This window comes from Ixodes scapularis, unplaced genomic scaffold (genome assembly GCF_016920785.2).
Source record: "Ixodes scapularis isolate PalLabHiFi unplaced genomic scaffold, ASM1692078v2 PGA_scaffold4__175_contigs__length_147842914, whole genome shotgun sequence".
NCBI lineage: Eukaryota > Metazoa > Arthropoda > Arachnida > Ixodida > Ixodidae > Ixodes > Ixodes scapularis.
The window spans coordinates 10,879,365-10,951,453 of record NW_024609879.1 but is presented as its reverse complement, the minus strand read 5'-3'; the positions used below and the strand labels follow the sequence as shown (position 1 = coordinate 10,951,453).

Here is a 72,089-nt window from a genome sequence, read left to right as displayed (position 1 = left end):
CTCAGCGGTGGCCACAAATAATGCCTTCTCTTTCTCTTTCCGTTCTGGATAAGTGGGTTAAGGGGGAGGATTGCTTTTTTGTGAAGTTCGGGGTAAAAAGTAATTCCTGAGGGGGACAAAGGCGAGTTTGAGGGGAACCTCATCTATAGTCGGTGACAGGTCAAGAATGAAGCGGAAGCTCCTCCCACCTCTTTCCACTTTAGTAGAGCGAACACTGGAGAGGAGGCGACCTTCTCTCCACCGTTCGCTCCGCTGAAGTGGAAAGGGGTGGGAGGAGCTTCCACCTTGTTCATGACCTGTCACCGGCTGTAGGTCACGATGCCTCAGCGAGCCAACAGGATGTAGTGGTCAGAACAACCTCCGGTGTGGTCTCGTGACGTCACATGCAAGCCACACATATATGTATATGTGCCCCGTATGCAGCAGCATTTATTGCAGAAGCCACCACAGTCAAATATGGTGACATGAAATTACCATCCAAGCCTGTCTTTGCATAATGCAGGGGATGCTGGCTACTCCGTGCAGCCCTGGCTAATGACCCCAATCAGAGCACCGAAGGATGAACCGGAGGAAGAGTACAACGAGGCGCTGACGAAGACCCGATAGCTCATTGAGCGAACGTTTGGGCTCCTCAAGTCCCGATTCCGGTGCTTGGACAAATCTGCTGGAGTATTTCAGTACAAGCATCAGATCTGCTGCCGCATCACTGTGGCCTGCGTTGTTTTACACAACCACTGCACGCGCCACCATGTGTCCCTCAACGAACCACTAGGTAATATAATAGGCCTTTTTCACAATTTAAGCGCTCCTGGTGGCAAGGCACCCTTGGGGATTTGGGGTTTAAAACCCCAAATAGGGGTTTTAAACCCCTATTTGGGGTTTAAAAAGACCAATATGACTGTCGAAATGTGCTATGCTACTACTTCTCCAATGCGTAAAGAAAAATTTAGTTTTATGTACGCAAGGCATTGCAGAGCACCAGATGGCACACACAGCAGTTTCCCACTGTGAGCTAAAGTTATGGTAATGTCATTTATGCAGAGGGTTTTGTGAGCTCGGTTTGTTTGTCCACTACTGTTCACGACATTTTGTCGCAACCAAATGCATTGCTTGCATTACTCAAATATGCACAAATTTATAAAACCGTAGGCATTGCTGAACACGGTACACCAGCAAAACTGAAAATTTGTGTCTGTTGTGTCCACAGCGAAAAAAGAATCAGCAACAACTGGGAAAGTAGGAAGGTCATGGTGCATGATTGCTCAGGAAAGCCAATTATTATATTCCTATTTCATTGTATACGGCATAAACTGTCGTTTCAGTCATTCTGAATGCGATGAACGTAAGTGTCTGAACCAGGCCTCGTGTAAACAAGCAAGCTCGGCGTTTGAACATAGCGGTTGTTACAGCATATCTTGTCTTCGTTGCAGATAACCAACATAGCCAACAAAGGGTGACTGCAAGCCTGGGGTCTTTAATTTGCACTAAAATGCTCATCTAGATTGAAACAGGCAGAGGTGGGAATCAACCCCAGGATTCTAGGATTCTGCACAGATAAATGTGCAGAATCCCAGAATCCCCAATGATTGCACCTATCAGGCAGTATCCAGTCACCCGACATCCACAGCTCTCAAAAATAATCTCACATGGGAACAAAAGTGTATGGAAATGGAATAATTCCTATCTGTGAGTATGCATTTTGTCTGTGCCTTGGAAATCTATCTGCTAAAAGTGCTAAAAGCAAGGTACCCTTGAAGAGTTCCCGAGAATGAAGCCATTCCTTTCTTTGTTTACCAACTAACAGAGTTTGTGTAGTTGGGTACTAGCTAACACATTATATACAATATACAATTGACATTCTCTGAGCTAATATTACTAGGGAAGCTTTAATGATTCTTCTTTTGTTTGCAGTTGACTTGTCCGAGGACGAGGAGGAGGAAGAGGAGGAGGAAAAGGGGGATGACGACGACGACGACGACGGCGGCGTTTAACCCACAGCAGCAACAAGAACTCATATGGCACGACCCATGGCAGTGGGTGCATCTGTGAAAGATGCACTTGTTCGCCATGCTTTCACTTAAAAGGACAATGAGGTTGTTTTGATTTTTTTTTATAATGTGTGTTCTTGGAGATCTTGGGTCACACATGTGACAATGGTCTAATAAAGTTCCCCCCAGCGTCATGTGTTTCGCTCTGGCATTGTTATCAGCTCACTGGGTCATTATAGTCCGCTGTTATGCAAGGTACGCTGATATGGGGCGTAATACATCGTTTATTTCTTACGAAGACTTATCGTCAAAGTGTACATCATATTTGTGCGCCTTCAGCGACACCAGCTGCTTCTGCGTCGCAAGGAGCTGCTGCTCCGTTGCCAGCAGGCCCTGCTGCGCACTAACCAGCAAGTCGAGCTTCTCCGAAATTGCCATTTGCGACTTTAGGATGTCCTGGCCAACCTCGTCGTTGCTGCCTTGTGGGGTAAAATAAGGATGAAATTTTTGTTCACAGATTTCACACATGTGACATGTGCGCATACGGCACATTGATACTTTTGACCTATGTTGCAGGTGAAGAAAACCAGACTCTGAAATGCAGAAAAAGAATACATTTTTATATAAGCTTTACCAAAACATTCGGTATTGGAGAAAATGAGCCCTCAGCATGGCATATTTATCGGGACTGTTTTCGTTTACGTTCAGCTCATCACTTTGGTTTGCTTGTTGCTGCCATAGACGCATGCCCAAGCCCATCACCTGAGGCGAATGAGGGCTGACATCATTTGTCTAATGGAATGTAAATAGCACCGGACACTTCGTCGCCATGATGGTGACAAACCAGGCCGCAGACCAAACTAGACTTCACCGGCAACATGGGGTCGAATGTACCAACATGCCCTACTGACTTGCAAACTATTGTCTCGTCTTGTTGTTTTTCAGGATTTATTAGAATAAATTTCTTCGAGAAGTGGTCATGTTTAAGATTAAAAACATTGAACAGGAATGACCATCCCATTTTCCTAGCAAAGCTTGTTTGCAGTGCTGCGTGTTAACTTTGTGCTGTTTTAAGCACACTCACTCTGTCGAATCGTTGCGGGAGTGGTGGCAGGTCTCTCCGCAGTTGAGGCACTTGCAGCCCTCGCAACTGCAGCTCTTACCGCTGCAGGCCGGGCTAACCCAGGTCGTGCCGATCCTGGTCTGGGATCGGCACGACCTGCCATATCAAATGTACCTGATTATATCCAATGTAAACTTGGGTTTATATTGAATATAATGCCATGTGAGACTTCAAATATCTGTAAAAGACTTCAACAACACTGTTAGACTAAAAAAGTAATCTTTTTGTTGCCACTGACAATGCTCGATACTGCACAAAAAGCTATCAAAAGGTGTTCGACAAGTCCGAATGCCACGTTTTTTCGTAGTAAAATGGTATGAAATAGTAACATATTATCAAGTGATTTATGACTAGATTTCCACATGCATTAATTTTCTTTTGGAGGACCAGACCTGAAACACTGCTCTGAATCTAATTACATGCTAACCGTACCATATATTTCACATGCTAAATCCAAACATTTATACATCAACACTCGACCGTATTGTGATTCATAATACTCACTCTGGTTGTAAAGGTGCCCACATCTTCCAAGCTGTAAATGGAAAAGACAAGAGCGCCTTTAGCAATCACTTGCACCTGTATATCTCACTCCCTCACTGATCAAAATAAGAACTGATTTTGAGTGCACGGGCCAACCTTGGTCTGGAGCGCTGCTGGGTCCTGGTCCCGGATCCGCGACGAAAGCTGAGAGTACCATGATTATGCCAGGATTCTGTAACAAGCTGAAATATTGTGAACTTACAAATGGGTGAAATAAACACCGAGCCGCGGTCAGTGGCAGCTGCTTGGGATGGTTCCCGAGCGTTTAGAATGTTGAAAAGCAAATTGGATCACTCTTAAGACGTCGCAGTTTTTGATGGCTGCTAATGCCAGCAATGAGTGTCAATCGCATAATGAAGCCTACAAGTCCTTCCCGCAGCCGCGCGCTTGAACGCCAGCACTTCGGGCATTGATGAGCATTTAGCATTTACCAGACTGGCGTGCTGGGCGCACTTCTATATCGAAGATCCCTTCGATGCCCACGAGGGCATCTTCACTAAGGAGGCCTATGACACGCTTCTCGGCCTCCATCAAATCGGGTTCTCCTGGGCCACCTCCCGTGGCGTTCTGGCTGCGCCGGACTGCAGCTGCTATGAGTCGCGACAACCTGGAATGACAGTGAGCTCTACACTACATACGTTAGTAAAGAGTGTAGAAATCGACCTTACCGCGGATTTTGTTGGCACTCTTGTAGTAGGCCCACTTTTTTTTTACATCGGCAACCTCACGCCGGATTCCTGACACCGCGAAAAGCGTCAGCGTGATACGTTCCCACGCCCGCCGCTTGGCTTGGGAGCCGTGCGGGCCGTCTCCCTTCGCTTCGTTGGCTATCTTATTTTCTTTATAGCCGTCCACCAAGGCGGTGATATCTGGCTCTGTAAAAATTGGCATCCGTAATTTCTTTGGTGCCGACATCGTGAAAGATCGTACCAGACAGCCTCTATTTTGTGACAGACGCACGTGCCCTGCAGCCCGCCGTGAAAACGACCTCTATTATTGGCTGATCAGGTTGCTGTAGACGCTGTGGTCACAGCATCAGCCCGCTCTCGCTGTGTTCGGAGATGGGCGAGACACCGGAAGTCGTCGTTGGCCCACGAAAGAATTTTGCCTTCCTCCTCTCACTTAAGAACGCGTTCGTGAATACCGATTTCTCCTCTTCTTACGGTGTTCTTAACTTACGAACTTCTTAGCTAAGCCTAAGAAGCTCTTCGTGAATCTGGCCTCAGAAATTCATCTTAAGCACGGTCAAGCACGTGCCGAACTTGTTATTCCGATGGCCAGTTTTTCGCAATGGGCGTTTTCCAGAGTTTTCACGGCGCATGCGCAGCAGCAGCACTAGCCAGGAGCCCGACAATTTCTGTATCTTTGTGCGTCCGGCTTGGGACTGCAGGAGGCAGCGGTGGTCGCGCGTTTCGAAGTTCTCCAAGTTTTCCGACATGCCCCAACGCTGTTGCCTTTTCGACGGCAGCACCGACATCAAGCGTTGTCGCCGTTTAAGTTTCTTTAGGTTTTCTACCACCAGACTACACTGCACGAAGGGGCAGCTGCGTATTGTGGCGATCTGGCGAAACACTGTTGACGGCGATCGTAAATTCAGCCTTCAAAGCACTCCCGTGTTTCAAGTTGCCACTTGAAGAAATATTATATTTCAATACGTTAGCATCAGCGCCCTGGTACAAGCGCTGACCTTGAGCTGTTTCGAGAACACGTATTCAAAGTTCGCAACCCCGCCACGGGATGGCGTTAGAGCGCCAGGTAACAGCTAGCAGCCGAATATTGCCGCCGACGTCCCCTTTCGACCCGGTCTCGCAGCGCCCCTCCTGCGTCCCGATTACACCGTATCCCTATTGGCCCCCACCGCACCTCGGTTACTTAGTTGTTGCATACCGCAGCCGGCGTGCTGCGCTTTCGACGCCCTGGGAAGCTCCTGCCGCCGGCTTTGAAGATTTTCGTACGCAGACGGGAAGCGGTTCAGTTCTTCGACCTGCTCCGCCGCTCTTGACGCGCAGTCGTCTTAAGCGCAATCCAAACCAACGCGTTTTTGTGCGCGCCTAGGCCGTGCGCTTCCCGGAAATTGCGCAGTTCGTGACGTCACGCTGATTCCTTGCGCCTCACGTGCGCGCATAAAAAAGTTGGATGATTTCAACTTTTTCTGAATGCGGGCAAAAGCGCGCTGTGACGTCGTAGGGCGTTCCTCTCCCGGCCAGTCGGTGGAGGACACTATTAGCCCCGAGAGCGAGCACAAGCGTCGCTGCGGTCGCAGCGCCCTGATTGGGTGAAGTGTGCCGTGAAGTCACGGCGAGGAGCGCTCTCCCGGTTCATTCCCGATTTCGCCTTGCCCCTGTCCTCGTACATTCGCTTTGGAGATGGTAACATTCTGTTCCATGCCGCAATGCACGTCTCGAGAAGAACCCGGTGTCAGTTTCCACCTCTACCCAAAGTCATCGAGAAAAAAGAAGGAATGGATGATTAAATTAAGAATGGAGAAGGCGCCGTCAGCGTCGATTGTTGTGTGCAGCAAGCACTTCGATGAGCAGGACTTCGTCTACCCGGTCTACAAATCTCTGGGTAAGTCCGACACAGGTGCGACGCGTACATTCTGTGAGCCCGTAGTCCCATTTAATTTTATATCTAGGTTACAAGTACCGAAAATTGTCGCCGGAGGCAATTCCGTCGCTGAACCTTCGCGTGCGTCCCCACGACACAAGGCGACCGGGGAAGCGGCTGCGAGACGCCGGCGTAAGTGTTTATAAAGTTCTGTTCCTCGCACGCTGATGAGCTAGCATTGACGTTTATCTCTCACTGGAATTTGGAATGGCATTCATGCCGGGGGCTCTTGGACGAGCGGCGATGTGCTGCAACCCCTACGTGCGCGTGCCGCACGCGCACAACTCGCCGGTTGTGCACGTCCTCGTTCTGAAACTTCCAGATGCCTGCCTGTACACGTGCGTGGTAGGGGTGGAACTCGGACACCGTGGACTGGCTGGGTCACCCATGCGCTTATTTTTGATAGAGCACGAGCACCAACTAGAAATAGCGTTCCATGGTAACCAGAAACGATACTGTAGCCCCCTTTTTTTTTTCGTTACGGTGCCTATAAATTTTGCGAATTACGCGAAATTTAGGGGCAAGCGAAATACCGGCCTCTAGAAGCACTGCATTGCCTCGTCCAGAATTTGCGAAATTTAGTGGTCGCAAATGTCTCTTTGCCCGATCCGTAAAAAAATGGGGCTGTGAAAATCAGAAGTTTTACAGTAGTACAATTTCGCTCAATTCTTAGTATCAGTGTTATTTGACATAAGTAACTCAGTTCAGTATGTTATCCTAACGGCTACATTGTACATTTCCCTGACCAAATTGCATTTTTTTCTGCCTTGTTTATTACGCCACTCATGTTACTTCTCCTTTTGTATGTATTTTCTTTACCTTGGCTTGTTTACCGTTGGCATACTCGAAGTAGGCACCAGTAAAAGTTCAATGTAGGTCAGCACTGCTGTCTGTTAGTTATCTTGTACTTTGTCGGTGACTGTGCGCTGTGCGTGTTTGGCGAATGAACTACCAACTAGCCGAATCATCAGCATTAGTTAAGCGCCATTTTAATAAATTTTAGAGCGCAGCTCTTAGGGGCTCGTTTCCGGCTTGGGCGGCGTTGGCGTCGCCGTTGGCGTCGCCGTCGGCGTAACCGTGAGGTCACGTGCCCCCCGAGGTCACGCGACCCCCAGAAGTCACGTGACCCCCTGACGTCACGTGACCCCCATAAGTCACGTTACCCCCTGAGGTCACGTGACCCCCTGAAGTCACGTGACTTCGGGGGGTCACGTGACCCCCTTGAGGTCACGTGGCCCCCTAAGGTCACGTGATCCCCTGACGTCACGTGACTTCTGGGTGTCACGTGACCCACCCAGGTCACGTGACCCCTTCAAGTCACGTGACCCCCGAGGTCACGTGACCCCCTGAGGTTACTTCCCTTAGCGAAAAACCAGGGCTCTTAGAGTATACTTTATTTGCACTTCCAGAAGTATGCTTGTTGCTCTAAATTGGCCGGTTTTTAGTATACTTCTGACGCACTTCAAAGTAGCATTTCGCCATACTTTTAGTATACTTCTAGGCATACCTGTAAGAGGCATTTTAGTATACTTCTTACGCACTTCAAAAGTAACATTTCGCTATACTTTTAGGATACTTCTAGGCATGCCTGTAAGAGGCATTTTAGTACACTTCTTACGCACTTCAGAAGTAACATTTCGCCATCCTTTTAGGATACTTCTTCTAGTACACTTCTCAGCAGAACTGTAGTATGCTTTTATGCAGGCCTTTAGTACTATAAATATTACCCCGGATTAAATTTGGAAGCAGGCTTTCAAATATAATCGGGGGTACACTTAATAGAACTTTTAAAGCATTTCACCAATTTATTCCTGACCAATTCCAGATAAGAAAAGTAGAAAATTATATTGATTTAGCAATTGCAGTGGTTTGCAGTTATCGAAACTGAAATGCATTATGTTACAGGCTTTAATGTAGACGAGTTCAAAGTGATGACAAATTAAAGTAAGAAATTTTTATTAAACAAATATTTTTTTCAATATAATGAACACATGTTGCCTAAAACAAACACTTACGATGGAACAAAAAACGTAATACTTTTAGTGGCTTACAAATATCACAGATGCACTTAAAGCTTTATAAACAAGCTCTTATTAGAAGAAAAAAATAATTACAAACTATCATGATGAAGAAAAACGAGCAAAAATAGTATTGCACCTGTTAATATAAAACCTACAATATTTATCATCTACCATGACTGAAGTAACATCACCTACATGACTGAAGTAAAATGAATGAAAAAAGTTAATGCACTTGTTAAATAAAATCTAAATTAATCGCTAATCAGATTTAAGAGAAAAAAAAAGCCAATGCGCAAAATAAATGAAAATGAAAGCTAATTTTTTTTTTTTTCATTCTGCAGTTTTCTTTTGTGTGTTGGAGGCTTTGTTTTGAGTGTAGGAAGCATTGCTGCACTTCCTTTACAGGTATTCTTTCACGGACTTCCGAGTTTCTCCAGGGAATTGGCAGTAACAAAAGCTGAAAAGAGAAGACAATAGACAATTAAGGAACTTGCCTTAAGACTCCATATTTACTTAATACTACTTAAAATTATACTTCAGGTCCACATAATTTTAGAAAATTTCACAAAAAGAAACCAACAACAAAAAGTTAATAATCTAAATATATTGAGCACGGGGACCAATGACTATGTTTATTGGCAACTGTGAAATATTGCTGCTGTGAAATAATGTAAAACAAGGCATTTCGTCAATTTGCAATGCATTAAAGGGATCATGAAACAAGTTTACTGTGGAAACAGTCTGGAGCTCGTTACTTTTATTTCTTTTACCTTATCACAAGTACGAGAAAACACACCGTGATCCCTCAAAATGTCGCGAGTGCACTGCGTAATCAGAAAGGAAAAAAGGGTCCATTTTTCATCATGCAGCTTATGGTGGCCACAGGAACTACTGGCTTGGCGCCAATAGTGGTTGAGTTTGCGGGTTGAGCAGGTATCTGCCCAATTTGAAGCTAAGGTTTTTATAAAAGTTGTCATTCACTCATTTGGCCCCCAATTCATGTCACACGCACGTGACCTGGAAAGGACTCTAAAGGTTGAGGGGCCCCCCAAGCTTAAGTCTATTTAATGTTTTTAATAAAACTAGTGCACCTTGGAAAAAATTGTTTTCTGATCTTCACTGCACATGCGATGGTGAGATACTGCCACACTTACTTGGCCGAAGTCTGAGGACTATTTCATAACCCCTTTAAAAGCCTGCAAACATAACATTCTTTGTGACAGGGACTCTCAAACTTTCTGACATCAGCGAACAAAAATTTACTAATGTTATTGTTAGCCGAGGAGCCCCTTCCACTCTTGGCATTGTTGCAATTGAGTGTATGACAATGGTATAGGAACGATTGAGGAAGTTCAGGTGCTGAAAGAACCCTCAGTATACTGTACTAGGAACCCTGTTCGAGAACCAGTGCCTCAGGATATTTGGCTAGAAAGTCGGAGATAGCGTAGCTAGACAATAATTTTAAACACACAGATGACCACATTTTTTTAATTTTGATTCTGACATCTATTTTATATTATAATTCAGGGTTTACTGATATAAAACCAACTGAGGCCATACTGTACCAAACAATTACTTTAAAAACAACTGAACAAGCTGAAAGTTTTTGAAAGATTCAGCAGCCTAAAGCTGGGGTAAACAGTCAGCTATCTTCAGAAAATTGTACACAAAAGTAAACAATACTGAAGTTTCATTAAGTTTAATCGCTGATATAAATCGATGATCAAAATTAAGCAGAAGGAACATCAGAGTGAATTATAATCTAGGCAAAAATTAAAGTATGCTAGAACTGGGGCACATTATTGCAAACCAGAGGTGTAGCGCAAGACGTAATGACACAAAAAGACAAATACCTCCCCCAACATAAGCCAAAAAGAAACAACCATCCATGAGTACCGAGACACAAGTCCAATGGTGACCAGACAAAAGCTCACCGGACAGAAGCTCACCCGTTTTTTTCTTAGACCCACACAATAGCTCACCCCCTTTTTTTTTGGCTACCCGGTGAGTCACGAGCTGGGCCAAAGTGCGGACGCAATGGACATTGCACTATTTTTAGAAGAAGTGGTACCCCATCTCATGCAACGGTGTCGACAGGTAAGCCATAACAGGCACAGAAGCAACGATTTGGGACAAAAATTTAGGTCACCAAAATGAGTGGAGCTGAAGCTGATAAGATCAATCTGGGTTGACTCAAGGTATGCCACAACCGTCTGGAAAATATTTGCAAGGGGCTCCAGGTACACCGAGATCTACCAAGACTGCTGGAAACAGCCTGTACGGGACTGCATTTCCTTCTAACCAATCGAAAAACTTGTTTCCAGTCTAATCAACAAACCATGTGCCTATCAGATTTAATTCATTGTTGTGTTTTAGTGTCGCACGCATGCACCTAAGTTGTCTGCACTCGTGTTAAGACCAACATGAAATTTTCACGTGGTGAGCTTTTGACCGGTGAGCTTCTGTCTGGTGAGCTTTTGTCCAAGATTTAAGTCCAATATATGTCAAGAGTAAACTTAGTATTTGTTCCTGTTAAGTTTGATTGCAATAGTGCCTTGCCATTTCCTCTTTATGGCAATTTACTCACCTATCAAGTCCTTAACTCCCTTTTTAGGAAGCTTTCCCTTCATTGCCGACCCCGTAAGGCAGCAGTTTGTCAGGGCCTCAGTTTCAAATACCATGACCGCGAGTTCCTGAACGTAAATGGATGGCTGCTTCGTGTCGACATGCCTCAACTGCGCTTCAGGAAGCGCAATGTCTCCAAAGGTTATCTGAAACATAAAAATAGAACCAAATACGGTCATTACATCCATATGAATGCCTTTTAGATGAGCGCATGTGCACGAATGGCCGTGACATGCTGGTGGTAAGGAAGTGTTTGATGAAGAGAGCTAGCTAATAGTAAAGAGGGTAATAAGGCTAGTTTGAACATTTACTATATAAAGTCCACTGGTCAGGCTAGTCACCATCACATTGGCGCAAAGCATTTTTGTTTAATAGGGCGATTGATGCCTCACTCACACGCTTTTTTCCTTTTTCCCAAATTTCATATGCTTCATGCAGTTCTCTGCTTGTTCTGTCATTGTATTTGCGAGAATCTTAACATAATGCAATACCGGGGAACAGAGGCATCTGCTGCAGTGAATGGCGAGGTGGCCAGACAGGCTGGCCGGCGTGGCAGCCACATGCTCACGGGCAGGGTCATTCCCACATCTGGCCCATATACACTGCCCCTCACAATATTGGTATCTGATACACAACGCCCAAAACACACCCAGCAATTTTATCCTTGTGTTTTATGCTGCAAGGCTAAGACGGCGGGGCTTGGGCCTGTTGATTCTGTGGCAGAGCCAAGCCATCCTATTGTGTGCCGAAGACATCACAGTAGTGCGGTACCGCTGACCGACTTCCTTGAATTGTGTGACACTGAGTGTACATACCTGCCAACCTGTGGAATTTCAAATTCATAAAAGTCGCGCGGCTGCGGCCGGGGGGGGGGGGGGGGGGGGGTTACGCGAAGCGATGTGCAGCTTAATGTCAGCCTGGCCAGCGTGCGAAACGCTTACATCACACGTGTACGTGCTACACAATCCAAACTTCTCTTGCTTTTTGGGCGGCATGAAGCACGGAAATTTCGACGTGTAGGACTTCAGGAACACCTGAAAGTACCTCTTTTGAGGTTTCGAGTTCGGCATTGCGCCGCGAAGCCACAGTGACAAGGAGAATGCTACAGTTACACGCGCAACAAACACAGACGCCATACTTTTTGCCTCGAAACTGGCCGAAACAACGAGGCCCCAGCAACGTCTGAACACGCCGAACCAACTTGCACCTCTGCACCGCCGAACACACGAACAAAGGCTTTGAGCTTTGGATTGGTTTTCGATTCGTGGCCACCGGATAGACGGATAGTAAAAACCACGACGCTGCTGTGGACGGTACCTATCGCCCTCTTGTGGCAATACAAGATACCACCAACAACGGAGTTACAAAAACAACAACAAAAAAAATAAAAAAATTTTTTTGTAAGATTTGAAGCAAGATTCGTAAAATCGTAAAATTAGTCCCAATTTGTACATTTTACGAAAAATTCGGAAGAGTTGGCAGGTATGAGTGTAAGTATGGTACCACATCTGGTCTCACATTGGGCCTCTCACGAGCAGGCTTGTTTATGCCTCAACTTTATTTAACAAGCTTTTGGCGACCTGAATTATACACATCTGCAGGTAGCTTGGTTCTGGATAAACAAACCCACTCGTGAGAGGTCCAATGTAAGACCAGCTGTGATACCATACCCTCAGTTTCACACAATTAAGGAAAGTCGGTCAGCGCCACCGCATTCCCGTGGTGTCCTTGGCATCCAATAAGATGGCTCGGCTCTGCCACAGAATCAACATCATAGAGCAGCCGTCTGAGCCTTGCAGCATAAAACACAATAATAAATTTGTGGATGCATGAATGAACGTGCCCATGAGCACGTGGCTGCCACGTGAGCTAGCCTGTCTGGCCACCTCGCCATTCACTGCAGCAAATGCCCCTGTTCCTTGGTGTTGCACGATGTTAAGATTCTTGCCAGATACAATGCCAAAACAAGCAGAGAACTGCATGAGGAATATGATATTTAGGAAAAAGGAAAAGAGTGTGTAAGTGGGGCATCAATTGCACTATTAAACAAAAATGCTTCGCGCGAAGTGATGATGACTAGGCTGGCCGAAGAGGCCTACATAGTAAATTGTCTTTCCAAATAAACAACAGTTGCGAGTGTGCCAAGGCTAATAGTAATCGATATTATTGATTATTATTAGCTATATTCCTAACAGCCATGCAAGTGTCCCTTTAAGAGAACATGCACATGGACTGTAGTAAGTGCCTCCAACTATAATTACGCTTCACTCTGTGATTGCAGCCTCCGGAAGTTCTGAATTGGCAATCTTGCAGCATGCAGCAGTCGACTGGGGAAGTGTTATCGAAACTGAAGAAAACATCCGCTGTCGAGCACATTCCAGGCTTGATCTGCGTCGTTTATTAAAGCAGTTTTCTGATTGTTTTTTTTTATTTTGAAAATGCTAGTCCTTAAAGGCAACGCCCAGAAATTTTCAAGAAACTTCTACACATTATGCGATCGAGAATGAAATGTGTCCCACAGTGGATACAGTAAAACCCCAATTATGCGTCCCCGGTTTATGCACAACTGGACGAGTCAGCAGAAACTCACTGATTTCTTTTGAAGTTCCAATGTGATAATAAAGATTGATTGGCACCTCTATTACACAATTTCTAGGTTACATTCATAGTTGCATGAGGGTTCTAGCTTCTTCAGATTCCAGCAGATTATCAGCTTAAAGGCTGTTTGGAAGTTTTGTATGTCTTTGACCCGTAACTGTTGTTTTTTGGATTATCCAATGTTGTCGCGCAGTCTCCTGAAAGTCACATAATCGAGGCACCACTATATCCTCCAGCTTTGAAAACGCCTCAACCGATTGAATGCTGCGCGCCCTACAGTGGCTGAATGAGAACTTCCGCTGGCCGCATTCGTGGAGTGTGGCAGCATCACTCGGAAAATCATCGAAAGATAGTGGTGAACCTAATACACTATTTCCATCCAGTTCCCAGAATTTAGAAGGCGTGCGTAGAGGCAATGAGGGATATATCTGTTGCAAAAATTGTTCCCTGGGTTCTAACTGAATTATATTTAGGTTATGAAAATGATCAGCAGAAAGCAGTCCTGACATTGTTGGGATGGCCTAAGCCTGCATAAACAGACACCCCATATACAGCATCTAATTAAAAAAAAGAACCTTTTAAAAAAGAGGACGGGTCTGCTGAAACCTTGCAAACCACGAACAAAGCAAATCACTGAGATTTAAGGACACGACAGAAACAGAGACAACACAAAACAATTCAGAAATGAAACCAACAATACGGTTAGCACTGTTTGAAGAACCATTACCTTTCTATGCCTCAACATTGCTAAGCTTCTTCCATAGATTCCAATGCTTACCTCTTCGCACATCCTGGTGGAATGTGGAAACTTAGGCCTCACATTAAAAGGTCAGTAAGTATAGCTATGGTTCTAATAGTTGAACCTCTCTAATAGGCACATTTTTTGCTAGAACATATGGTTCGTTCACACTTTTAAAAAGCAGTCTTGCTGCCGACCGAATTTGGTCACCAAAAAAAGACCGAACTGTTCAGGCTTAGCAGAATGGACAATTGGGCGAGTTTACGGTAGAGATCATTATAACTTACAGTGCGACTAGGACAAAGAGAGACAGAGGAGAAAACACAGGCCAAGCGCTTAACGAGCAACTGATTCGATTGAAAAGGAAATACATATGATGATGCTGCTGCTCGTCCAGGCATGCCCCTCCGTGGTCCTGGCGCTTTTTCTTTCACTTAACACGATACCAGCCGAATTATCCGAGATACAAAAAGCCGATCTCGCTCTTTATCAAAGTCACTGTGGGCTGGCTCACACACAAGGATCCGTTTTGTGTTATGTAGTACGTCTGCATCATTTCTCGGGGTAGTTTCTGGTTGTGTCGGAACATCACTGTCGTGTTGTTCAAAAGGGGTTGGCATCCGCAATCCCGGCAATGCATTGTGAGATGTGTGTGAGCGGTTCCTTTCATAGAACTGTGGTGTTTTCGTAGTCTTATGTTGAGGCAACTCCCAGTTTGTCCTATGTAGGCACGCCCGCAGGAAAACGGGATCTTGTAGACCACACCTTTTATGCAGGCGACAAACTGCATTCCGTGTTTTATGCTGCAGCGGCTGTGAGATGTAGGATCGTCATTTCTCGCACGTTTGTTGACTGTGGAGCACACAGATCTAAGCTTGTGGCGGGCGGAAAAAACAACATTCACATTGTATCTCGTGGCAGCTTTCTTGAGTCCGTGGGAAAGACGGTGGATGTACGGTATGACTGAAGTTTTCCTTTTCTCTTTCTGCTCGAGGTCACATTGCTCGATCTCTGGATCTGTTTTAAGGTATTTCATGATTTTTTCGCAAGCTGAAGTAATGACCAAATTAGGATACCCCGAATCCTTGAACCGTCGAATTTGGGACATGAAGCTGGAACTCAATTTGAGGATGCATGTGCTTGTTAAATCTGTCCTCAGACAGGAAAATGCGATGCCTTGTGTGACGAGTTTGGAGTGGGCTGAAGTCCACATTCATCGGATGGCAGGACAAGGTGTACCTACAGAAGTCCGGAGTATGCATAGGGTCGAGGGTAGCCTCTGTGCTCAGTAACATCTTCCTAGGCAAGATCCATCGGGATCTGGAACCTTGCTTGGAGAAAAACACCAAAAAAGTGTTTAGGTACGTAGACGATTATTTGGTCTTCGTTGAGAGGGCTAATTTCCATCAGAAGCTTGACGATGTGCTGAAGATCTTCACGAAAAAAAGGCAAGGACTTCGATTCACCTATGAAGCCCCAAAAAAGAACCTTATTGAGGTCCTGGATCTCCGCATCAAAGAGGGGGATGATCATGTTTGCTGGTGTTACAGTCCCAGAATAGCAAAGGCTCTTCTAAACTTTCAGTCAGCCCACTCTAAACTCGTCAAACAAGGCATCGCATTTCCCTGTCTGAGGACAGCTTTAACAAGCACATGCATCCACAAATTGAGTTCCCACTTCATTTCCAAAATTCAATGGCTCAAGAATTTGGGGTATCTTAATTCGGTCATTACTTCAACTTGCGAAAAAATCGTGAAATACCTTAAAACAGATCCAGAGATCGAGCAATGTGACCTCGAGCAGAAAGAGAAAAGGAAAACTTCAGTCATACCATACATCCACCGCCTTTCCCACGGACTCAAGAAAGCTGCCTCGAGATACAATGGGAATGTTGATTTTTCCGCCTGTCACAATCTCGGCTCTGTGTGCTCCACAGTCAACAAACGTGAGAGAAATGACGATCCGACATCTCAGCCGCAGCAGCATCAAACACGGAATGCAGTTTGTCGCCTGCATAAAAGGTGTGGTCTATAAGATCCCGTTTTCCTGCGGGCGTGCCTACATAGGACAAACTGGGCGTTGCCTCAAGATAAGACTACAAGAACACCACAGTTCTACAAAAGGAACCGCTCACACACATCTCGCGATGCATTGCCGGGATTGCGGATGCCAACCCTTTTTTAACAACACGACAGTGATGTTCCGACACAACCAAAAACTACCCCGAGAAATGATGGAGACATACTACATAACACAAAACGGATCTGTGTGTGAGCCAGCCCACAGTGACTTTGATGAAGAGCGAGATCGGCTTTTCGGATCTCGGATAACTCGGCTCGTATCGTGTTGAGTAAAAGAAGAAGCGCCAGGGCCACGGAGGGGCATGCCTGCCTGAGCAGCAGCAGCATCATATGTATTTTCTTTTCAATAGAATCAGTTGCCAGTTCAGCGCTTGTCCTGTGTTTTCTCCTCTGTCTGTCTTTGTCCTAGTCGCACTGTAAGTTATAATGTTGAGGCTTACTACTCCCTGCCGTTCCCATATGATGTATCTGGGAAATCAGTTTCCTTAGTACAACCCTGCCGTGCCAGTGTGCGTCGGCGGAGGAAGTTAGGAGGTCAACTTTTGACAAACACCATGCATTACTTTGAGTAGGTTACCTATGCTCATTGCTCAGTGACAACCAAGAAATATGCGAGCACCGAACGAAAGCTGTCCACAGCACGGGGTCTGATTTTCGTCTTGGCGAGAGTGAAGGAGCTAAAAGACTGTTTGCAAATATGTTGCCTGTCAGTGCGAGAAAAAGAAGAGTTTGGGAAGTCAACGCACTGGATTTTCTGTGACCAAAAGGGGGACCGAGCAGAGCACAGAATTAAGATTAATAATTAGTGAAGCATCATCAATCAGGTGCGACTCGTGTTCTCACCGAATGGGCAGTCAAGGCTGACATGACACTCGTGTTCAATCCGCGCTTCACACTGACTCCTTTTAGGTAACATGGAAAATCGGTGCTAAAACCTCAAGTTCGTCTAAATTGTGTTGGTTTCGCCTGCCATGAAGTGTCAATCACCGACGAAAACAGAACAAAAAAGACATTGATGTATCGTCTGCTAAACGAGATTTAAAATGATTTGTGAACGTCTGCTATATCACAAAGGATGCAATAGACCTTTTTTAAAAGCTGCATCTACCTACCCTGGCACCAAAAGGCAGTGTGCTGTCGCAAACCAACTGTAGCTGAGGACAGAAAAGGCCGAGCAAGACAAGGAAGGCAAGCGGCAAGGCCATTGCAAGCTGAGGAGGCATGTGACAGAGCCTTGCACGAGACATCCTCGCGCCGCCGAAATTCATTTTCTTGCTGCACATAAGCTGACATTCCCTGGTGTGACATATGGCAATAGAATTCCTGCCTTTTGTTCTAATTAAAAAGTTTTTTCCAGCAAAAAAGAAAAAAAAAGATCAAAAAGGTCTTTGATCGATCCGCTTGCCACAGGATATTCCACAGAGTTCTGACACCCAGCGTCAAAAGTCTGCGATTGTGGTTCGAGCATCAAAATAATCTGATCAAATTTTGACGCCCAGCGTCAAAATTTCGTGTGAATGAGCCATTACGGTTAGGAAAAAGACAAGATAAAAGATTCACACCTTTAACTGCGATGTGAAGAAAAAAAATTGTTACATACCATATTCTACACAATATCCTCTTGAACCACAGGGCCTGCCACTCCACGAGTCTCCATAGCCGCAACAAGGGGTGGCACACCTGCCGGTAGGAAGCATCAAATTATAAGAAAATTACTGGTTCAACAGTCAACACTGAAATCACAGGCGCTTTGAAGTTACACACATGTGACACCTGGTTTAACATTAAGGAAAATTAAAAGTGCACACGATTAAAGCAAACACTGCACCAAACTTGCTCCTAGACTTCAAACTTTTAATATGAATGGTGGGAAAGCATGAAGCTGTGAAATCCAAGCCTGAAATCCCATGCTGGACATGTGTATACTCACCATAAAGAAACCATTTGTGAAATTATCCGAGCCCTTTAACTTGCACTAGAAATATTGCTCTCCCTTCAGACTGCTTCGCCACCCCAATACCCCTCAAATCTCATTCCCTGATCTTAGTCAGCTCAGTTCAGTGGCTGTCACTTTTATTTTCAAAATTTCTCTCCTAGTGCACATTCAGTATTTTTGTGCATATTTCACTGCTTTCGACACGGGCACTCACTGTCAACACGCCGCTTCACAAACCGCTCCCAAATCGAGTAAGAATGCTGCTGCCACTCTATATCATACTATGAGTGGCCCCATTTCACCTATGTACAGCTGCAACTTTAAAGAGAAATGCACAAGCTATTCCTGTAAGGAGAACAGCAAATTGAGGCATGAAAATTGACACTGTGTGTAAACATAGAGACAGTCAAACTCCAAACCCAAGCAGGGTCAGCTCTCGCATCACGATTCAGTGCTTTACCATCACAGATATTGCCTACCCTGATTTTGAAAAAGTCTCTCCTGTATCAGCATTCAGTTTAACGAAAAAAACTTACAGAATCACAAAGAATGGTAGCAGCAGTAGTACTCATTTTGGGATATGAAGAAGCTTGTTGACCATTTAACGCAGGGAATTAAAGCAAAGTGTAGATAAGAAAAATGTTTTAAACTTTATTTTTTTGCTTTGTATACATCTTTGTAAGTATGGCCTATGGGCGCCGCCATCTTGCTTACTGGGGGGTACTTAGGTACACTGTGGGCCGCGCCATAATCTGACTACGTCTTCTTCTCAAGGCATCGTAATTAGGTTATGGCGCAGCTCACGCGCTCTCCAGCTAGGAAGATGGCGGCGCCCAGGGGACGTACCTGCAAATGTGTATATGTAATCGATCACTAAAGTTATTTTTGGTGCAAATGAACTTCTAAGCAAAAAATCTTTTAGGTTGCAAATTTGCGACATCGAGCAGTTAGGCCTGGACAAATAGGTTATACTGTTTCACCTTACATCCGGATGCAGAGGACGCTACGTTACAACCTCGACCTCCTGTGCTCTGGCCTCGGCCGCCCTAGCCTCAGCGTCCCCCAGTCAGGTCGGTCCTGGTCTCAACCTGCTCCATGCTGGCTTCAGCCTCGGTGGCCCTGCCCTGGTTTCGGCCTCGTTGGCCCAGGCTTTGACCTTATTAGCCCTGGCTTCGGCCCCGGTCTGAGGCTCACTGGCCCTGGTCTCGACATTGTTGGCCCAGGTCTCGCCCTCCTTTATCCGGGACTCCTTGGACCTAGCAGAGGCCTCTTCAGCAGAGGCCAGGGCAGGTACAGCAAAGACAGGTCCTCGAGCTTGTGATGCAACGTCCTCAGGATCCCCAGAAGATGCACGGAGCTATAAAAAGAAAATATAAGCAGTAATGATAGATTATCAGAGTTGTACAACAAAGTATAACATTGGAAGTCCTAAGGAACTGCTTCCCAGAAGTGACCTCTGACTGACCCGCAAAGCTGCATTCCCGTTGCCACCAACTTTTTCTAAAGCTGAGGAAAATAACATCATATGTCATCTGCCCTCACAGTGCAAAGGTTACTGAAACAGTATATCTAGTCTCCAATTACTTCAGCATTCTGAACAGCTTGCAGTTTGCATGAATGAATAATTGATAAGTACACTTGAAAAAGCAATAATGACATTGATTAAAATATATCTAACCAAGCACCAAAATGGCAACATTATATAAATCTGATGCGCTCTCCATAAAGCTAACACTTTCTAACAAAAATGTTGTTATACATACCCTGTGACCTTTCAGCTCCTGGCGAAGCTTTTTGAGAAGCTTGTCCTCCACAGTGTCTTTTTTTTTTTCTTGTGGGCTGCTTGTTCTGCAACGAGTGATTTCAAGAAAAAAAAATCAGCAAGTTTTTGCAAAAGTTCGAAAGACGTTGCGAACGTCGCTGTTGAAGCCGCAGGATCACAGCGTGGTTCATGTTCCGAAGTTCCGCGATTATAAGCTGCGCCATTGTAAACTCATTTCCTTGACGTCACACTTGTAGCAGAAGAAGCTCTTGTCGAAAAAATAATCAGCGACGGACTCACCCGGTCTGTGTCCGCCGGAGCATCATCTCGTAGAGTGCGAATCGTCATCATCGGGGAACACCATCTGTAGTTCTTCAGCCCATTTCGACCAAGTTTCCAGTCGCTTCCCGGTCGTTGGATGCCACTCAAGCCGTCCCGCTCACCTTCGATGAAGCAACAGCGAGCGTTATTTCATCGCTCCACCCGGACTGCGTTGCGCCGCCACCGTGTTGATATGCGCCTCCCAGTCCCGCGCACTTCATGGCGCTCGCTGCCGACGACGAGTCGGAGAAGGCGGGAATGGACGTCGTCAAGTCTGGCATCGCGGTCACCGATGCGAAGCCCGGTTGCGACGCCAGGGTCCGTACGAGCTCACGGTCCGCGGCCATGGCTGTGCTTTCTCGTCGAGTCAACGGGAACACTGAACGGCCTCTCGTCGGTGGCGGAAACAATGGACGCGCACCACCGCCCGCGAAGAAGACTCACGTCCGTCGGCGTGAACGTGGCTGTCGCAGCCACCACTGTTCCGGGGAGGCTCAGCGGTAATCCCACTTCGGAATGCTAAAGTTTTCGAAGTAACATCATCGAACGTTCATAAAAAAAACTGGTTTATTTAAAGACAACAAAACTGACGGCTGATCAATCCGGCACCATCTGGATGATTGTATGGGTATGGATACTACTGCGGCACCTTGCAACGCACTTTGTAACGGGCGGTAGCTTGCGCCACCTAGCTTAAGTCTAAAAAGCGACGTATTTGCAAACGTGGTCGGTCACGCTCGCGACTGATAGAAATACCAAGAACTCAAACGCGTCACGACAGCAACAGACCCCAAATCATTCGAATTTTAACAATGCAATGAAACCACGCGGAGCTCTCAGACGCAGACACGATGAAGCTTGTTTTTTCTGCGTCGACGAAACTCAGGAGCATCGATTTCGCGACCCGGTGCACCACTACACAAACTGCACTGCTTTATAATCCGACTGAGAACTATCGACGACAGAAGATTGCTCGTAGATGTTGGTGGGGCAAATAACACGTAGCACTGATGATTAAACGATGGAATCACAGACGTAGTCGGTCATGCTCGCATATTTGTTGATTGTCACCAAGCAATCACTTTCTTTGTACGCGGTGTTCGGATTCATCCGCCAAGCGCCTGACTTTTGCGGGTTGCGATGTGATATCAGCCTCCCGAAGCTGGTGGATCAAACGGTAATAGCGTATCTCACTCGCTGTTGCAGGCTGCTCACCGCGTCCGTGTAACCAGAACGAACTGGAAACGACAACAACTACGCTGAGACTGCAGCGGCTACCTTTCATATTCCTGAAGATATCAACTAAACGTACCTTTCACAGTTTTTCTTGCGCTCTTGTGAGGGGTAACCACTGCGTCAACGCAACTATTGTTGTCGTTTCCAGGCGGCTCATTTCTTGATCGCCACGCCGGGAAGCTACGCGTCCACAGCGTGTGCGCAACTTATAATGGTCACTACACTCATTCTGGGACGGTGCAATCGCAGACGTAGTCGGTCACGCCTGCCACCGGAACGCTGAGAACTTGATCAGGGGGCTCACGTACAACACTGAAACGCCACAGCGCTCGAAACAACGCGAGCTGCTGACGCCATTTCATGACACAGACACAGCGACGAAGCACAATGTTGTCCTCATTTCATGGTGAGCGCAGCTAAGCATACTCGGTGCATGCTCTGATTATCCTTTCAGCGCACTTCCATAGTAAACTTTTCGTTCACTAAAAGAAACCTTAGAGAGGCAACTGATAAGTCACTGCACGACTACTTACAAGATCCTTCCAGCTTACTTCCATAACGTTCTTCTAGTGCACTAAAAGATACCCAGGACAGGCTACTAGTAAGACGCTTCGCATGAACTTAGAAGCTACTTAGGTCTTAGCTAGTTTACTAAAAGTATACTATTACAGTACTTACTTCAAGCATACTAAGAAAGGACACTAATAGTACAAGCCTACTTCTGGCTAGCATCCTTTAAGGACAATTTTAGTATACTTCTTGAGAATGAGTATCTTAAAAGACCGTAAAGTATACTTAAAGTAACCTAGTTTTCGCTAAGGGTTGACCCCCTGAAATCACGTGACCCCCTCGAGGTCACGTGACCTCAAGGAGTCACCTATCCCTCAGTACGCTTCCATCTTCCTCCTCAAGAGCTGCGCTCTAATCGGCGTTACAGGGAATCGTAAACGGCTTTCATTTTGTTTTAACTTTCAGGTGAAAGGCATGCTGCTGCAAATCCACAGCAGGTGCCACAACCTCCCATTTCCCTACAATTGGACCTCCTGATCGTACAGGAAAACACGAGCAGCAGCGGGATTTCGGACAGCTCTCCAGTGGTAGATGCCGCCGCAGCAGAACAAGTTCTGGAACCCACGGAGGATGACAGTTTGTGTACGAAAAGGTTCTGGTGTTCTAGTCCGGAGACAATTTTATTTATGTAAAATCAATTTCCTAGATCTCATAAATAACAAATATTGCAGTAAAACTAATTATAAATTAAATGCCCTTCGTTGCAGAACTTTTGCACCATTTGAGGGATAATATAAACGAGTCCGCAGATATCACCGAGATTAGTGATTGATCAGATGGAAAGCTCGGCCAGTTGGTATAAACCATTGTGTGAACATGACAAAAAAAAACAGTCAATAGGTTGGCAAGTGGGGCCAGTCTGGTGTTTCCATGTGTATTTCGCACCGTTCCTACAATCAGTCAAGTGAAACACTACTAGGAAAACAAGCAGAGGGCATTCCCCATTCGCAAAAAATGACTGGCGATTGTTTGTTCATTGGAAATAAAGTAGTGCGTTGCTAAAGTAATAGTAATTCTGATACTGCATCCCTGTTTAGAAACTATGGATACTACAAAAATGTTAAATGATATGCGTTATCTAATTTGACTGTTTGTGCCAGCAATTGAGTAATGCATCTGCAAATGCAGTCCTCATTTCATTTCATGTATCAGTGATTTGGACGCTACCTGCCCCTTCGCCCACTCCCGAAACATTGGTTGTAGACTCAACTGCGGCGAGTGCCAGTGCCTTCTCAGTTCCCAGTGGGAGCCCCGGCGAACACATCACAAATAATGAAAAAACGGTTAAAGTACAGGCGAGCTGGTGGATATTTACCATGATGGAGCTTAACCCGAGACTGGGGTAGAAACAGAAACTTAAAAGTAGAAGGGACAGAGACAAGTGAAGAAGAGAACGTTTCTGTTTCTACCCCAGTCTCGGGTTAAGTTCCATCATGATAAACATCACAAATGTTGAAGGTAGGAATTATATCAATGCTTCATTTCAAACAACTGAATTGTTTCCTTTTTATACCACTTCGCTTTTATTTGCAGAACTCACTGCAGAGCTGGAGAAGTTTCAACGCAACATTGGTGTTCAAGTCGATACCATGAGCGACCCATTCAAGCGACAACAGCTGATAACGATATCTAAAATAACAGACAAAAATGGGCTGCTGGTACTGAAAGGAGTGTGCTCATTCGAGTTGTTTTATAATATAACAAAGCTCTACGCAGAAGCCCGCACACTCCAGTCATCCCGCAGCTTCTGCATAAGTGACGATGACGCCATGCTCTTAACTTTTATGAAGTTGTATCACGACGTTAAGTTTTCGTTGTTGGCAGTGCTCTTCGGTGTGCACCGAACAACAGTGTCGAACATCTTTAAAGAGTCTATTGTGATACTCGCAAGCATTCTCGAGCATGCTGTCTTCTGGCCGGACAAAGAATCCGTGGTTAGCTGCCTAACAACCTATTTCTGGGAGTACAAGGACACGAGGATGGTGTTGGACTGCACAGAGATAGAAATCGAGAGGCCAAAAGACATTATGTCAATTTTGCTCACATACAGCCATTATAAACAAACATACACGGCAAAGGTCCTAGTAAGTGAAACACCAGGAGGGCTAATCAGTTACGTAAGCCCAGCATATGGTGGAAAAGCATCGGACACATTCATCAGAAAGCAGTCCCAGCTGCTGGACAGGTGTACTCCACATGTCGACAGTGTGATGCTGGACAAAGGGTTCCTGATCAGCGAGCTGTCCAGAGAAAAAATTGTGCGAATGATCAGGCCTCCCTTCCTTATGGAGAAACAGCTGACGACAGAAGAAGCCAGGTCCAATCAGTCTATAGCCTGTGCACGTGTTCATTTAGAGAGAGCAATTCAGAGGATGAAGATCTACCGCATTCTGAGAAATCGGTTCGATCTAGATCTTGTGCCATACATTGACAAGATCTTCATAGTGATTTCTGGCATGGTAAACCTTTCGAAGCCTCTGTTTAGCGAGGACAAATTCCTCTTCAAGTAGAAATGCGGCTAGTGTGAGTGCCTGTCTGGCTTAAGTATTCAGTATGTAGGCTTATTTTGACCATGTTTCTTTTTATGTAGACTGAGATGAAAGAGTATGGTAGTCCATTACAAAAATGGTTAATCTTTTTAATGACACAATCAAATAACAGGGGAATTCATAAACAGAGTACAAATGCACCAATATAACTACCACACAGAACATCTATCTTTAAGTAGTGCTCAAGCATAAATTTCAAACGGTAAATAATGTTGCAAATATTAGACAAACGTGTTTCCAGTACCACATCTCTTTCGTGCATTTTCTTGTAATAAAGAGTATGATTATGCCTGCTCATTATTTTTTTTAATGTGACCAGTTGCTGTCTAGAGGCCCTTCAAATCTAAATTTTTACACTACTATGCGTATGTCAGTACAATTTTAAAGGGGTCGTGAAACAATATTACATTTGAACTTTTCCAACAAGCGTACTGGCACTGGCGTGATCCAAGTATCCTCCTCACATGGGCTGTGCAAAAGAAAAAGCTCAATGTCTTGATGCCTCGCATTCAAATCTACATTATGGAGTCGTCGGGCACTCACTGATTACAATCTTCCAACATGCCATTTGTAAGCCTGATTTGAGGAAACCTGCGCCTGTAAGCTCTGATAGGTAGCCAAGACCGCAACTGTTGAAACAAGTCTCTATTGTGCAAATTCTACATATGTCTTGATCATTCTGATAAGCCCACAACCAATGACCAAGTACAGAGTCGTACTACATGCACAATGCATGCATGAAAAATTCTATGCTTCTTGGCTTTATCAGAATGATAAAGATAAGTTTGCAAGTCGCTAGGTTTCTGAACAGAGAATAATGAAGCAAATGAGTGTTCTGTAGGTACGCCTGTGAAGTTATTTGTATTTGGCAAGATTTAAAAAAAAAATGCTGCATGACCCCTTCAAAGGGATGCTGAACCGAAATGTGGATTCCACAAAATAAGGCCGCAGAAGAGTTCAACAGGACACTACGAACCCGAAAACATCACTCATTCAGCGATATCTCGAACGGATGGTCGTATTTTTGAACAAAAAGGGGCGCGATTAAGTGGAAAATTTGGCGTAGCTATTCTCCGGGAAAGATTGAGAAAGAGAGAAACCAGCCTTCCTTCTCTCCTCCCCACTTTGGTTCGCTGCCTTGAGGGGACAAAGCGAAGAGAGGGTATGAGAATCGGGATGTGACTGGCTTTGTCTGCCTCATTCAGTCGCTTCCTTCTTTTTCAAAAATATGGCCATCCATTGGAGATATCGCTGTATGAGCGATGTTATGGGGATTGTACCATCCCGCCTACTGCACCTGCCTTGCTTTATGATGTCCCAATTTTAATCCAGAATCCCTTTAATCACATCAATTGTAAAGACAGGACAAACTTGATCCAGTCTAAACAGACAACATATGTGGGAGCACATACTTTTCAAAGAAAGATGAAGCTCTTTCAACTACATCCTGAAAGTAGTCTTCATCAAATTCTACTTTGATGCAGACATTGTCGTGCTCGCTAATGTAGACAAACAAGTCACCGTGCCTGACTCCTGTGAGACCCATCTGCATTTGCACCTGGCAGAAACAGGTCGTCGTGCGCTTCAGATTCTCGCCTGGAACATTGTCTTTGGTTTTTCTCCATAGTTTCCTGCAGGAACTTGTTCATGATTTCAGGGCATTTAACCTCGAGGATGCGCTTTGGGCAGCAAATGCACTCCACCAGACCATCTGGGCTGGCACCAATGTTTGGTCGTCCCTCCATAACTTGCAGGCCACACTCTCTCACCACTAAATTCCCATGCCCTGCATACTTGGTTTTGAAGCACTCTTTCGCAGTGCCTTCCGTTTCACTGCCACGACGCATTGAGGGCGTTCGGACATTTGTTTGCCGCATAATCTTCTTCAATAGGGGCCTCACGTCATGAGGGCCCATCTTTGTTCTGAGCGTTTTCACCCTCCTATACACACTATACGCAATGGATGCGGTAATCATGCCCACCCTGTGGCGCATCCAGAGATTCGATTTCTGTTGCTCCCGTGTCGAGAACTCGATTTCTTTGACGTCCTTGGCACTCTTGCTCTCGTGTAGGTGCTGGAGGACGTCCTGTAGTTGCAGCCGTTTGCCGCTGCTCCCAGCAAGTTTGCTCAATTCATCCAAAGAGCCCATCAGGGTTAAATCCCTGGGTCCAGGCTCTGAGGTGGTGTCGAGGTCCATCGTAGCTTCCACGGATGCGACGTAATTCAGTATTACTATCTATGAAACATATCCCAAATTACTCACTGTACCCAAACCAAAATGCATGCTTCTCAAATCTGAAATGTGTGCAACCCAATCATATACATGCATTTTGTGAATGGTAGTAATCGAAAGAAAAAAACTTTCACAGATAGCAAACCTTAGAAAATAAAGTTTCTTCTCTGCTCTAGTCATAATGTTGCCAAGCTAAGTGAGCCGACCGGAACATTGCAAATGATTGGAGCCTGCTTGTGGCTAAGCATATGAGTTAACAATGGTTCACTAAGTGTAGAGCATGAAATAAGATCAGAAAGACATATAAACCTCGAAGAGACAACCGCCAATCTACTAAAGGTTGTGTCTCACCGTTAAAGCAACTGCTTAACTTTATTATTATTATTATAACTTTGTTCGCAAACATAGGTGAGACATGATTTTAGCATTCCTGTCTCATTGCGGCGACAGCAATTATCAGGTAGCACGCTGTCGCCCGTCACCCAGCTTTCATAACTTCATTTCTGTCACCAAACATCATTCTACTGTACTGCACTGCGAGCTTGCTGTCATCTTGTCTGTCTACCTCAGTTTGTGCTTCTTGCGCAGGGGGTAGCGGTGATGTCAGAACGCCGAGCCCTGATTGGCTGATTGCGACCCCCTATCTGAGCTTCGTCTGTTCCTTTGCAACGTCGTTTGCGTTTGTCTTACCTTTCCTGTGACTTTCGGAAGTCCTGGTCTTTACGAGCGAGCTCGACGTCGCCTTTCAGAGAGGGCAGACGAAGTAACTCAAGCGGTGCGTTGTTTTTGTCCAACAACTAGCAGACGCACATCAAGGAGAGAAGTCAAAGGACTCACTGGCGAGGTGTTCCGAGGCACCAAGGTTTGTTTGCTAAGAACCGAGAGTGAGGGTGGTTAGTGTCCACAGGTTCCCTCCCAAATACTTTTCCCCTCCTTTCGTGTGCGGCGAGACTCCTCATTCTTTAACGGCGTCGGCGGGTTGGCGCAGTTAACACCGTCTGCTAGTCAAAGCGATGGCTGCTTTACCTTTCCTACGACTGTCAGAGATTCATCGCTTTTTCACCGGCGAGAAAGCGGCCTTCAAGAAAGGCGAAAGGAAATACCTTAAAGGATACGTCCTTTCTTTTGAGGTGAAGGATTTCACTCTCGTTGCGAATGTCCAGGCGTCGTTTAAGAATTGTAGCTACGCGGTAAAGATGACGCTCTCCGATCAAGGTGACATTTTAGAGAGTTACCGTGAATGCCCTCGCGGGGCCGCAAAGTGAAGCCATATGGTGGCTACCGTACTTTACGCGGCTCTAAATGGACTGTCCAAGACGGACCTTCCACAGCAATGGCTGCAATGCCCCAAGAGCAGCATGCCGCGGCAGGTCGCTCGCTCAGGTAAGAAGTAAACACCATGTTCATTGCTATGTTAAAACGTTTAGTTGCACGAGTTTTGTGAATGGTACCTCGCGTTTAATGAGTTGTTCAAAGATAATCAGCTAAAGACAGATGACAGCTGATGTAGTGACTGTAAATAAACAAACACGGCTGTGCAATCGGTACTGTGAGCACATCATAGCCCAAAAGCGCTCGATCGCTGCTTGTTGCCACAACTTCCTCGCTCGACTAAAAGGCTGTTGTCAGGTAGCATATTGGGGTATGTATGTGTGGCGTTAACCCAGGTGGCTAAAGTTTGAAAACCTGTGCTAATCTGTGAAAGAGAATCCGAGCAAGATCGATGGAGCTACCCGAGCGGCGTCGAACGTATTGCGGAAGTTATGTCGTAGACTCGTTGACACCAAGAAGTAATTATTGTTATAATGCAATTAAATGCAAAGGTGCAAGCGAGCAGGACAAGAAGAACGAAAATAATCCTAAGAGAAGGGGAGCAAGAGGGACAAAGGACAAACACTTTTTTTTTTTGAAGGCCGTGTTCTCGCCGGTGAAAAAGTGGTGAATCTCCGACAGACGCAGGAAAGGTGAAGCAGCCATCGCTTTGACTAGCAGAGATTGTTAACTGCGCCAACCCACCGATGCCGTTAAAGAGTGAGGAGTATTGCCGCACACGAAAGGAGGGAAAAAGTATTTGGGCGGGAACTTGCGTACTCTAGCCACCCTCACTCTCGGTTCTAAACCTCGGCGCCTCGGTACACCTCGCCAGTGAGTCCTTTGACTTCTCTCCTCGATGCGCGTCTGTTATACTTCGTTTCAGCTTAGGCCCGAGCGTGGCCGATGTTATGAGCTGAAGGGCCAATCAAACAGCGTAGAAAGCGCAACGTCACGGCGTGCTCTCTGCGCTTGATAGGACTAGCCGGCGGAGGAGCACGCACAGAAAGACGGCGAATACCAGCTGATCCTATCAACTGCAGAGAGCACGCCATGACGTTGTGCCTCTTTTGCTGTTTGATTAGCCCTTCGGCTCACAACATCGGCCGCACTCGGACCTAAGCTGAAATGAAGTATAATTGTTAGACGAAAACAACGTACCGCTCGAGTTATTTCGTCTGCTCTCTCTAAAAGGCGAAGTCGTGCTTGCTCGTAAAGACCTGCACTTCCCAAAGTCGCAGGAAAGGTAAGACAGACGCAGACGACATTGCAAAGGAGCAGACGACGCTGCAAAGGAGCACACGACGCTCAGATAGGGGGTCGCAATCAGCCAATCGGGGCTCGGCGCTCTGATGTCACCGCTACCCCCTGCGCAAGAAGCAGACAAACTTGCCCTCCGCATAAGCTGTAGATTGTTTGCTACCCAAGCAGCAAGACTTCTCAAGGATTAAACAGTGACAACAGTGTTTCCACTGCTTTTGCGGAAAGTTTTGGAGATCGGGAAACCCCAGAGAGCACACCGGTCGACGCCTGTATACCTTGTAATCCAGCTTGAGAAACTATGCACTAGCATTTGCGGTGCTTCTCTGGTCTTACATCTACACCGAATATACGAAGAGCTGGAGTCCACCTTATCAGCATATTTTTCTGTCCCACGGCACACAGTTCAACCAACATAGTTTACAGCAATGACTGCTGGACAGCCAGTCAGTGTGAAATCAATAACAGCTTTTAGCAATGTCTGCTTTTTACCTTTCTTGTGTACTTTACGATCACTCATGTTTGATGCTTAGCTATCAAACACACCGGAAGTAATACACGTTTCCGAGTACAGCCTCTCGGTGCAGCCATCTTCTTGACTGGGGTGCGCTTCAAGGGATGCCATGATCCAGTCACTATAGCCTTAGTGAGGCATCGTAATCAGAATATGGCATGCCCCATGCATACCCGAGCGAACAAGACGCTGGTACCCAGAGGCCCTGCTCGCAAACGTGTGTAGGCTGCCCTAAAGGAATCAGCAACACCAGTCTTGATTAATTGTCACAAAACTATGGCCAGCATCATCATTCATGTTTCCACATTGCCCTTCAAGCGTGGCATTGCCTCACAACCTTTCTTGCATAAACATCACCGTTTGGAGACAGTTTAGTAGGCGTAACATGATATATCTACATTACCCACACTTTTTATTTTAATGATAGCCTGCCTAACTGACCTGCTCAGCGGCACATCTATATATTTATTTATTTGTTGAATATAGGCAACCAGGGCCTATACAGAGAAATCGTTAGGAAAAGTAAGATAATCGCCAAACACTTTACCGACAAATATGCCTGTGTACTATAAAATAAAATTTGTTAGCCTACCGACCTGGCAAGACGCATCATGCGCCATCATTATTTACCTGTTAGCACACCAGAAGCTTTTACATAATACATGAATTGTTATTGCATAGGTATGCCATGTTCCTATCCTGCACCGTGACGGTTGTCAGTCAGCACGCTTACCGAGCGTTGCTGAGCATGTGCTACTATCCTTGTGCTTACAGTTTTAGGCTAGTTAGGGTGCGCAAATTGTGAATGATGCCTCAGAAAACTGCTCCAGACACAACAATATTGTAAATACGTAGCATGTTTATCGAGCGTCCCACTACTTGTCTAACGCATTCTTTTCATGCAAGACTGAAGTCTCAGACACATGTTCGGCTCGAATTAATTTAACTGTGTGCGCATACCTGCTTCGACTGCAGCTTCAAAATGCATTTTCGCAGCTGACCGATGTCCTACATCCTTCAGAAGCCTTTCGAGGACGTGCCCCTGGAGTTGAGGAGTCTCTTTGGTCTTTACCTGGGAAAAAAAAAAGCACAAATGGATGTCAGAGATCAAGATGCAGATACTTGCCATGCAGACACCCAGGGTGTCTGCATGGGTTTATTTCAAAACAATGCGAGACGAGCGATCCAATACACCAACTCGTGTTTACAAACAAACCGGAGCGCCCCTAGCGGACGCCACCGGCGCTGCGCATGCGCGATGGGGGTATGGGCAAGAAGCTCGCCGTCGCCCATAAACAAACCATTGAAATGCAATGTTGTCGGCGTCGGTATGAGTCCCCTTGCCTTTTTTCGCGTTCGAAATGTTGATTCCACGTCTTCCTGGCGATGTCTGACTATTTGAGGGGCGTCAGCAAAATTACCGAGGCTCGTTACACCGCAAAACTTCGCGTGAATATTGTGACATCTGGCGCTTCATTCCGCGTGGACGCCGCAGTATGTATGCTAAAGTCTGATTCGCATAATGCGATTTCGCTCGCAATTTTCAGTCGCGACGCCGCTCAGGCTGCAAAAGCGTGAACCGTAGCCGAGATAGCCGACGTCGATACTGAACTTCGCAAGCAGAGCCCAACCAAGTGAATTAGGGATAACAAGTCGGTGATGGCCACCGGTAACAATGATCAACATCTTTTTGTATGTACTGTTTACATCGAGCCTGCTTACCAACCTACAAATTTAAGCCTTTTCAGGCCTGCACTTACTTCTTATCGCAAGTACAGGGCCAACATTTGTTCTACGGGCCAGCGTCATCTAAGAGAGCAGACGACAAGCAGAAACGTTTAAAAAAGCAGACGACAGTTCGAACAATCAGGGGACGTCTGAACTTGAAGGCGCACTGAACGTAGTCCGTAGGTGGTTCGCATAACTTGACGGTTTTCTGGCGTTCATGTTGGAACAAAACAAATAAGTCTGATGACCACAAGTATCCGTGAATTCAACTCAAAGTGCTTCCCGCCCAAGCAATCGTTGTCCGACGGCGTATGCTTTTCCCTTTTCACGGCATATATACAGATTCTCGGACGAACCGAGCACGTGAAAACTGACCTTCAAATCTTTCTCAACACTTGTGGTACGGCCCCAGTCGCAGCGTTTTGACAAGAAGGCAGGTTTTTGTCTGGTTCCTTTCAAAACAACGCAGATATACACGTCTGGCATGAGGGCTTCTGCCCACAGCCCCAGAGTGGAAATGCGACCGGTGCGCCACCACCGCGCCGCGACATAACAGAGATGAGTTCGTGTGTAGACATTCAGCATAGAGGAGGCGGTACTTAAGCATTCTTTCTGGACCAGAACTGTTACATAAATGCGATAGCCAACATGAAATAGTGACATCTTAAGGACCTGTCATATTGAAAAAACAGTCGGAGAACTTGGCCCATCAACACAGGGAAACATATTTTCAGGGACCCTACCACATTGCAGCAACGGTCCAAAAACATGTCACTGCCGCCGGGCAACCATTTTTGCCAACTTGCCCTCTGACACAGAGAGCACCTTGTCGAGCGGTGCTGACAGTGCAGCGAACACTGTACCATTTTTTATGTTTATTTTGTCTTGTGTGTTCTGTGGCACTGCTGAAATCAACTTCTACAAAGTGCAAAGGGCAAAATCTACTATATGTAGGCACGTTGCCCGAGGAAGGGGGTGGGGAGAAGAAAAGGGGTGCCACGCAACCCCCCCCCCCCCCGTCTCCCGTCTCCCATATGACATTTTGTCATAGGTCCAAAAAACTTGTCCACTTGTCCAAAAAAAAAAAAAAAAAACTGGCTGTGTGCCTGACAATATAGCTTCCAGTAGTGCTTAAACGGGCCCTCTGGAGCGTTCTGCGATGGTCCATTTATGGCGGTAACTCAATCTACAGGCCCTAAGGATCCTAAAAATCATAAGATTACGGCCATGCGCGGTGGATTTCCCTATTAAAATTTCTATCAAAGTCCCCGGCACGCCTCCCTTTCTGAGATGACCCCGGAAAACGAGAGGGGCATCTCTTTACGCGTCAGCCACTAGGAAGCGAAGGATTCCGGCGTGACTGTGCGTCACCAACGCGGCCGACCACCGACCCGCGGAGGAACCTCTCCGGACTTTGTGCTCGGCAGCCGTCGTTCGTCGCACCGCACCGTCGCGCTGCTACTGCAATATGCAGTCGCATTCCACAGATGACAAGGAAAAGTTTGACTCGTTGACGTGGAAGGATCGCAAAGCTGGCTTCGGAGTCGGGATCCACGGGAAGAAGGAACACGAGTCCCGCAAACGCACGCCTGCAGACGAGCCAGGGTGGCAGACGAGCCGAAGCGCCGACGCATCACCCCCTAGAAACAAGCTTGCGAGGAGAAAACAATTCGCTGGTCTTGGAGCGATAATTGCGGACTATGTTTCCCACACCGCAATCAGTTTACGTTTTTCTCAAACTCAAATTTACAACGAGCTTAAAAAGTGTTGCAATAATAATGTTCGCATTCACCGCGAGATGCAGCATTTCCATTGGTCAAGTTTTAGCGATGGGCAGGGAATGGGGAGTTGTCTTCCAAAAGAAAATAGTCCCGATATATTTTTTCTGCCATCTGCTTAATAAACGGTTATGTAATCTAAAACTTTGTATACATATTAACTTGCACCTACTACGCAATATAACAACATAAACAGACGATCGCAGAAAGCTCCGGAGGGCCCCTTTAACGCTTAGAAACATCACCATAAATATTTTTCTGTCCGTTATTTCTTAAGATCGCTCTTCATACGCAAATAAAGCTATCTGTTTTCTCGTTGCCCCATAGTTTGTACGGCCACAGACCTAGGCGACACAAGTTGCTGCTCCTTTGGTTACCAAAAACTGTCGCACCGAGAACATTACTGTTGCCATTCATGTCAAGCTGCCATCTATCCAATGCGACACGACTGTTGAGCAAGAGAGCCAACGGCTTGCAAGTTGACAGATTGCTGGCAAAAATTCTGTGTTGATGTCGTCACTATGTTTCGGTCAAGACTTGTAAACATATGAACAGAGAGCTAAGGCGGAAACAAGCTGGTGGGGTTTGAATATGAAGCACGACACAAAAGAGAGGGAAACCCTCAATGTTGTCTATTGTTTCCCCGGCATCAGGGTTTTTAGTTTGTCTTGATTAGCTTACTTTCTTTGCGCAAGGTAGGTCAACCATTATTCTTGGCTCATATTTCTTCATGACGCGCTCCTTTTGCACTTTGCCCCACTTCTGAGGCTGGTCGGTTGCGATAGCTGTTCGAACTTTCTTGCAGCGTTGATGTGAAGTAAAACAGCCACAATGTGCTTGCACTTGTAGTTTCTGCAATAAGAGAAGACCCAACAAAACAGACAGCTTTGAGAGATGCAAAGAGTATATTTTCAAAATATTTCACCACAGCCACTAAAGAGGTAAGCTAGGCGAGTCCCCTGCCGCAATTAGCATGATGTAAACATGGCACTTATGTTTGGGCGCATAAACGTAAAAGCAGTTGTTTATGAAATAGTAGCATAAATAATCCAGATGTGTTAGCCGCTCAACTAAATTAAGCACCCTTGCGCGAAAGCGCTAGCTCTTCGAAATTTGTTGCCTTAAATTTAATATTTGGAACGAAGAATATGTGCCGATACGACAAGCAGGCAAGACTAGCGAAATCCGACGCTTATTCAGAACCCGTTAAAACCTTCAATTACTTAGCCACAATTTCTGGCGAGAAGGGTACAGGGGTCGGGCACTAAATTTTGACAGTGTTCTGGCCTCCAGTAGACAAAAATCATACTTCTGAGATTTCAAGTTTTGCGAATTTTTGAGATTGCGAAATTCACGAAAATTAAAGGAACACGAATATGAGGGATTTCACAGGCTCTTTTTATAGGAACGAAGTTATGTTACTTCAGATCACTGTAAAAATCGAGCGTGTGGTTTGGCTCGTGGCAGAAAAGATCGGCCCGGCCCGAAACATACCCTGCCTTGCACGTGCAGCTGGCTTGGTCGACCTCCGACCTGCAGACGGCGACTTTCACCTCGTGCGGGGCGCCAGAGATTGCGGATGTTTGTAAAACAAACGCCAGGAATGTGTAGCGGTCGCCGTGGGCCGTTTCAACGGCGCACTCAACGACGTGGCCAGCATAGTACACATCCTCGGCCTCGATGAGGCACCGACTTGTCTCGCAGGCCTTGTCCACATACCGATTAATGCTGCTCACCGGCAGCGCAACTGCAAAGGAAAATTATTAACGCACCGGTTACCGAGGTCGCTCAGACCACGAACGCTGCACCGTTCCTACGCCAAGTATTTTCAGTCGGTGGGCGCGTTTGGCGCGCAGCGGAGAGCTGGGAACTAAGAACGAGCTTGCTAACCCGTAACTCGATCTCTGGTGTGTCCGTCGTCCATGAGGCAGCACGGAACAAATCCGGACCCGATTCCTGCTCGAAATTTTCACAAAAGTTGACCGCCTCGCGAAACCACGAAGAAAAACAAAACCATCGTCGAATAAACAGACGAGAAAGGATCTACCGCACCGAATACCGAAGCAGCCTGCCGCGTACGACATACACAAGCCGAGCCGGGGAAAATTCGCTCCTCGGCGTGACGTCACGTCGACTGGCCGTGAGAGGGCGCCACCCAAAGTTCTCGGGGCTAATACTCCGCGACAACTTCTCTTGGCAATGCAGTGGAAGGTACAGGCCCGCGTCCCCTCTCCTATTTTGAGTGTGCGCGGGCTTTCCTCCTCTCCCCGGAAATGGGGGAGGAGGAGAGCCTGCGTACACTCAAAATGGGAGAGGGGACGTGGGCCTGTACCTTCCACTGCATTGCCAAGAAAAGTTGTCGCGGAGTATAGTTACTGCTCCACGTTTCTTCGCCGTCTGGCACGGACGCTCTGCGCAGTGCAATGCAGTGGCTAAAATCACCAAAATAAAGCGTTGACGAACGCGCGTGCAAGACGCCATTTGTTTTAGGCTTTCGCTTCAAAGCAGTTACTGCGGCAGACAGTGGCACGTGCGGCACGTGGAACATCATTTCCTGCATTATCCTAGATGCTTGGGTAATTTATCACTATGTCTATTCAGTAAATTATTTATCAATAGGCACAATGTTTATGATCAGTAGACTCTCAGGTAGATAATAAAGGTTTCCCGAGGATTTGCCGCTGTGCGACCCGCGTCGGCATTGTCTAAGCTCGCACCACCCTCTCCTTGTCGTCGTTCCAAGTGCTTGCGTGCCTAGTTCACTTTCCTTCCGCTCTCTCGGGTCGGCGGTCCCATCGCGCGTGTCTACTTTTCGCCGGGTGGCGGTCCAGTCGCGCGTGCCTAGTTTCCTCCGCCTCCTGAGGGTGGGCCTGTGTCGCGCGCTAAACAGCTTCGCTGCTTATACAATTTCACAGAGTGGAGTGGCTCATGTTTTTGTTCCTTTATTTTACATTGGTGTATAAATACAAGTCAGCAGATTGATTAGGCAGCCTATCACGTTGCTTATGTTCCACACGGAGCGAGCGCCTCTGAGTTGGCGTTTCTTGGATGCTGCGTTTCGGAGGCGCACGTTTTTGCTTCCTAAAGAGACGCTCTCGCGATGCTATATACGAAAACTAGCTGTCTGCTTTTTAGTTGTTGTAAACGTTGCAAACGCCCACGGTTACCAAATAAGCGGATGAAGTTTCTTACTATTCGCACACCCAGTAATAAAAATCGGAGAAGCAGGTTATATATTTTCAATACCCTTAGGGTCATAAGGCGTTAGAGGGGAGTGGGTGCCATGCACAATGATGAGAGCTGCTTCTTGAAACCTAATAGAGACCTGATGATGACCAAGATTTTGGGAAGGTCATTCCAGTCCACAATGGCATCAAGAAGAGAGGCATGCTAGTACGCTGTGGGAGGATACTGCGGCGGGCTGTTGTACTGCAATGATCGAGTCGGAAAGAATTATAAGACTGTGGGGAGAGAAAAGACTGATTCAGAGATGGTTAATAAAAAAAAACACGCAGAAGGCATGTTTCGACAAAAATAAAGAATGGGAGAGAAGTATTTGATTTTCTTTCGGACATACTAGAAAAAAATTGAGTAATCAGACTTAATGAAACGTGCAGCACGGTTTTGGACGGATTCGATGTTGTCTGTTAATGTTGCATGATGGCGGTGGCAGACAGGTGATGCGTGTTCTAATTTAGACCGGGCTGGGGAAATATGCAGGAGCCGTTTTAGTTTAGGAGGGGATAATTTAAAATTGCGGCGAAGAAAAATTCAAACTTTTGTTTGCTGAATTTACCACCAAGTTAATTTCGGTTTTCCAAGAGGTTTCGAGTGAGAAGAATGCCGAAATACTTATATGCATCAATAGCTTGACGAGGAACAGCAGTGGAGGTTTGGAAAGAGGAACGAGAGAAAGCACATGCAATTACATTTGCAGACGTTAAGCGGCATCTACCTGCAAGACACCAGTTCTGAACTAAGTAGAGGACAATTTCTAGTGTAGAAAAATTACGAGCTCATTAAGGAAAAGGAAACAATCGAATTTTTGTGTTGTCTTTATGTAAGTATCAAAAAAACAAATTATTTCGCAACATTGTCTACAGGCACGATGCTCAAAGCATAGAGGTATGGCCAATTTAATGTTTTACAGCGAAGCTGTATACCTCCACCAGCCACGAAAATTTTGATGTCGTTTGCGTTGTAAGCAAAAAAAAAAAAAAAACTCCCGGCGAACAATTGAAGGCAAAACAGCATATCTCCTTTGAAATCAGGAATACAGCATACAGCTCAGTATTCGTTTTAATAAAAAACCATAAAGCAACCAGTAATAAAACAAGCATCAATACCAGATGGTGGGTGATTCGCGACTCCAGCAAAACGGACGCCACCAAGCGGGAAAACCGGGAACCAGCCGGTCCAGGTCGCTCCGCGCCCCTCCGCGTCTCTGGTAGCTTTCGCGGAGACGTGTAGTCGGCGCGGTGGCGAACAATTAACGTAATTTGACGAAGGTCCGAATATTTCTTAACTTTGCCTGAGTGATCATTAGTGTGGTGAGGCCTCAGTAGATTGTTTCCTTCCATCATGTATTTGAAAGCCCGTTTACTCCACAACACACAGTCGCGTGTTTTCGATTTCTTGGTTGCGGAGAAATCACCGAAAAACGTTTTGATTTCTTGTCTGTCTTGAATCACATTCAAAGTGACGACTACTTTGTAACTGATAAGTTGTTTCTTTATGAGAATGTAGAACAGTGGACTGAGGACGACAGACGAGTCGTTTCACTGAAGGAAACATCAATGTTGCAGTCAAGTGAATGGGAAGGTTCGATAGCTGTTTTTCTCGAGTTTGGTTGTGTTCGGTTAGCTTCAAGATTGAGCCACCCACGCCGGTCGGTGCGTTGGCTATTCATCTTGGCTGCTTTTCGCCGAAAAAGCCTCTGACCATACTGAAGAAGTTTGGCTGATTTCGCAATTACTTGATTCAGGAAAACCTGCTCGCTGCAAAGGATGAATAGGAGAAATTAGCTGTTTTCAAAAGGTGGGGGACGAGTCTCGCATCGTAAGATGCTGTCACGGCATTTTGACCTATCGCGCCTCCAATATTTACATTACGAGGACGTCGAAACCAGCACCAATATACGTCTACATTGGTCAGGTTGACCGGCCACAAAAACAAATACTCAATTTTCCGTCCAGGATTCGGAGCCAAGTTCAATGCAGAGAGGTTCTGCGTGAATGTTCGATGAAGACTCTCTTCAGTTTGTTTCCGTGCTGCCGGGTATTGAACCATTTGGCTAAGTTTAAGTAGTATCTCTCTGTCTCTCAAACATACTTTTATTCAGCAGCTCACCAAATAGCTAGTCAACTAAGCTCATATTTCAACCCGAAGAGATACTAATATCACCTGAGTGGGACATACTACGTAATGTAATACATAACCCGCTCGTCAAAATGACTTCTCGATTGCTACTAAAACCTGAATTGAAATACGAGTATCAGCTGCTCAGTATCAGCTGCCAGCGGATTAACATGGTCCTTGACTCAAGAAGCGCTTGCTTGATATTCGTAATTTTCCTGCAGCCTGTGTTGTTGACCCAGCAGACGACTGGAGCTGTTTCTTAAACGCGGATACGCACAAAAGCTCGATTTCGCGGACATATAAGTCGCATGGTTGAGGCATGCGAGTTAGCTGAAAAGTTACTTTCTGTAGAACAATTCTGTAGTCATTGCCGCTTTCCTTAGATGATCAAAACTGATTAGTATATTACCGCCTTTCCGGAGCCCATAGTTTCGGTTTTGAACGAAATATCCGAAACGAAAGTTTGACATGAAAAGAACAAAAAACACCGGCAAAACAAAACTATGCTTTGCAAGTTTATCTGCACCGGTTACACTTAACTGTCTCAGTTCAAACACCTATAAAATTGGGCACTAAACAAAAGAAAATCTGTTAAATTGAACGCGCCACCTGTTCAGGCGGCCCGGCCGAGCCGACGCGACCTGGACTCAGCCGCCATGCTTGTTTGGTGCTGGCGCCCCCTATAGGTCGCTGGAGTCGCGTGTGAATAATAGGAACACACTCCCACGCGTTCCGGTAAAGATTAGGTTTGCAGCTAATTCGAAACGGTTAACTTCATTGGAAATTCTCGTGCGAAGTGCAATCCGCATAAGGTATGATACCGGCGCCTGCGAGCAATGTGAGGCACGTTCCTTTTAACCGCGTGGGTTTTCGTGTTGGCGTTCTCATGGAAAAAAAGACTTCAGACGATTGAAGCGAAAAGTACAAACACCACGCACGCAACATACAGTATAGCATTTGTTTCAATAAAGAATGAGCACAAAACAAGCATCTTAACAATATAACGAATGATAAGGTTCTCCTGAGAACAATGCGAAGCACGTAGCGCTCACCGCATACGTTCCCGGTGAAGATTAGTATTGCCCCAGCTGCCGCGGCGACGACAGCTTGCGACGTGGGGAGTGACGTCACCAGCCTTTCATATATGAAAGAATAACCCGTCTACACACTAAACATCGTAATACCCTTCTGGGTGTAAATGGCTTGTCCTATAACTAACACCCATTTGGGTGTAGCACAACGCCCTAAACAAAGAGCGTCATTCCTATCGCCCCTAAAATAGGGTGTTTTTTTCCTAACACCCTTAAAGGACGGCGTTATTCCGAACACCTTTCAATTAGGGTGTGATTCCACTGTACACCTTTTTATTAGCGCGTTATGTCTGCGCAGTACGCCCTCTAAATTGTGTGCATCACCGCCAGAAAGGGAAATAAAAAAAGGTGCGATTACCAACACCCATAAAGTAGGGCGTAATAACCCATAAGAATGCACAAGAAAATGACTGCAAATGCCCGGTTCACTTCTTATTTTGTTAATCAAGGTTCTCACAGGTTCTACAAAATTCTCTATAGACGATTGCAAGCAGGTCATCTGGCCACAGCCATGTCTCTGTTTATACAGGCAAGTGCGTGCAATTACAAGCGTGCCAAAGGGCAAAGCTACGTTCACGCGCACGTCATCAAGCTTGGCGAGGGCAAGACTGAAAGAAATAGTTCTCTTTTATCCTCGCAATTCCACCACGACCGAGACGCTTCTAAACCAGTGGCGGTCCGTGCGTGTACGGTCATAAATATTTCAATCAAATATTGTTTCATAACCCCTCCAAATTGTACAACCGAAGGCCCTAGTTGAATCTCCAACTGTACTTTTCTTGTGACGTTTATGCTTCCTTGCACTGGTGACGTGGACAAAACTGGCAGGCTTGCAAAGACGGTACGACCGGGAGTTGCTATAGACGTAAGCGGCAGTTCATGTTTGTAAACCGTAAAATGGTCTATTGAAACGGAAGCAGGGAGGCTATGTTCGACAAATGTTTTGTTACTCCAAAAATAAACGGAAGTGGAGGAAGTGACGATATCGCGTTTAATTGGTTAGAGGTTCAAATGACGAAAGTTACCTATTTTCGCCATTTGACCTTCCAACCAATCAAACACGATATCGTCGATTCCGTCACTTGCGTTTCTTTTTAGGAGAAATGAAACATTTGTCGAACATAGCCCCCTTGGACTACTATCAGAAGCATGCTTGCAGAGTACTTACAAATAAAACAGCGATCTCATGTAATCCGTGATAGATGCATAATTCGATTCGGGCAGCACAGAACTATCCACAAACACAATGCCGAGGTTGAAGGCGGTCGGTCACATTCAACGGAAGTCTCGCGGCCACCGATGAGCAGCTCTTTGTCGAAACGCGTCCAACAAGTACAGCACAATAATTCCATGGACTCCGACGAAATAAACGACCATTTCCGAAAAGTTGGCATGGATGTATTCCGGCCGTTCACGACGAAAAATCACGGCCGCGACTCAAACGCACGAAAAACAGGAATACACTGACGGGCGCCCCCCTTTTTGTAAACCGGACCTACGTGGCCCCTACAACTCGCCATAACTTGGCATACTGCAAAGACTACGGCCCCAGTAGCCCATCAGCGCGTCAGAGCGAATCACGTGACAAATTTTCGTCCAAGCGTCCTTGTCCTACGCAGAGCGGTCACGTGTTTTGCGCCACCCCTCTCATTTGCTAGAAGTGGCCTTCGCACTCGCTCACAGCAACACGAAAACACAAAAGAAGGTTTGGAGGCTTATCAGAAGACGAGGCAAAGGGGGTTGGACAAAGCCGCTAATCTCGCTCTGCTGCTTTGTATTGCCACCTGCCCTCCCCAGGGAAGGTCGCGAAATCGGACTCGCCAGGGCTTGCTTTGCGTAGTAGAACCTTGAGCGTATCAAACTGTCACTCCTGTAGACGCGCATGATCTGGTGCGGACCGCGAGATCACAATATAAATACGAAAAAAACATTTTTAACACCGCCGAAGACGCGGTTTCACGTGTACCAAAGAAAAACCGGAAAAAAAAAAGCGTCGGAAAGCTAAATATTTTGGTGTCATTACGCAGAGATAAGAGTCGCATCCCTGGGGGTGTCATTAATTCGGCACTTTCGATTGTCTTGCGAGATTGTTTCTTCAGAGCTACACTCCAAAATAAAGTATCAGTGAATGTGCTATCAGTAGTGCGAAACCCAGTCAGCTGAGTTTGTAATATTCGAAATGAGGGCGCCACAGTTTGTTCAAGTCTTCAGCTTAAAGGAACACTGACGGGGTACTTATGCCCGCCGAGGTTGTTAGTTGTACGTGACATATGAGGGCTCAACTACCCAGAACAGAATTTGCGGCTCGAAATTCGGTTTATTTCCGCCCGAAAACCGCCGATCAAGAATTGGCCGGTTCGAGTCTCGCTCGCTCTCTTTTTCGCGGTCACTTGCCGTTTTCTAAGGTATCGATGCGACCACCAAATTTAATCAAAGTCGTGGGTCACTGAAGGCACACACTCAATATTAAAAATAGAAAAAAATATGAAACCCATTTTTTGTGGCTTCTAAAAAGCTGTAAATACGTTGATTGAAAAAGAAAAGTTCCACAGACAACCGGAAGCATTCTGTGCGTTCGTCGTTTCGCGTATCGTGGGACTCGCGGGGACGGCGATGGCAGCGGACGACGGGCATGGGACCTCTATTTCAGAACTGTCGTTCGCGGTACCGGCGAATTATGTCTACAGTTAAAAGAGAAATTTGGGACTGATCAAAAAAATTGGTATTCATCCCGTACGACACGCCCGGCCACCAAGCCGACTTGCACGAAGACGTCGCCGAGCCGTCGCTCCCTTCTCGTGGCTGAAGACAACGCTCGCGCAAACGTCAAGCACGACGCGTCTACTTCGAGTTGAATATGCACGCGTACGATTTCTTTACTAGGTGCGAATGTCCCCAAAGCGTGGTGCTTCCCGACTTCGACCCGGGAGTGTTTTTGCTAGAGAAAAATCGACAGCAAACTTTCGAACTTACAGTTGACCGGCTGAATTATTACTAAAGAAAGAGATCCATCAGACACGAGATGCCCCAGTAGCTCAGTGGGAAAGACGTCCGCTTCGCACGCGGTTCGATCCCTCGTGAATTTTTTTTTCAAACATTTTCCGATGTTTACATATCTTTTTTCTTTTTTTTACAATCATCACTGAAGAAACAAACAAAAAATAACAAGCAAATGTTGTGGACGATACTTCGCTGACTTAAACGGTATGGGATTTCCGTTTTGACACCTGCGAACTCAATGTAATCACTTTCCACAAAATGCAAGGAGCGTATAAATCAGGTAGCGTCCGCTTTCCGAGGTGCCCGTAAATGTTCTACAGGAATTGCAGCCAGCCATTGGTCCCGATCCCGTTGATCTTTCGACAATGCCACTTTTTTTTTCGGATGCAGGACATGTGAGCCAGCTCTTCACGCAACATCTTGGGTTTATTCTTTTCGGAGCCGATCATGGAAATTCACCACGGGCACTCACTACTTATCTCCAACTCCTCAATGTACAAAACAACTAATCTTGGAGTACATAACAACGAGCGGAACAAACATAACTGCAAAAGAATCGCACGGCAAGCAGTTCCCGCACGCCGCATCGCACCCCGCATGTCGTGTCGTCTGCTACCGGAGAAAAGAAAAAAACAAAAAACAAAAAAAAAACCAACGGTCGGGTGTAGCCACGTGACTTCCGCCAGTCACTCTCTTCTCTCCACTTCTCCGACCTCCGTCGGGTTTCGGTTTCGGTTTCGAGCAGTTGCGTCTTTTGGCTTTATTAAAGAAATACGCTACTCTGTTGCAAAATATTAATTGGGTAGTCCTCCGACACCATAATAAAGCGCCTGGCAAAAAATAATAAAAAATTTTTGGGGGGTGTCAGTGTCCCTTGAAAAGGTCTTTCTCGGGTTAAAAGTAAGCATACTCTATTTCGGTTAACCTTGCGTTGTATTGTTTTTTTAACGTCGGATTTTAGATAGTCAAGGAATAGAAATACCTCGCCGGCATAGCCGATTCACGCAGGACACTCTTGACAGTCAACCAAAAACGGCGCCGAGTACGGTATGTTAGGACAGCGTCGGCGCCACCCATCCCATTTTTCAGATATTGGCTAGACCAAAATATATCGACAGAATCTTTGCGATTTAATTCCATAACAGCGCAATAGTGTGTGCTGCCTAGGTTGTATATTTACACGTCTTCATTCATTTTTTTTTTTTTTGCGAGCGGAGATGATTTTTTTTATAATCAAGGTTGAACCGATAAAACTGATGCACGCGCGAAACGTAATTTTAGGCTCGTGTCGAACGAAGAGTTCAATAGGAGTTGCAAAAACTATTCTCTAGCACTGCCTAATCATACGCGACTCCGTGTGGCGATTATTTATGTATTTATTTATTTATTTCAATACCCTCAGGGCCCAGAGGGCATTACAGAGGGGGTGGACAAGAACAACAACAATGCAAAAACATAAAAAAGCAAGGCAAAGGCCAACAAAGCACTTCTGCTAGAGAGAAGAAAAGATCAGCCTAATATGTATTAGCAAAAATGATTAAATAATGCAGCTCTAAATAAATCAACTGATGATATGTTTACAAAAGATGCGGGAAGGTGGTTTCAATCGGAGGACGTTCGAGGAATGAAGGAGTCAATGTATGCCGAGGTTTTGCAAAGAGGTATGCCGACTTTGAAGCGATGATCGATGCGGGGAGAAATGAAAGATGGGCTCAGAAGTAGTATGTCCTTCAGCGAGGCGTTAGAATGATACATTTTGAAAAACTGGCATAGGCGTGATATTTTTCGTCGTAGTGAAAGAAGAGGCAGAGATAGATTTGATTTCATAGATGATACACTATAGCAGTGCGTTGATAATTGCAGAAAATGAAACGCACCGCACGATTTTGCATGGCTTAATGTTATTCATGAGCGTCGTTTGGCCGGGATCCCAGATTGCTGCAGCATACTCGAGCTTTGAGCGAACTAGAGCTTTGTATAAAATTAGTTTGAGGGACATGGGGACTGAAGAGAAGTTTCTTTTGAGATACCCAAGCATAGAGTTAGCATTAGCGATAATGTGATCAGTATGAGCTTTCCATGACACGTTAGAAGTAATATGTACGCCAAGATATTTATAAGAAGACACAAACTGCAGAGGAGTGTTACAAATTGAGTATGACGATGGGGTCTTGATACCACGAGAGACACTCATAGCTTTACATTAATTAGTATTAAGAGACATCTGCCAAAGGTTACACCAGTCGGATACCACGCATAGGTCATCTTGAAGAAGTGCGGTATCAGAATCGTTAGCAATTTCACGGTAGATTACACAGTCGTCGGCGAATAAACAAATGGATGATGATACACACATGGGTAGGTCATTTATATAAATAAGAAACAAAAGGGGCCCTAAAACGGACCCTTGGGGAACACCAGATATAACGGGACTGAGAGAGGACTTAGCTTCATTGGTAGTAACAAATTGAGAACGATCAGTTAAAAACATTGAACCCATGACAAAACATTCGGGTCTATCTTAAGTTTACTAAGTTTATAAAATAGGAGTTTGTGAGAAACTTTATCGAACGCTTTGCAAAAGTCGAGGAAGACGCAGTCAACCCGGGATCCACGGTCAAGAATGTAAAGGAGGTCATTAGTTAAAGTTAAAAGTTGAGTTTCACAGGACAGTGATTTGCGGAAGCCACGTTGTGAAGGCGAAAAAAAAGAATTCGAATCTAAGAAATTCACCAGATGAGAGTAAATGATGTGCTCTAAAAGTTTACAGGGCGTGCTGGTTAAGGAAATGGGTCGATAGTTAAGAGGACTATGTTTGTCACCTGTCTTGTGATGCGGAACCACCTTCCCTATTTTCCAGTCACTTGGCAAGACACCAAGGCTAAGGGATTGTTCAAAAATTTTAACAAGATAAACGGAGATGTAAATTTTAGTATGCTTTATAAATTTAGGGGTAATATTGTCAATGCCACAAGAATAAGATATTTTCAAATTGTCGATAAGTTTAACAATTCCGTCATAATCAAGTATAAGTGGATCCATGGGGAAAAAATCATAATCTGGGTACATAGGAAAACATGAGCCAACGTCACTGGAGAATGCCTTAACAAACATATAATTTAAAACAAAGGCACACTGCTCTCTCGGAATGTCGACGCCACCAACCCCAGTAAGCGTAATACTAGTCCTCTTTGGTCCGTTTACGACACTCCAAAATTGTTTAATGCTATTGGATAGCATAGAAGGTAGAGTTACATTAAAAAATATTCTCTTGTCTTTATTGATGGCTGCCTCATAAGCATTTGCGGCTGTTTTATAAGCTACCCAATGCTTATCACAACCAGACCATTTCGCAGTGCGGAAAAGGCGTTTTTTCTTGTTAGAATGACGTTTAAGTTTGACGTTAAACCAAGGTGGCGATACGTCAGAAACAATGAACCTGCATGGAATGAAAGACGTAATTAAAGAGTTTATCTCGTCCTTAAACAAATTCCAGTTAACTTCAACGGAACGTTCAGAAAAATCAAGTAGGTACTCATCAAGGAAGCCCGCTAACTCATTATTTATCGCTTCAAAATTTGCCTTACTGTAGTCTAGGAATTGTTTTCTGGCTTTATTGGAAGTACATGCTGAAGTAAACAAATTCAACTGCAAATTGAATGATCACTAATACCTGGTAAATAGGTTATCGAGGAAGCGAGATTGGAGTCAGTGGTAAGTATAAGATCTAACACATTGGCAGTTGTACCGGAAATCCGTGTAGGTTCGGTAACAACTTGTGAAAAAGACAAATCTGAACACAAATTAAGGAAATCATGGTAATGGGGAAAGCTGCAAGAAGTAGCAGGATATTCTCCCGACCAATCAATAAGGGGTAGGTTAAAATCACCGAGTAAAAACACAGGCGCCAGAGGAAACCTAGAACAAATTGCATTCAAAGCATCGTGCAAGTCGGGAATAAAATTTACAGAGGCATTGGGGGGCCGGTAGCAGGTGCACAGAATAATATTTTAATAAATACATTGCAAACACACGCAAACGAGCTCCAGCGGGGTAGCAATATTGACGTGATAACATTCAAGGCAATCATTTACAGCAATCAGAACTCCGCCCCCACGCCTATCTACTCGGTCACAACGAAAAAACTTGTATCTTTTAGTACAGTCAAATATTTCATTATCTCGGACTGTACTTGATAACCATGTTTCGGTCAAAACTGCAATATCACTCGAAGATGAGTCTATGAGTGACGATAAGTCTTCCCGGTTATGAATGACACTTCTTATATTCGTGAAAAGAACTGAATCTTTTTTGCTTGTTTTTTATACTGCAATGGGACTATGCATATACAGAGGGGGCTCAGACTCAGTCAAGCCGCACCCTTGCGGCTTTTTGTCAGAGCTCCATGCATCATTTGTTTAGTACTTTGTACTTGGTGATGTTAAATAAACTTTGATTTGATTTGAAATAAACTTTGATTTGTTTTGAAAGGGAATCTGGAAGACTAGAAGAACTACGCACGTGTTTATCTCTTTGTGTCCTTGGTTTTGATGCGGCAGAATTAGGAGCATTATGTCGGATTAACTAGGTCGGGGCTTCATAGATTTGACTTGTTTCATAATCGAAAAGAAATTGCTTTTCACCGATGTACAATTTATCGACTCGAAGATGGAAACGGTTCCCTTGTGTGCGGGCAAAATCCAGGAGGCTCTTTCTTGCAAACTGAACATTTTTTGGGTAATCTTCGCTCAGAGAAATACCTGTATCTTTAAGTTTATAAGCTGAACCCAGCACTGCATCCTTCAACTTAAATTGGGAAAACTTTACAACAACAGGTCTCTTCTTAGCTGGATTAAACCTCCCAATCCGGTGAGCCCGGTCGATAGTAGCGGGCTCAATTTGAAGTCCCAGTTTATCGGAGCACAAATCCAAAACCAGTTTTTCAGATTCGGCCCATGTTTCTTTAGTCGTGTCTTTAAAGCCGAAAAAGATTAAATTTGAACGACGTGAACGACTCTCAGCATCGTCGGAACGCCGCTTCAGGGATGCCATTTCTAACAGAGCAGATTCAAGTTTTTGTTCCAGTTCTTCCGCCGAGTTCATTTTTGATTTACAAATTACGAGGTCACTCTCAATAATCCCGACACGCGCTGTGAGGGCAGATATTGAGTCATTTGTACGTTTCTGTTCGTCGTTTAATTCTTTCAACTGCCTCATGATGCTTGACTGGCCAGCATGTAACTGGGAAACAATAGACTCAATGTTTGCAAGTCACTCGGCCTCCGGCTTGGACATGGGGCCGAAATTACGTTCCACATCCCCAATAAGAAGGAGCAACAAGTCGCGAAAACGCTTCAAGCACGTCCGTGGGCACGGCAATACAACGAGGCAAACGTTGTTACTTCTAATGGAATAAGGAATTTTGTGTACACCAACCTGCACAGTAAACAGGAGTGGAATATTAGGCGTCATCATCGGAGCTTGTTCGCCGTGCCCACTGGTCGAAAAATCCCGCGTGAAGGCTTTTAAAGGTCGAGCGCATGAAGTCGATGTCGGTGGGACTTGCGTATACGTCAGAGCAGCCGGTGGAAACTGCAACGTCGCTCCAGCGCCGCGGTCATCTTCACCAAGTGTGATGGGAAGGAAAGTCGCCGCCGGCGTGATGATCTTTGTCGAGTGGTACGTTGCAAAGCCGCTGTCAGTCGTCACGATCAGAATCTGCACAGTAAACAGGAGAAGAATATTAGGCGTCATCATCGGAGCTTGTTTGCCGTGCCCACCTCGTACGGCGCTACAAACATACTCGATGTTTGTACCGCCGTACATCAACAACAGTTTCACCAAAGCAATAAATATTCCTTTGTATTGTAATAAAGCAATAAATATTGCTTGCATTGTAAACCGGTGATAGGACCACGTCAGGCAGAGATAATCTGCCTTTTGTCCTGTTACCCTTGACCTAGTGTCTAAATAAAAAACAATTCAATTCAATTCAATATGAACGGCTATGAAATCATGGGTGTATTTGACAGCATCACTATTACGCCCCTTTCACACCGTCTGGATGAAGGGCGCAAAATCCACCCATACACCCTTTTTACACGATTTCAGACACATCGCTACAAAGGGGGCGTAAAGAGGGCGTGTAAAGGGTGTAAAACGTCACCACACCCTTTTTACACCCACCGATATTCAGAAATCGTGTAAAAGGCGTGTAAAAAGGGTGTTTTTCCTAACCTACACCCTTCTTACACCCTTTTTACACGATTATGGGTGTTACAATGTTTAGTGTGTATACTCCGTTTCACCTTGCGTCCGGACGCAGCGGATGCTACGAGCTACCTTCGCCAGTCCCGCTCTGTATAAACGTGGCCCGTGATACGCTTTCCGCGCGTCGCTGTGCTCCCACTCTAAGGTCACGTGACACTCACACCGCCTCTGATTGGCTCCGATGGCTCGTAACATCCGCTGCGCTTAAACGTGAGATGAAATGGAGTATAGCAACTGATTTCATTGTTGCTACCGCACAGCGATGAATAGACCACGGATAGTTACGACTCCCGAGGAGCAGCGTAAATACTAGAACCGGCGAAGAAGAAAGGAACGGCAATACGACCAGCGGCGGCGTGCTGCGACCTGCGGCGGCATTTCGTATAGTGCAGTAGGCAATCGTTGCAGTTGATAGCCCAGCTTCGCTGACCAGCCACCTTCACAGCGTGAATTGGAGCCCAAACTTTTTTTTCTTTGTTTCATCATATACATTTACATAGAGATGTAGCGTGGAGTGGGGTGACATAAATGCCTAGGCTCGCTTTTAAATCGGCAGCGGCACGCAGATTGTGTGCGATAATTTGTATTGGCATCTTCCAAAAATGATTTCTTTACGCAGTGCTTCTAGTTGGTGGGTACTCTATACCATAAACAAGAAACTGTATGGCTTCAATTTTCAGCGAACAGTTGTTTATTGTTGTTCTAGTAATCTACACATTACGTAAATATGGTATTTTTCTTGTTTATATATAAACGCATCTAGAAAAATAATTACATATACGCAAAAACGTGCGAACACAAGGTTTACGGGACGGGTGAGCTTTGCTTTCTGTGGCGTGCGTACGGCACAGACGTACGTGACGACTTCCTGACGAGCACCTGGAATTTTCCTCCCTCTCCCAGGTGTTATCACGCCGGCGGGGGTAGGTGGGGGGGGGGGGGAACAGGCGCCGCTGAGCCCCCCCCCCCTCTCCCCTAATAATACTTCGGGGAAGGGGGCTCTGGACACCCCTGCCCCCCGCCTTCCGGCGTCCCTGTTCGGAAGTTAAAAATAATTCCGGGGTCTATCACGTATACACGGACGCGCGAGATTGACGTCCCTGAGTTGCGGAGGTGCTGAGATTGCACCGTATCGGCCAGGCGGGCCAAGTGTGTGCAAGACAACGGGCCCTTTGCATGTGAGACGTTGCATTTCGGCATGCCCCCGCAGGGGGCGCCTACACCTTCGGTGTTAGGTGCTTGGTGAGTGGCGCCACCACGGACCCCAGCCACGCGGGCCACCATACCCGCACGCAGGGGGCTCCTGCCTTGGTAGGTGCTTGGTGAGTGGCGCCACCGCGAACCCCGAGCCATGTGGGTTTACCCACCCACGCCTGGCTGTGCGTGGCTTAACTCGTGTCCGGGGAAAAGGGGACCCTGGTGGTTGAGCTGAGCCGGGGTATGTTTGGACCCTTCGGGGCCCCCCGGGCGAGGCAATACACCGCTTCGACCTCTGCTTCTCGTAGACGGGTGTCCTGGCTTGGCCCGACCAGGATGATTCAGTCAGTCGCCTCTTCTACCCTCTTCTTCCTTCTTTCACTTTTCCTCCCACCTCTTTCTCTTTTCTTCTACACTCTCTTCCTTCCTTTTTCATCTCCTTAGGCGGCAAGGGCCAACCTTGAGTGGAAACAGGTCCTGTCCCTGCAACCACACTAGGGTATAGTGCCCGGGCAGCACTGGTAGCGTAATTGTGTCAGCCAAGCCCATCTTGCTATGGCACATTACCTACCCCCTTGTTGGGCTCCGTGGTGGGCGGTGCACCCGGGCACTGAACTTTCCTTCCCATGTTATGGGTTCTTGTTCTAAAACCTTTCTCGATTGGCCCCTGAAAAGGGTCCGCACCGAAGTTCCAACCACAATCGACACGGCATCTACCCCTGCTAGGTTCCCAAAGTTTTTGGTCCTGCATTCTGAAACTGAAAAACAAATATCAAAGTTTTCTCTTTTTCTTGTAGCTAAGGTACTTGAGTCTACCGTTGGAAAGAAATTCAAGGCCAAGAAAATGCCTTCTGGCGACCTGCTTGTTGAAATCGAATCAAGCCAGCAGAGTGCTGCACTTCTTGCTTTAAATGTCATATCTGACCAGAAAATCACAGTTACGCCTCACCGCACCCTGAATACCATCCAGGGGGTTATTTCTTAGGATGACCTCCTTGACTCCTCAGACAGTGAAATAGTTGAGGGACTGTCCGACCAAGGCGTTGTAGCTGCAAGGCGTATCTCCTTGCGCCGCGATGGCCAAGAGCGGAAAACGAAGCACATCGTTCTTACATTTGAATCCACTACATTGCCAGAGGCCGTGAAGGCTGGGTACCTTCACTGTAGAGTGCCGCCTTATGTGCCGAATCCTCGCAGGTGTTTTAACTGTCAGAGATTTGGTCATGGATCCCAGAACTGCCGAGGCAAAGCCACATGTGCAAAGTGCGGTCAGGCTGACCATCAAACAGATACATGCTCTAACGACCCCAACTGTGTCAACTGCAGCAATCCCCATCCCGCATATTCCCGCTCTTGTAAGACATGGAAAGATGAAAAAGCCATTCTTACCTTGAAAGTAAAGGAAAACCTCTCGTATCCAGAGGCACGCCGTCGCTTTGCGTTCTTGCAAAAAGGCGGCTTCGCGGAGGTGGTGCAGTGGGGGCCTGCACCACTGAAAGTGGCAGTGGTGACACAGACGTCTTTTCCAGACAATGGGAAGCCACTGCAGTCCCCCACGCCCAAGCTGAAGATTCAGCTTTCTGGGCATGCACTCTCAGCAGGTCGGTCTTCCCGCCACTCCAGCCAGAGTGCTAGCTGCCCTGCATCTTCAGGGCAGCAGCCTCAACATTCTGGTGGAGAGAGTGCACAGGCCGCTCCCCCTTCCCAGGATGGGCCGGCAGCTACAGCTGTCGTGCCCGTTCGCACTCCGCGGTCCCCTTCCAAGGAACGGAGTCGACGCTCTCGCCCGCACTCGTCGGAGAGAGCGTCGTCTTCCAAGGAGCGGCATGGCTTTTGTGTCGCTCCTACAGTGACAAAGGGGCAGGAACGGGTGGATTCGGGCAGTGCTTTGCCCAGCACACCTGCTGCCTCTTCTGCTGGGTCAGGTCGTGGCCGGGGCCTGCAACCCCGTGCCCCAAGCGTACCCGAAGCCGCACCCAAAGCCCCGTCCCAAGAGGCGGAGGCAATGGATGATTGCAGTGAGGTGTCTGCGCCTGCGTCTGATCAGGACGACATGGACTGGCAGGTAGCTAAATCTAAGCATAAGGGCAAAAAACCAGTAACCCCTCCAAAGTGACATTGTACATTCCTTTTGCCCTGCGCGGCATAGTCGAGGTTTTATTTTTACTTGGTCTTTACTATTTTTACTGATTCACTAAGTTTTTTTTTTTAAACTTTGTTTTCGAATAATGGTTAAATTTACTTTTATGCAGTGGAACTGCCGCGGTCTTTTACGAAATATTGATGACATTAATTTTTTTATGGACGAATTACGTCCTATTGCTCTCTCTTTACAAGAGACGCATCTTAATGATCATAATTCAGTGTTACGTCGCCATCAGTTTTTTAGAAAGGATCGCCCTGCATCAAATGCATCAGGTGGAGTAGCTGTGGCTGTTCAAAGTGGAGTCGCATGCTCGCAGGTTCCTCTTTCCACACCTCTTGAAGCAGTGGCTGTGCGCCTTCTTTTGGACCGCCTCATCACTGTTGTCTCCATTTATATTCCACCAAACACTCCGCTGCATCTTCATGATCTCCAAAGAATTGTCACACAGCTTCCTCATCCCTTTTTACTTTTAGGAGATTTTAACGCTCACCACCCCTTGTGGGGTAGTGCCCGCCAAGACACACGTGGTGGGGTCCTTGAGCGGTTTTTATTAACATCTGGGCTCTGCCTTATGAATAAGAGAGAGCCAACCTTTTTCAGTGCAGCTCACAATTCATTTACATCTATCGATCTTGCTATCTCATCACCTTCATTGTTTTCTTTATTTACATGGAAAGTATTGGATAATCCTTTTGGAAGTGACCACTTTCCAGTCATTCTGGAGAGTCTGGTTTCTGTTCCAAGCCTAATGAAACGTACCCCTCGTTGGAAACTTGACAAGGCAGACTGGGGTCTATTCAACCTAAATGCAGAGCTTAAGCCTTGCATGTTATTGTCCTTAACACACGGTGAAGCCACCACATACATTACAGAACAGATCACTAATGCCGCTTTTCGCTCCATCCCTCAAACCTCCTCTAACATCCTCAAAAAGTGTAAACCGTGGTGGAATGAAGATTGTTCTAATACTAAGAAAAAACAGGACAAGGCATGGGGTATATTTCGCAGATATCCGACATTCATGAATTTACTAGAGTTTCAGCGAAATAGGGCCCAAGCTCGTTGGACCAGGAAGCAGGCCAAGAGGAAGTCCTGGAGAGGCTATCTGTCCTCTATCAGCTGCTACGTCTCAGCAAAGGAAGTGTGGGACCGACTGCACAAGGTCGAAGGCAAATACCGCTGCTTTACAGTCCCTCTATTTCCCTCTGTAAGCTCGCTACATGACCAGGCAAACGTGTTGGGCGCACATTTTGCAGCCGTTTCAAACTCCTCTCACTACTCTCCAGCGTTTCTGAAGTTTAAAGCAGATGCAGAAAGAATGAAAATCAGCTTGGCAGGAGGGGCGCCTGCACCATATAATCAGCCATTTACAATGGTTGAGCTTCAAATGGCTCTCGAAATCCAGAAGCGTTCATCGCCCGGTCCTGATCGGATACATTATGAGATGATCCGGCATTTATCGGAGGAGTCACTCACAGCCCTCCTGACATATTTCAATAAACTATGGAACGATGCACACTTCCCCGCCGATTGGAAGCAGGCAGAAGTAATTCCGCTGCTGAAGCCTGGAAAAGATCCTTCCCTTCCTACAAGTTACAGGCCGATTGCACTGACTAGTTGCTTAGGGAAAACGTTTGAAAGGATGATTAATAAGCGTCTTGTTTATTTCCTGGAGCAACACAATGTTTTGGATGTAAATCAATGTGGGTGCCGATCAGGACGTTCCACCATAGACCATCTAGTCCGGCTGGAGACTGTTGTACGTGAGGCGTTTGTGAATAGGCAGCATTGCGTATCTGTCTTTTTTGATTTAGAAAAGGCTTACGATACCACTTGGAGACATGGCATCCTGCGTGACTTGTTCATGTATGGAGTACGTGGCAGAATGCTTCATTGTATAAGAAACTATCTTAGTGGACGTTTCTTTCGTGTACGGTTAGGCGCAACATTATCCAATTGCTTTGTCCAGGAGAATGGTGTTCCTCAGGGCGGAGTACTTAGTGTCACCCTTTTCGCAATAAAAATTAACTCTTTCTGTCGTGTCATACCTTCCTCAGTATCATATTCATTTTACGTTGATGACATTCAAATCTCTGTAGCATCATGTAATATGTCTAGTTTTGAAAGGCAGCTACAACTAGCCATAAATAAAATGACCAAATGGGCTAACGAGAATGGTTTTAAGTTCACTCCAGAAAAAAAACTATTTGTGTCCCCTTTTCTTTGCGGAGGGGGCTAAGGTTGAATCCCACTCTCATATTAAATGGAAATGCCATTGAAGTTAGAACTGAGCATAGGTTTCTGGGGGTGATATTTGACAGTAAGCTTAGTTTTGTCTCCCATCTCAAATGGCTAAAGCAGAAATGTATGCAGACATTGAACATTCTTAAAGTCCTCTCACACAAGTCTTGGGGTTCTGATAGGAGGTGTCTACTTCGTTTGTATTTCCTTCTAGTACGGTCGCGCCTTGATTATGGGTCTGTTGTGTTCGCGTCTGCTCGACCGTCTACCTTAAGAATGCTTGACCCTGTGCATCACCTTGGTTTGCGTCTTGCAACTGGTGCTTTTAGAACATCTCCTGTTTTAAGCTTGTATGCTGACTCCAATGAAATGTCATTCGAAAAAAGGCGGCAGTATCTAAGTCTAGTTTATGCCTACAAGGAGTTATCAGAACCCAGCCATCCAGCCCACAGTAGTATTCGAGACTCTAAGTTTTATCGTACTTTCGAGCATAAACCAACTGTTGTTCGACCCCTGAGCCTTCGTTTTGAGAGCCTCCGTCTCTCTCTTAACCTGCCACGCGAGGGTGTTCATTTCCTAGAAAGTGCATATCATACTGCCCCATAAAATATCAAACCTATAGCTTGCAATTGGTATTTTACAAAATTTAATATGCATAATGTTTCTCCACTCATTCTACAACAAGAATTCTTAGCTCTGCAAGAAAATACAGACATTACCGCCAATTTTACACTGACGGTGCCAAGACCTAAATGTATGTCGGCTCCGCTGTTTATTCAAATTCGTTTACCCATGTTACTCGACTTCACAATGTTGCCAGCATTTTTACTGCCGAACTATATGGTGTTCTGGCAGCACTTGACTACATAATCAGGGACAAAGTGATGAAAGCCATTATATTTGTGGACTCTCAAAGTGTTCTTAGTGCAGTATGTTCTGCTGCACCAACTACAAATAAGTTGACTCAACTCGTACGGGCCAGAGCTCAACAGGGACTCGCTGCTGGGAGGGACATCAAGTTTTGCTGGGTCCCGAGCCATGTGGGTATTGCAGGCAACGAGGCTGCAGACAGACTAGCTGCCTCTTCACAGAACCTTTTACCATCGAATGTCCGCGTACCTTACCAAGACCTTAAAACGTCCGTAAAATTTTCACTCTCACAGCTATGGTAATCTGAATGGAAGTTAGCCAATAATAATAAGCTTCATGCCATCAAACCAGAACTTGGTGCATGGGAAACCTCATACAATAAAAATCGTTTTCATGAAGTCCTCCTGTGCCGGTTGAGAATCGGCCACTCGTTCCTGACCCATCAATATCTGCTTATAGGTGAGGAACCGCCAATATGCGAGCACTGTGGAGAAACTTTATCTGTTCTGCACTTTCTGTTTCTCTGCCGTGGCCTTCTACAACAATACAAGACCTATTTCCCTGAGTTTTTCAAGTACAACATCCCATTTCACCCTGTCTTGGTTCTAGGGGAACAGCCTCTTGTATCATTTGAACGTCTTTTAGCTTTTCTCAAAACTACAGGTATCTTACACAAACTATAGTCAAGTTCTAGTCTAGTCAGAGCACTTTTACCAATGTTTTTTAACTTACCTAGTTTGGCGCATTATGGCCGTCGGAGCTCTTGCGCCATAAAACCCGCAAACAACAACAACAATTTCGGCATGCCGCAAAGCTGCATGGCTGTTGGATCGGCCATGAAGGTAGTGCAAAAGTAGAGGAGTAAAAAAAATCGTAAGGGTGCAGGCGAGCTGGTGAATATTAACCATGTTGAAATAAGCTGAGACTGGGGCAGAGAAGAAGCATCAAAGCGTAGAAGGGACAGAAAATAGACAGGACGACGTCTCAGGTGAAGGTGAAACAGGTGAAGCGATAGAATCCTTGTTTCAAAAATGGGGTGGAAACATCGGGAAGTTAAAGAAAAATATAGTTTCAATTTTAGAGGAAGACGAATTTTTGGACGTAGCAAAGACCATGGTAAATCTGTCGAAGTCAGCGTTGAGCGTAAAGTTCTTCATTAAGGATCATAAACGGGAGATGCCACTTAGAGTGGTGATCAATGAGAATGGCACTTGGCAGAAGGTAGTTTCCGTGTTTCTTCAAAAAGGGTTTAAATAATGCAATTCTAGATAAGTCTTTGTCACTGAGAAATTCGAGTGAGTTGATCACGGTACTCGAAGGTCATCATGAAAAGGAAGGAGATATGTTGCCAATGGACATCAAGGATCTTTATTACTCATTAGGGAAGAGTCGTTTGTTGGAAAGGGTGAAAGGGGAGCTTGAAATGAATTTGGTAAGGTTCCAACCGCGGTCAGGCATATCGGTGGACAGTTTTCTTGCCGTTCTTGATTATTACGTGCAGTCAACAACAGTAGAGTATCAAGGGAAAAAGTATTTACAGGAAGAGGGAGTATGCATTGGGTCAAGTGTAGCACCGGCGTTAGAGGAAATTTACCTAAATTCATTGGATTCCATTGTATCTCATAGGTTGCAAGAACTGACGTCAGAATCCTGTTTTGTGAAAAGATATGTCGATGACATTTTGATCTGTTCTTTTCGGGAGGGATTATCTGACACTCTGAAAGCATTGATCATATCGGCAGCCCCGGAACTGAGGTTTACAGTCGAACGACCCATGCAGTTTTTAGAGCTTATGATTCACAATGAAAAAGGGCTATGTTGGGAATATGGAAAAGAAAACGCAAAACGGCTGCTATAAAAAAAAAAAACAGTTGCCATTCAAAAACAGTCAAAGCAGGTATTGTCAAGTCTTCAATCGCAAATGCAATAGAGAGATCATGTACACATTCCTTGGCTGAATCAGTGGAAAGACAGTGGAGAAGGCTAAACAGTGCTGGTTATCAGGATGAATTCGTAGGAAAGCAGTTATCCGTAAAATTCGCAGACAAATGTAGAGGAGAACCAAAGCAAAGGCCAGAAAATAGAACTACTGTAATTCCGTACTATCACAAAATTTCTCACAACTTGAAGGCTTGTGTAAAAAAGTTCGATGTTGATCTGGTTTTTAGTTCGGACTATAAGTTGAGTAAGCTCACGCCCTTCCACAAGAGTGTAAGGGAATGCACAAAAATGCATCGAGAAAAGTCGATTCCGTGTGATAATGGAGTGGTATACGAAATCCCCCTGGAACGTGGTTTTAAGTATGTGGGTCAAACGTCGAGGTGTATAAATGATAGATTGACTAAACACAAAAGAAATGTCAAAAACAAAGCGACTGATTCGGAAATAGCGAAACATGTTCAAGAATGTAATGATTGTATACCGCGCTGGTCCGAAACAGAAATAATACACAGGGAACCCTTAGCAAAAAGAGGCCGTACTTCAAACGAAGTTGAAATATATTTAGCACAATATTCATTTTGTATTTATTCTGTATTATTTTGACCGCATTCGAAATACGCCCGTAAGGTATTCAAAATACATTATAAATATGAATCAAAAAATATTTTAGATATACCAAAAATATTATTCCTTCACACTCAAGATGCCATTTGTGCATTAAAAACCGGTTACACAATTTTTTTTTTATTTTCGATTTTGTCAGCAAATGATGTCCCTGTGGTATTTGAAGGCACTACTAAATACATCTTGCAAAGCTACATTAGAAACGAACACAAACACTATGACGCACTGAACAGCTCATTCACAGTCCCGTAGACTGCTCTAGAACCTTATATAGCCTACATATTGAAGGTTATCATTTTTTCGGTGACCACCTCTGCGCTTATTAAGGTTCCAAGTATTCGATCTTCTCCTCGGGAGTCTGTCAAAGGGGAAACAGTGTTTTAAAGTTCGTGGACGATATCTCTTACTAAAAGGCATTAGTACAACTAATAACAATTCGGCGCAGTCCCTAAAACAATATCCGCACAAACGGCTCATAAAATACATGTTATTGCTTCTCTGCGTAGCACCACTCAGGACGAAGCGAATCAAGGCAGTTTCTTCACTTTAAAATACTGTAAACGACTTTATTTTCGTCAGGACCTAATTCTCGCAAAGTTCGCGAGTCACCTACAATTCCGAAAAATAGGTCCCGTGAATAATTCCGGCAAAATGTAAAAACATTAAAATCTATATTGCGATCCCAGCGCGTCGCGAAAATTGGAATTTGCGAATTATTCCAGAACTCCAACTTTGACCTAAATCGCGAAATATTGAGCCCGCGAAAAATAAATATTTTACAGTAGTTGTTTCGCCTTTCCTTTTTAGTAGTAGACTTTAATATGGTAGTAAATGTCACCATATTAAAGTCACTATTCACATCACGTACAATGGTGAGTATACACGTTCAGTGAACTAACATTGTGCTAACAAAACCACGCCAAACGTATCTGTTCACAGCACCTGCTGAAGCTTTCCAGCATCAGCAAATGTTGTGGTTGTAGTTCTTCGACCCCGTTTGTGATTGGTGTGCAAGGAACTGATCAGGTGTGTTCTTGATAGAAAAAAGGAAACAATAACATAAACTGGGCTGATTTATCAGTGCGGTGCTGCGCAATTCAGTTGACAAACTAATCAAATGTTGTATTTAGGCGCTTCAGTGTACTCCATATCTGGTTGAAGTGAACTTCTAGAAGGGGAGCTTTTCAATATTTTGGTAGTTTAAGTCAAACTACCAAAGTATTGTAGTCAAAAGGTACTTAGAGTATAACACATCAGTATTCACGATTTTGAGGTATTTTAAAAGTATTCTGCACGTATTTTTGATTGCTCCATTTTTTTAGGGTTGGAGTATATTTTGCATGAATTAAATAAATATTTCAAGAAATATATGTGAAAGGTATTTTGTGCCTATTAATTTAGTATTTACATATTTCAAAACGCATGAAGGGAACTTCAAATGTAGTTTAAGTAAAGGTATCTTAAAGTGATTTTTAGAAGTATATTTTAGTACCAAGTAAAAAAAAGAAGTTTGTATTTTCGGTATATTTTTCCTGTAATTACAATTATGAACTGTATTTCAAGTACACTCAAATTAGAATGTGGTATATTTCAAACGCATTAGTTTTCGCTAAGGGAAGTAAACGACATCAAAAGGGTTGTAAAGGAAACAATAAGAATGAAATCAATGGGCAACTGCAGTAGTCAAGTGTCGTTACAGCTTAGCAGCAGTGCAAAAACCTTCTTGCGGATTTGAGAGTTTTGTTAAGTGGTTGTTGATTGTGAAAGGGTGTAAGTGGTTTCCTCCTTTGTGTCTTCGGGTTGGGATCAGGTGGATTGGTATCTTTTGTTGCCGGGTTGTTTTGGGATTGTGGGCCTGGGAGGAGAGGAGGAGGGTGTGCTGTGTACGCGAAGGTCGATTATCTTCCGGGAGAGCGGAGCTAAATTCTGTTGGTGAGGGGGGGGGGGCTTTGTAGAATTGTCAAGGTCGTTTGATTATTGTGGTGGAAAGAGATGAGTCCTTTGTTATCTTTTGGCTTTGGAGGTCGCGAAGGTTCTGTGGTGAAGATTGTGGAGTGTATATAAGAGGGTGACCGAATAAACTTGTCTTTAGCTGTGTTAGAGACGTATCCTCGACTATTCCTTTTTCTTCTACTTTGAAACTTCCTCGTTTCCTTCCTCAGTCTCAGGCTAACATCAGAATGGTTAAGAAACATACCTACTGCTTGTACAGTTCTGGTATGACACCGCCGTAATTTCTTGTTATTGTGGATTCAGCTAGTTTGGTTTGGCGTTCGGCATAACTGGAGATACCGGCACCGCAATGGCTACGCCTCTCTCTATACTGGCAGCCAGTTTGCTTGCCGACATGATTTGGTGTGGCTAGATGATTTTCCGTCCGATGACGTAGGCGACGGTCATCTATCTAACAAAACTCTTATACCACAGGAACACCGGTATCACCAAATTATACATGCAGAAAGGCGACCATCATCTTCCAACCAAAACGTCCTTAATTTGACACCGGTATCGTTATATATACCATACATGTCGAAACGGAATACAGACTGACGTTGCCTTGAGCTCACACATATTTCTCGGTCAACTCTTCACGGCAACGTCTTGGGGCGACTGTCTCGAATACTGTGCACCACAAGTATTCGACAACCGTACCAGCCGTACCGCATAGCAAAGCCAACGTGCGCGGGAGCAAACCGATCTTGACACCAAGCCGAGAATACCGCGCATCACCGATCGACAGCGGCAAACGGTTCGTTGTACCGTGGGCCGTCACTCGTACTCGGCCAACTCGGCGTCTTTTCGTGGCCCCACTCGTCGTCGCAACCGTCGCAACCAGCCGCAAACCCATCACCCCGCAACCCGTAGCCGGCGTCGGCGAAACGCGAAACCGAAAGGTAAAGCTTCCGCCCAGTGGCTGCCGCGGCTCCTCGGCTCCACTGGCTTCCCGGCTGCGGCTTCCCCGCTTCCTGTCGTCGCGGGGCGCAGACGTAGCGGCAGTGGGGTCGTCGGTTTTAAGGCCCATACGCACATTCGCGTTTGAACGCGTTTGAGTGCGTTGCGGAGTCCTTGCGGCCAGGCGCGGTCGCTTGCAGAGCGACGCGCGCCTTTCCGCAACGCTTGGTAGCGCGACGCAAGCGAGTAGAGACTCGTTCAACTTTCCGAAGCGCTGCGGTGCGTTCGGGTGCGTTCGACCAATCAGAAGCCGCAAGAGGAGATGGGGTGACGTGTTCGCTCGCCCCACCCGGCCGACTCGGCGAGACGTATCCGGTTCGCCGATCGCAGTGCTTGCTTTTTCGTTTTGGGGAGCGGTGGGGACTGTATTTTCCAAGGCTGCGATGGTTCAAGCTTGACAAAACGTCAGGGAAGCCGGCGAGATTCTCCCAAGATCGAACACTTCGACGCTGTCGCCGTGCGCCGCCATGTTGCCTTGGATTTCGCTTACTAGTGGTGAGCCACTAGCGACGATAGCGCGTTCTTATTGGCTCTTGACTGCGGTTGACTGCGTGTCAACGCAACTGTGCGTACAAGTTTGGCGCAAGCGGTCTTCGCAACGCAACGCGCCCGCTTGCCGCTACGGAACGCACCGCGCTCAAACGCGAATGCGCGTATGGGCCTTTAGTCGTTCTACGGTTTTACGGGACAGATGTTTTGCGGTCCGGTTCTTTCTACGATTCTGGCTCTCAACTCGTCGGCGCCTCTCATAGTTTAACCAGGCGTGGTCAGCCTGAGTGACCGCAGCGCGGCTGGCTCGCCTCGTCCGATCGCCGGACCGCCGACGGCTTGTCGCCGTCTCTCGTCTCATTGCTCACTAAATTGCTTACATGCAGTTCAGAAAGGCGCTCTAAGTGCTTTCCACTGCATTGGGACCAGGCTTGTAGAAGCTACTCACTAAAAGTCTTTAAGTTAAGTTACTGAGTTCCACGAAAAAATAGTAATTGAGTAGAGTACTAAATACTCAAATTTGTAAAGTAATTGTGTAAAGTACAAAACACTCCACAAAAGTAACTCGTTACTTTCAAGATAGTCTCAAGTTACAATTTTCCCTGCAAGTCATTGTCAAGCACAGCCGGGCAGAAAAAATTCTTCCTCCCAGCTACTATGAAATCTCCTGGAAATTTCTTAGCTAGACTTTGGCTGCCATTCAGGCTTCTAGGAGGTTTCAAGTAACTACGAGTGAAACAAAAATAAAAAAACGTCATTCAATTAACCCTTATTCACCTCCGAAAATCAAAATCAAAACGTCATTACCAAAAAGCTTTGTTCCCTTGGAGAAACAGCTGCTTTTCGAAAGTTGTGTCCAATGGTCTGCCCCTGTTTTTTTAAACTCATGTCCGCCGGTGCTGAATAGCCGTTCGGCGGTCATTCGTGTTACTGAAGACAATGCTACGTACGCCGCGAGCGATAGGCAGCCGGATTGGAGCCGTGTAGTCGCGTCTTAGGAGTCTTGTGTGCGAAGAGAGCCTAGTGAAACGAGCGAGCGGTGTGTGCGACTGCATGCGGATGCAAAGGCATTTCTGAAGCTGGAAGGCTTTCTTTTATATGCTTTCACTCGATAACAAAGAAAAATAAACTCCGGTTTACTGTCGACTCTTACCAGACAATTGTGGAACCCACCCTCTCTCCGACACAAGCGCTCTCCCTCTGGCTTGTAGCCTTGTACAGACCTTACACTTTCACCCGCATGCCCTTCTGCTTCGGAATCTCTGTTGCTCTTGGACTTGGCCACACACAAATTGTAAGAAAATGTGCTTTGACGTTTTGCGCAGTTAGAAGACACGACACGCGTCCATTTGGCCTGAGGCTGCAACACCTGCTTCTCCGTGTCACCTCTTTCAACAGAAGCACGGAAGTGCACTGTAATACCTGGCGCGAAATATACCTGCAATGGCAGGGCGTCTAGCCAGAATAACTGGAGTTCAATACTTTCCAAGCTTCCCACCTTTAAAGAGAATAAAAAAATAGAAAGTAACTTAAAAGTAACTTTAAAATGAGTAGAAGTTACTTGAAAAAAGTGTTTAAGTTAGAGGACTAAATGCTGACGTTCGAAAGTATTTGCAAGATACCAAGTTATCCACAAAAGTATATAAGATACAGTAATTTGAGTAGAGTATTTAAGTTACGTACAAGTCTGGCTTCTATGCTCTAACTCGGCTTAACCTTGACAAAGCTGAGGAGAATGGGCTTGGCGAGTGCCCCTACTGAATATGCATTTGTACAGTTGAGGCACTTTCAAAATCAAGAGTCTTGTGTATATTTCCTTCAAAAACACATCATTTGGGGATGCAAAACGAAGTCTAAGGAATATTTTTGTTTGTATTGTCCTATTACGCATTGACTCCTTCGACTAAATAAGGAGTCGACTCAGCCTGTTGAAAAATATTTTGCCTGCCAGATAATTGTTTTGTATTTAGTTAATATATTAGTATTCAATTAGGTATCCCAAATCGTTAGTCGCTGAGACGCAGTCTCTCTTTGAGTCAGTCATTTTTAGCATTTGTAAAATTGCTTGTCAAATAACGGCACTGTCGAGGTCATATATTGAACTCGAACAATAGCTGGGCACAAGCTGGTCGCGTGGTTACAGGCAGCAAATATCCCGGTTTGAACGGAGTGGACTTGATGAGTTCGCCATATCAGGGACGCTAAACACGCGTCTTTTCTTCATACTTCAGGTTTTTCTGTGGCGTGTGGCAAATGACACCGCGAGTGACTACAACAACTCGGTGCTAATACAAGATACTGTCACCGATGATGCGGCAAGTCATGGACAACGCCCTCCAAAGTACGGCTTCGAGGACGCCACCAATCATCGGAGTGCCCCTTCAACTATCTCGCCTATAAATTGGCGCAACGAACTTGTGCACTCCAGTGGACTTGGTAACTTCGCCATGGCAGGGACGCTAAACAGGCATCTTTTCTTCAGACTTCAGGTTAGTCACCAGTACCCTGCAAAATGTTATCGTAGTGATGATCGTCGTTTGCTCCTGTCACCAAGTCCACGACGCCTTGTTAGAAAAGTTGCCGCATTATGTAAAGACATGTTTTTATCGCTCTTGCTTTTGTCGGGGGATGTAGAGCCGAACCCTGGTCCCACTACTGAAGAAATACTTAACCAGCCTCTTGCTGGTCAAACGGAGATACGAAATAACATTAAGGAAATCAGGGAGAAACAAGGGAGTTTGGATATCTTCATAAAGGACGTATTGACTAGACTGGATAAGGTTGAAAAGGATGTGCCTTCGTTGCGCGGAAGAGACACGCGAACCGCTCCCCTTCCGCAGGCAATCGGTGAACTGAAGCGTTCAATCAAATTACAGGAAAATAGGCTTGTTGACTTCGAGGACCGGTCTAGAAGGAATAATCTTGTTATTTTTGGGCTTCATGAACCATCTGGAGAAACAGCAGCATCGCTTAAAAACCGCGTCCTTACTGAAATCTTCCAGTCTAAGTTGGGAGTGACAGTTCACACTGCTGACCGGATGCATCGGATTGGTCGAAAAGAAGGATCGAATATAAGGCCAGTAATTTTGCACTTCGGGGACCACGAAGAAAAGATGACGGTGCTGAAAAATTGTAATCGCTTGAAAGGAAGCGAGATTTCTGTCCAGCAGGACTTTTCAAAAGAAACGCTCGGAACAAGGAAGTTGCTACGGGAGAGCGCAATGCCAAACAAAAGAAATGGGGATAAGGTTTTTTTAGTACGCGACAGGCTCTATATAAATGGGGATATTTACTCTTGGGATGATATCAAACAGACACGAGTTCTACATTCCACAAAAATCGCGCCTGTGCCCGACCAGTCATGACGCCAGTCAAGAGAAGTGTTTCGCCTTGTGTCTTTTAACGCACATGGTATTATGAATCAACTAAGAGATTTTGAAACCATGCTACTTTACCTAGACCCTCACGTAACGCTGATAACTGAAACTTGATTGCATTCAGGAATAGATTATAGTGAAATATTTCCGCCAACTTATAACATATATCGGAACGACAGGCCGTCTCGAGGGGGTGGTGTTGCTATATTCGTGAAAGCTGATATAAAAGCATTTTTGCTGCCAGGCCTACTCAACCGCGAGAGTTTATGGCGTAATATAGACTTTTATGGGAACATTGTGGTCCTGGGTATTGTTACAGACCCCCTAATGCCAGTATAAAAATTATAGAAGATATCAGTGACTACTTGGTTCGTTTTTGTAATAATCGTGTGCGGCTAATTTTCGGCCGGCAATTTTAACTTGCCGCACATTGATTGGCCAAACATGAGACCAACAGATTTGCAAACTCGCGATTCCGAATTGTTACTGGATTGTGCATTTTCGTGCGATCTTAATCAGGTAGTCTCATCGCCGACCAGGGTGGGTTCCACAACATAGACTATGTTAGATTTAATTTTTGTTGGGCGCCTAATATCGGATTACACTGTTCATGTGCAAAACGAACTATCGGACCATAAGTTGCTGTATTTCACATCAATCTTTCTAAAAAAACTGTTTTGAGAATGCAACACAAAAATTTATGGTTAAAAATTACAACGCCGCCGATGATGTTAGTATATTGGACTATTTAAAAACTCCTTTTGATTATTTTAGCCAAGAATGCGAGGTTGACACCTTGTGGACTATATTCAAAGATATTTTTAGTCACTGCATCAACAGGTTCATCCCCGACAAAATAAAAAAATCACGACGAAATAATCCATTGATAACGAGGGAAATAACACAAGTAAAACGTAGACTTCAGCAGACAAGGCGGAACCACCCTCAGGAGCGTTCAGACATTTCCAACATGCAGCTAGAATTAAAAGAAAAAATCAGGATTGCGAAGGATACTTTTTTTTTTTCGGGCACTCTCGGCAACGTTCTTAAAGAAGCACCCAGTAAGTTTTGGAAGTTCTTATCTGGGACAAAGAAAAAAAAATGTTAGTGTATGTCTGTTGGCGGCTGCCAAGTGACTGATCCTAAAAAGATTGCGGTAGTGTTTAATTAGTACTTTCAGTCTGTTTTTAGTGTTCATAGGCCAACGGCAGACAATGAAGCAAGTGAGTCACGCTCGATGATGGGGGAGCTCTGTTTGAGTCAGGAGGGTATCTTTAATCTTTTGCTGAACCTGGATATTAAGAAAGCAAGTGGACCAGATAACAAACCGTCGGCATTTCTTAGGCGTTATGCCAAGTGGATGTCCCGTTACTTGTACATTATTTTTGACCTGTCATTGCGAAAAAGGACCCTTCCATCAGACTGGCGTTGTGCACGCGTTCCCCCGGTTTTGAAAAGTGGGGATGCACAAAGCGTGTGTAATTACAGGCCAATATCTCTTACTTCCGTTAGCTGTAAAATGCTGGAGAATATTATTAGCAAACATATTACGGACTATTTGGAAACCAATATTTTTCTCACCAGTGAACAGCATGGCTTCCGGCAAGGGCTGTCGACGGTCACCTATCTGGTTACAGTATTTCACGACTTCGCGCTAGCAATTAATAAAAGAAAGCAGCTTGACGCCATTTTTTTTAGATTTCGAAAAGGCGTTTGATAAAGTACCGCATAAAAAACTCGTACAAAAACGCTACGCAAAAGAAATGAGAAGCAGCCTAGTAGAATTCCTTCGTTCATGTCTTACGAATCGCTCCCAATTTGTAGAAATTAACCGCCACTCTTCAGGTCCCTTGCCGGTCACATCGGGCGTCTCGCAAGGGTCAGTTCGCGGACACATTTTATTTCTTATTTATATAAATGACATTGTTAAAACTGCGGGTGAAGGGGTTAATATACGGCTTTTTGCTGATGATTGTGTGGTTTATAAAGAAATAGAATGCAGTGAACATCAAACTAAACTGAACGGAACTCTTCAAAACATATTCCAGTGGTGCGAGGAGTGGCAAATGCCATTAATTTGAATAAATGTACAGTGCTCCAAGTGACAAACAAAAATAGAGTAAAAGCATTTCCTTACTCAATTGGCAGCGTTAGGCTTGGGGAGTCAACGCAAGTAAAATACCTCGGTGTGACAGTTACTAAAAACTTGAGTTGGGACGCTCACATTTCCAATGTGTGCTCCACTGCACTCAAGACTCTGTGGTCTCTAAGACGAAAGCTACCGTTAGCCCCGCTCTCTGTTAAACTTAGCGCTTTTAGAACATTAGTAAAGCCACATTTAGAGTACGCGTGCGTGCTTTGGGACCCATACACACAAAGGAACACCGAAGAACTAGACAAAATACAAAAACTAGCAGCAAGATTAATTTGCAATAAATACCGACGATTAAACAGTCTATCACAAATGTTAAACACGCTTCAATTAGATTGTCTTCATTTACGTCGAAAACACTTGAGACTCAAGTTGTTATACTTGTTTTACCATGGACAACTGAAGGTTGACGTTTCCCCCTACCTAACACCTGTTTTACGTCGTGACACGCGATTCAATCACGGTAGATTACTGGAACCATATCGCAGTAACAATAAAGCGCGATCCAAACCAACGCTTCTTTTTGCGCCTGTAGGTCGTGCGGCTGCGGATGTGACGCATTCCGCGTCGTTTTTGCTGTTTCCGGGCGCGCTTTCTGAGTCAGAAGCGTGCGCTTTGGTTTGGACGGGCCAGCTACGGGCGGGGGCGCACGCGCGCACGCAGGCACGAGCGCACAAGCAAAGTGCAACACCGACAGACTGGCCGGCGAGAGAAAGAGAGAGGGAGAGAGATCGCGTTGTCATGTTGGAAGAGAATAAAAGGGGGGGGGGGGGGGGGGGGAGGAGAGGGCAGCCAGACGGCGAGAAACGCGGAGCCGGAACTAGCTTGCCCTCCACCGATTGGCCGGGACACAGGCGCGGCCTGCTACGTCACCGAGCTTTTTTGTGCGGCTTGAGAAAGAAGTTGAAATCAACCAACTTCTTCGTGCGCGCCCGGAAGGAGCGAAGAAGCGGCGCGACGTCACGAAAATGCGTCACATCCGCAGCCGCACGACCTACAGGCGCAAAAAGAAGCGTTGGTTTGGATCGCGCTTAACACTTTCAGAAACTCCTTTTTTCCAAAAACAATAACTGATTGGAATGGACTCCCTAAAGAGATCGTCGACAGCTGATCGCCGGATGACTTTCTTGAACATCTACCAGCTCTACAAACCTGACGGATTGATTTGATATCTCTATTTATTGCTATTTTTTCGGTGTAAAGTGTTGTTTCATTGTATTAAACATTTCCCCTTTTCATTATTTCCTGTACTATGTATTACACGTCCACCCCTGCCGGGGCCCTAGCGGGGCCTGCAGTATTGTTAAATAAATAAATAAATAAATAAACGTCTGAGTACCTACCTCGCAATGTAGCTGAAGACTTGGCCAGGGCCCCACTCATAAACGTCTATACGTTGTATCTCTTTAAGCTGGACGACGTTTGACCACTACAAACCATTGCAGGAAAAACAGCGTGAGACGTGATTATAATCTCGACGTACCATGGCGTCCATCTACAAGGTCACAGGGCTTGCTTTCTGCACTTAATTCGCAAGGATGGCTTGAAGCTTCTGCCGCGGTTAACATTAAGCTGAGATAGTTTGGTATAATGCTTGCAGTTTTTAGTGTTGCCCGGCATAGTTAACAATTTGATGATATAGAGCTGCATTGAAAAGTAGGCGCATTCATGGCAGTATCACCTAATGAATGCATGCTAACTATTAATCTCTCCGTTCTGCAGAGAAATGAAATGCACTTTACTTCCAATTGCAGCAGCTTCTAGAACTTTATGGCATGAAGCACCTTAAGGCTGCAATCTCTGACCGGACCTTGTTCTGTGATCAGCGCAGGGCTATTGCAGGGAGTCACTCCGAGAGCCTCACCAGAGTTTCCTGCACGTCGTCGTCCTAAAGTTTTCTGGTGTAGGTAGGCATCCTTTCTGTCTTTCTCTTAATGGTACTTGGGCGTTTCCTTTTCATTGTCGCCGATGCGCTTCAAAATTGAATAAGTGCACGAATAGACGCTGTACAACTGTACCCCACATATTTTGTCAAAATAACTTTTCTTTGCCAAAGTTACAGATTTTTTTACGAAGGTTTGTCTTTTTTTTATTTACACATTTATTTGAGTCTCCATGGGCGACACTAAAACGTTATGCCAGTGGCGAAGACAAGTTCACTGCTCGAACTTGTTCTCAATTGATTGCAAGAACTTGGGTTGTGAAAAATAAATGTCGTAAAACCTCCTTCCAGCACTTACTGCCGCACGAAAAGAAAAGACGATATATAGAACATACCCTGCTTCTTAGACTGCTTGCTCATTCTGCAGGTCTGCCTGCAATAGATGTCTTGCTACCGGAGAGCAACCAAATTCAATTTTTGGTTTTGCATTTTTTTTTTACTTTTAGCAGTTGTTTTAATAGTTCTTGTAAATTTAGAGATTTTCCTAAAAAGGAAGCAGGGAAGAATATTTAGTTTTATTAGGTAGCTGGAAATAATGATTGAGTACCCTTTAGTCAGTAAAATAGATACAGTGTGAAACTGTTAGTGCCAAGTCGAGATCGGCGCTTTTTTGACATTTTGCTTAGAGTAGTACCCATTTTTACTGGTCAGCCTCTTGGAGCGGTAAACTAAAATCTTTCTATGTAGACACCTGCCTTCTGCTGGCACACTCTACCCTCATGCTCAGTGAGTGCATGAACTGGAGTTGTATCCCCACTCGACACTTGTTGAGCATGAGGGTAGGAAAATATTACCATTGCAGTGGTAGTGTTCTATAGTCTTTACAGCTGACTGTGAATATTCTACAGAAATCTCCCAGGTTGGCGCAAAATACGGTTAAACGAAGGCGTTTAATCATTTGCCTTAATTAGGTACCCATCATTTCAATGCCTACATGTCCTTGTCCTCAGGGGAGACTATGGCTGCGGCAGCGAAGGTGCAGTTTTTTTTTTTATAAGCACAAGCACAAACTATAGAAATAAAAGCATCTATGTGCTGATTACTCAAGATGATGCTATTCATTGTAAAGCATCTCTGCCAAGTACTTGACTGTGATTTGTTTTTTTTTTATTTTCAGCTACCTGGGTGCCTCAAGATCTGGAGATCCTAGTGGCCACAGGCTTGGACTCAATCTTCTTCTGTGGTCTGGCCAGGACCATGGGGGAGGTAATCCCAGCAACAAGAGCATCTCAGCATCTTCCTGCCAGTGACTTTTGATTAGCGTCGCGACAGGGGAGTCCTCGTGCCACCAGGTGTTAGGTATGCCACTCGAAATAAGCATTCCTCTTACCTATTCCTTAAGTGAAACAGCAAAAGCACTACTAAGCCTAAAATGCAAAAGGCATATTCAAATCTTGGGTTGGATGGAGTTCCAATTCCAAAAAGGAGTCTGCAGACATGATTAACATATGAATAATGTGAAGTCCGCAGAACAGGTTTAACGGTGTCACAAAAATATCATCCCGCAGCTGGCGTCACCCCTGCTATACGCAAACAAATTCTTAAAATAATCATTGTGTTACGTTTGTGTCATCAATCTTAAGGCCCGTTCACACTCTTGCGACCGAGTACGACCGAGAGAGACGAGATCTCTTAAAACTTCTTAAATGTTTTTAGAATGAGGGAACACACTGGCATTGTGGCGCCATCTTTGCGGTGACCCTGGAACTGCATTTCACAAGAGCGAAGGTTTTGCGGGATTTCCGAGGTCAAATGTGCGTAATACCCACAGAAAGGCTCGTTTATAACATTGACAAAAGTTTTTCAAGCCAGGAAAGAAAGGATAGTGCGCGAGAAATAGAAACAATATGCGGGACCACTGAGTTTACACTGCTCCCCAATAGATGGCCCCAGTGTGTTCTCTGGTTTAAGAAGTTTTAAGGAACCCAGGTTTAAGAGGTCGCAAGAGTGTGAACGGGCCTTTATGTACCTGTCGCGCCCAGCAGTAGGAGATGTGAAGTATAAAAAAACACGAACTTGCACATTCTCAGCTCTGCAAGGATTTATATAGTGAACAGAGCAGAGCGCGCTCAACTTAAGAAAGCAATTCAGTGCAGGCCTAGTTTTACGATTCACAGAAGTGCAATTGCTCTTCATAATGAAGTGAAAACTGCTTAATTTGTGGCACACTACAGGCTTTCTATTAGTATTAAAAAGTGTTATGGTTTTCTAAACAGCTCGCACCAAGTATTCTCTTGAAATATATAAGTTCATGGAAATTATTATGTGGATGTTTGCGTACAGTCATTGTGAGACCAGACTTTAATGTCAAGGGAGTTGGTATTCAGAGTTGGTTGATTCTATAAATGTTGTAGGCCGCAAATTAAATTTTAGGCCTAGCAATGGGCACAATCATCCGTAATGATTAGCTCTACCTAGGGGAACTTTATACATTTACTACAGCAAGATGGTTTAGCAAAACTAAGTATTTCTTTTATTGAACTCCTGTCCTGACCTTGTTTCTAGAAAGTTTTCATATTCTTTATGATGATGAGATAAGATTCTGGAAATAGTTTTTCTAGAACTATCCTAGACATTTCCAGTTCATCAACTTTCTCGCAGAACATTCGAGAGAACCAAACCCTGTATTGTACGGACGGAACTCACCGAATGACGCGGCTGACAGTTTCTTTAAATCTATAAGAAGCAGTCGGCAATGTTAAAGTAATAATGACACGCCACTTGCTCATGTAATGCTCATTATCGCAGATCGAACTGCTTTTTCCGTCTACACTCATTTTCGGTGGACTCATTCACCGAACTCCCTCCGCAGACTGCAGCGCTTGGTTCTCCGAAGTAATTTGCATGAATATAAATGCAACAGCTTTCTTTGAGTGCGTGTCTGACACATATACTTCATATTGAATGTGCTAACT

General features: G+C 45.3%; 2 protein-coding genes and 1 pseudogene across 2 annotated transcripts; 1 reads left to right on the top strand and 2 right to left on the bottom strand.

Moving 5' to 3' along the window:
- The first annotated feature begins 23,907 nt into the window (after nucleotides 1–23,907).
- Nucleotides 23,908–24,660, top strand: LOC115318852. Its single transcript, XM_040216760.2, has one exon. It carries the CDS (start codon nucleotides 23,920–23,922, stop codon nucleotides 24,658–24,660), a length of 741 nt encoding a protein of 246 aa, XP_040072694.2. The 5' UTR covers nucleotides 23,908–23,919.
- Nucleotides 24,661–24,776: 116 nt separating this feature from the next.
- On the bottom strand, nucleotides 24,777–34,232 carry LOC121832920 (annotated as a pseudogene).
- Nucleotides 34,233–34,252: 20 nt separating this feature from the next.
- LOC115318853 lies at nucleotides 34,253–35,479 on the bottom strand. Its single transcript, XM_042293381.1, has 3 exons — nucleotides 35,415–35,479; nucleotides 35,019–35,271; nucleotides 34,253–34,376 (listed from the first exon to the last, which is right to left on the bottom strand). The coding sequence occupies exons 1-3, from the start codon at nucleotides 35,446–35,448 to the stop codon at nucleotides 34,253–34,255; spliced, it is 411 nt and encodes a 136-aa protein (XP_042149315.1). The 5' UTR covers nucleotides 35,449–35,479.
- Between the last annotated feature and the right edge of the window lie 36,610 nt (nucleotides 35,480–72,089).

Bases quoted from the DNA above. Each gene is read 5' to 3' on its own strand.
- LOC115318852 (XM_040216760.2), top strand. From the start codon at position 23,920: ATGCTCTTAACTTTTATGAAGTTGTATCACGACGTTAAGTTTTCGTTG.
- LOC115318853 (XM_042293381.1), bottom strand. From the start codon at position 35,448: ATGGACGACGGACACACCAGAGATCGAGTTACGG. The intron at 35,272-35,414 runs GTTAGCAAGCTC...TTTCCTTTGCAG, and splicing joins CACCAGAGATCGAGTTACGG to TTGCGCTGCCGGTGAGCAGC. The intron at 34,377-35,018 runs GTATGTTTCGGG...CTCTTATTGCAG, and splicing joins AGCTGCACGTGCAAGGCAGG to AAACTACAAGTGCAAGCACA.